This window comes from Eucalyptus grandis, chromosome 3 (assembly GCF_016545825.1).
Source record: "Eucalyptus grandis isolate ANBG69807.140 chromosome 3, ASM1654582v1, whole genome shotgun sequence".
Lineage (NCBI taxonomy): Eukaryota > Viridiplantae > Streptophyta > Magnoliopsida > Myrtales > Myrtaceae > Eucalyptus > Eucalyptus grandis.
Genome location: NC_052614.1, coordinates 68,657,141 through 68,725,606, shown reverse-complemented (window position 1 = coordinate 68,725,606; position 68,466 = coordinate 68,657,141). Strand labels below are relative to the sequence as shown.

Here is a 68,466-nt window from a genome sequence, read left to right as displayed (position 1 = left end):
TTTCGCACGAAACCTGCAAAAAGGAGCGGCAAAAGGGAGGACGAGAGCTCGGCGGAGACCCGACGAGAGAGAGGGAGAGAACACTGGAACAGAAAAAGAGCACAAAGCAAGACAAGGAGGGAGAAAACAGAGAAGGAATGGAGGGGAGGAGGGCGGTCACGGCGCTGCCCATCGCCGTCCAAGCCGCCGCCCTCCTTCCTGCCGCCATCCAAGCCGCCCTCCTCTGAGCCCGAAGCCGTTCGAGCCGCCCCGCACCCGTGACCGCCAAGTGCCGACCCGCTTCTGCTCTGCCTCGCCTTCGACTTGCAGATCCCGCGTTCGTCAAACCCCTCGCCGCGCCGCCAGACTCCTGCAAGCCCGAGGCCCCGCCTCTTGTCGAGACCCCCTGCTGCTGAGTCCTCCTCGGCTCCGACGCCCAGCAGATCCGCTCCGAGCCTCCTCCGAGCGAAGCTACCTTCTGCTCCTTGCCCGCTGCTCCGCCCGTGCCGCTCTGACCAGCAACCCGACGCCACTGCTCAGCCTCGTCATTGCACCCTCTTGCTCGAGCACCAGATCCGCGAGCACCGCGCCACCCACCGCGCGCCTCCGCCGGACACCGCTGCTCCAAGCCCCGCACCGGCCCGTGCCTCCGCGCTGCTGTTCCTGGTTGCGTCTTCACCAGTCACCGCCGTGCCTTGTCTCGTCTACTCACCCATGAACACTGCCCTGCCATCGTCGCCCTGCATGTCGCGGCCAAGCCTGAGCGCCTCCAAGCTTTGAAGCCGCGACGTCCCCTCGCCCTTCGCTCTTGTAGCCCCTGCGACGCCAACCTTACTCGTTCGCTGCTCGCGGCCTCCGAGGCAACGACGAGGTCCCGCTCCGGCGCCCGAGCAAATCTGCTCTAGGCTCCTGCAGCTCGAAGCCCGCGCGCCCCTTCGGTTTCGCCTTCTGCTGCTGCTCGACGCCACGAGCCCGCACCGTCGGTCTGGCCCCGCCGGACGCCGCCGCCAACACCAGCTCCCGACCCTCTTTCGTTGCGCGACTGCTTTGCACTGTGTCGCCGCCCGCCGCTCGCCGCACCACCTCCGTCCAGTGCACGCCACTCCTTCGATCCCGTCGCGACACCAGCACCGCGCCGTTGCTGCCCGTGCCGCCGCCACCCGCTGCGCCGCCGCCGTCGCCGCCATCGCTGCCCGGTGTCAGTGCCGCCAAGAAGCCTTGGTGAAGGAGGCTCAAATCGGGTCAGAACCGGGTCAAACGACCCTCCAAACCGGGTAGGGTTTGGTCTTCGAAGTGGGTCAGGCTTTGGTCTGTCTTCGGGCCGGGCTTTAGATTCAGGTAAATTGGGCTGGCTCTCTCGCGGGCTTAGGAAATAGGTGGGTCTTTTATTTTTCTTTGGGCCTTGACTAAAGTATTTAAAAAAAAAAGAATTTTGGGCCCACTCGGGCCCGTTTGCCGCGACGAGGCCGAAATCGGGTCCGGTCGTGACCGGCACCCGACCCGCATCGAACGGGCTGAACCCGGGTCGGGTCGACCGGACCCGACCCGTCCGGCCCCGAATTTTATTTTTAAGTTTATTTTATTATTTTAAAAGAAATTAAAAATATTAAAAAAATTTCGAAAATCCAAAAAAATTTATTAAATATTGAAAATAGTTTTAATTTATTTTTTTTTTTTTTTAAAAAAATTAATTTTGTTTAAAATTAAAAAAAAATTAAATTAAAAAAATTAAAAAAAAATTATTAAAAAAAAAATCAAAAATAAAAATTTCGAAAATCAAAAAATGATGTGATTTGGTTAGGAATTGCTATATCTTGCTTTCTTAGTGTAATTAGACATCTATTTGCTTGCATATTGATTATGTCGTATGTTTAATTTACATATTTAATTATGTTTGATTGCATATGTTTAATCTTATTGCGATTAGGATCTTGGTAGTTTTGATTATTACTTTAATGATTGCGCGCCTGCATGATCACCTCACATGTTAGTGGATAAATATAAAATCAATCCAAATTGCCTGCCAAAAATTCATTTTGTTAAAATGAACAAGATTAGGTACCGAAAGGGCACTAATTAGTCAATTAGTGTAATCAAGTCCCCGACCCTAGAATCTCTGGTTGCGTAGGAAGTGAGACACGCTCCCATGCCTCACTTGGTTTCTAGCCGACCTCAATAGGCCAGTAGTGACTTCTTTTTGCGAATTTTCTTAAGAATATCTCAATGTCATGCGAGTATGAGCTTGGGAGAGCCCACGCCTAATCATGGGCCTTAGGCCCGTCCTTTAGGCAATACCCTTAAACCTGTTCCCTCCCCCGAGGGTAGGTCGCGACAGCTTGGCGACTCCACTGGGGAATTGGTTTTGAACCTTCGAGGACTTAGGCCAAAATTAATCTCGTTCAAAAAAATATTTTTGTTTGGCAGCAAGGATTCCAGGTATGTCTCTAACATTAAAGGTGTTAAATGTTTTTGTAGAATGGGAGGTATAAGGGGAAGTGTTTGCTCACCTTTGTCTTGTAGGGAGGTGAAGGAATGTATGGTTTATTATTCATGTATGAAGTGTTGATTGCTTATGAATTGTCATGCCTGCATCTCCTACATTGCACTACACTTTAGCACACACAACCTGTCGCCGGACCTGGGCCGCATAGGATTACTTAGGATGGTGTTGAGATGGATACCACTCCGACTACAAGCATGTAGTACGAGTCGCCCATCTCAACCCCGAAATTTCTTTCTTGATGTTAGAGGTCCCCACCCAGTGCGAGCATGCGACACGGGTCGGTCCTTTAACGCAGCCGAGTCATGGGTAACACGACCTAGCCACGAGCATGTTGGTTCAGTCCTGTGATCCTATGGCTCCATTTTAGGCCGTATAGAGTAGAAATCGAATCACATTCCATGTCCATGTCTATGTAATTTTGAAAAAAAAAAGCATGAGACAAAGGTCGGCACCCATTGTAAGTATAATTTCCTTTTATTTGCTCATTTTGTATTGCTTTTCATCTTGAAATTTGCGGAAATCAATCGAATGCCCTCGGTGATGCAAGCTTATGATTGAAAAATTGACAATCACTTTTGACAAGTGAGCATCTGAATACAAGTTCTAAACATTTTGATTTGGCCCGTTGAACACATGGTTTTGTTTAAATTTCTAGTTATGGGCTCAAAATCATTTTGAAAAAAAAAAAAAAAAAAAAAAACTTTCAAGTTGTGATTATATTGGGACACAAAAATTGAAATTGCATTTTTATCAAATTTTTCATTCTCACATTTTGGGACTATAATGCAAATCATTTTGTGTACAAATTCCTCAAAATAGAAATCACTCCATTTTCTATGAGTAAAATCACAAATCAATTTTTCAAAAATCAATAACACTTTTGCATACGAAACTTTTGAAATAAAAGTGGACATTCGATTGATGGCCATGGATTGATAATTTTAATGATGTTTTCTCTTATGATAAAATCTTGGCGAAATACTAAAATCTCGTAATAAGGATTGTGGGGCATGTATCGTCGCCTCGATTTTATTATAAGAAGTGATCTCATTAAAATATCATTTTCTCTTATTCACATATTGACATTGTCATCTTTTTGCAGGTTATGCGATGCTCTTTGACATTCTCATGGTGACCATTCAAGGAAATGAATTCTAGAGCTAGGACAAGAGTTGTTTTTACTTTCATCTATAAAGAGTCTCTTGTATTTTATCAGTCTTTATTCTTGTTAAGAAACATGTTTTCCGTTTTAGGTTTTGATTTGCAAATCCAATTTATGCTCTTGTAAATTGTGCGACTCATTTTTTAATGATGGAATTCGAAAATCATCATTTAAAAAAAAATACAAAAAAAGAGCAAATTTAGAAGTGTTTTAAGTGAACCTATACATTTACCTTCCAAAATGAATCTCAAGAAAAATTTGTTTAATGCCCTCTCTTCATATAGTCATTTTCTTGGGCTCATCGAACTCGAGGAGCAAGCATGCGTCGAGGTTTCGTTGGCGCCAATTTTCCGTAAAAGCGGAACGAAGTCAAATTCCATTCTGAGAAGTTTTGTTATTTGCAAATGCCTTACGTGCCAAAATAACCCGTTGACCTCGTTCACTTTGCATGATGAGACAAATGAAGGGAGTTGCCAAGTATCCAAAAGGGCGAATTCAAAGGAAGAGTAAACTGTATTGATTCTAGTTATTCATTTCTAATACCGTTTCTGACATAATTTTATTTTCATTGTCAATGAGATATCAAGAGTGCCAAGTTTTGTAACGTTCCCAACAAACGCAATGGAGCACTTTTAAGTCTTGTTCATCTTAAACAAAAAAGATTCAAATGAAAGAAAGTGGGCAATATTGTCTATTCCTCCATGAGAGATACATTGGGATGTTGATCGCTTGACTCTGAAAAGGATGTATCTCGTTCCTAAACTTGATTTCTCTTCAGCATAAAAAATGACATGTCCTTTTTCTTTGATACAGGACGGGTTCGAACATAACAAATGATTGTCAAATGAAGAGTGGCAGAGCAACGTCTGATTTTTTAAAAATATCTCTCATCTCCCCACAAACAAAGTGTACTGGAACAACATTGTCAAATCCATCAAGAAGGATGTATCGTTCCTTAGTTGAACCTAGCTAAGAATATAGATAACTCAGTTCATCCCCCTTTCTTACAGGTGATAAAAAAAAAAAAAAAGAAAGGGTTACACTAACCATAGAAGCGGCGCCTTCTACCAAGGAATCAGGAAAACATCAAACACTTAAGGGCAAATGCAAGGAAGGGTATTGTTGAGTTGCCAAATATCCATGAAGGTGAATCCAAGAGATGTTAGCGTCCAAAAGGATGAAAGCGAGTGAAGGGTAATAATGTATCGTTTCCAACATTTCAATCCCTAAGGAGCTTTGCACTACATATTCTTTTACATTCTTTACAGGATTATCGGGTCGCCATCTTTGCGGTAAGTACCCTTCTTCTCGAGTCTTTTTTTTTTAAGTAAAAAAAAAAAAAAAAAAAGAGAATTTCCATTACAAAAGAGAACTTTTGGGCTTTCCTTAGAGACAAAAAATGCATAATAATTGAGAAAAGAAAAAAATTACAAACCTTTTGAGCATCATTTCTATCTCAAAATTGTTTTCTTGTCTTGTGGATTATTCATTTTGAATCAAAATTCCCTATGGAGATTGATATACTCGAATGATCTCGGCAAAGTGAAATGGAAATGTTAACCATGCCAAACAAGAAGTGCTTAGGATGAAGAAAGGCAAGCCATTTCCAAACACATCATTCAAACACTTTTGAGAGCTAAGTGAAAGAGACCTTCTCTTAGGACGAATGATTCATTCGCATTGAGCACGAAGATCGAAATGATAAAGGCGTTTCTTTCATCAATCCCAAGCATTGCACTGATCTCTTGTTACCCCTTTGGGCTGAAAAAAGAAAAAAGAAAAAAAAAATGATCCTTCAAAGTACCCCTATCGAGAACGACCCTACATTGGGGCAACATAGGAGGTTACGGTCGTGTTGTAAAACGAAAGGTTGAGAAAGATTCTATTACTTTCACTTTCATCAATCTTCTTGTGGTAGCTTCAGAGGAATTCTCATTGGAGCTTGACTCATCCCAAGGTGAAGAAGAGCATTTCCTTCTCTATCCAAACACCGATACCCATTGCTATAACCAATTTGGGCCTGATTATTCATTTCGAATCCCGAGCGGTGATCATCTCCCTTCACCGGGGCAAGGCATAAGTATTGACCAAATATAATTGACAATCACGGGAAAATGTGAAAAGCATCTCGAAAGTCATACGCTACCAAAGTTCAAAGAGCAAAAAGCTCGACAAACTAAGGGGCATAAAAAAAGTGTGCCTAGTAAAAGCAAGGCCAATGCCCGTCAAGAAAAAAAGAGCCAAAAGGCCGCATCTTATGTGAAAGAAAAATGATCAAAATCCAAGTGCCTGCGAAAAAAAAAATCATCGCAAAGGACAAAGGAAATTAGAGAAAAGAGCAAAGCTCTCATGCAGAAATGATCAGTGAATGAACTCTCGAGATGTGCTTTGTGTTTCAAGAGCCAAATGATTTCGAAAGGTCAAGTGACCCGGTCACGATGCCATGATGATCACCGACTCTTAAAGACCCTCTTGAAAATTTTAAGCCTTTCAAGCCTTTCCCGAGCCAACATTATAACCCTTTTCCAAAGCCTCTTCGATTGGGATGATTTGAGTGAAAATGAGAATACCACAAAAGCTACTTGCTTGAAGGAGTGGAAATAATTCTATCTTGTCTTATCTTCCAAGTTCTCACTCGTAAACCCAATGAAGATAGCGGCAAATGTTCCTTTATTGGCCTCAAAGCAATCATTCCTTTGTGTAAGCCCTAACCAAGCCTATATTGCGGTCCTTTCAAAAGACCTTTTTATCGATCAGATTGTGCTCATTGCGAATGTCTCTGAAGCCTTTGACATAGGTTATGTGAGATACCCTTAGCAATTAGTTATTTCCCACACAAATAGATGGGATCAAGCAGCCGTTTTATCAAGAGTGTGTGAGAAGCCCTTCGACTAAGAAACTCTAGTTTGGCATGCTTAATGAGCCTTTTTCATGAGTCGTAGTCGTTCTAATAAAAACTTGACTCCTAGAGAATTTGATGATTAATGATATATCCACAAGTAAGATAACAATTTTGTGCCACATGAGGCTAATTGAAATCAAATGTTTTTCCAAAACAGTTGGACTTAGCTTGATTTGCTTGTTCAATTAATGCTACAATACCACCAATACGTCTCTTAATGACGCCTCTAATGACATTCACTCAAGTTGAGTTTGACAGGATTCCTTAGTGAAGCCATGCAGCTTTCAAGGGATTAGCAGGTGCTTCCCTAAAAATCAAAGGTTCATGGTCAACCTTAAACCATGCCATCTCCAAAAGTTCATGGTCAACCTTAAACCATGTCATCTCCAAAGGTTCATGGTTAGCCTTAAACCATGTCATTCACACGGTTCGTGGGTCTATCCTTAAACCACACGGTTCGTGGGTCTATCCTTAAACCACACGGTTGGTGGCTTTCCTAAACCACACGGTTGGTGGGTCTATCCTTAAACCACACGGTTGGTGGGTCTATCCTTAAACCACACGGTTCGTGGGTCTATCCTTAAACCACACGGTTGGTGGCTTTCCTAAACCACACGGTTGGTGGGTCTTCCTTAAACCTTAAATCCTTAAACCACACGGTTGGTGGCTTTCCTAAACCACACGGTTGGTGGGTCTATCCTTAAACCACACGGTTGGTGGGTCTATCCTTAAACCACACGGTTCGTGGTCTATCCTTAAACCACACGGTTGGTGGCTTTCCTAAACCATACGGTTGGTGGGTCTATCCTTAAACCACACGGTTCGTGGGTCTATCCTTAAACCACACGGTTCGTGGGTCTATCCTTAAACCACACGGTTGGTGGGTCTATCCTTAAACCACACGGTTCGTGGGTCTATCCTTAAACCACACGGTTGGTGGCTTTCCTAAACCACACGGTTGGTGGGTCTATCCTTAAACCACACGGTTCGTGGGTCTATCCTTAAACCACATGGTTGGTGGGTTTATCCTTAAACCACGGGGTTGGTGGCTTTCCTAAACCACACGGTTTGTGGGTCTATCCTTAAACCACACGGTTGGTGGGTTTATCCTTAAACCACGAGGTTGGTGGCTTTCCTAAACCACACGGTTCGTGGTCTATCCTTAAACCACGGGATTGGTGGCTTTTTCTAAACCACATGGTCGAAACCCGTTTGTACACGGTGAGACATTCCTTTCAGTCGAAACCCGTTTGTACACGGTGAGACTATCATCCGGTCGAAACCCGTTTTACACGGTGAGACTATCATCCGGTCGAAACCCGTTTGTACACGGTGAGACATTCCTCCAGTTGAAACCCATTTGTACACGATGAGACCTTCCTCTCGGCCGAAACCCGTTTGTACGCGGTGAGATATTCCTTTCGGCCAAAACCCGTTTGTAAACGGTGAGACCTTCATTTCGGTCGAAACTTGTTTGTACATGATAAGACTATTATATCCAGTCAAAAACTATCATATCAAATCAAAACCCGTTTTTATACGGTGAGACCATCACATCAAGTCAAAACCAGTTTTTACACGGCGAGACCATCACATCTAGTCGAAACCCGTTTTTACATTGTGAGACATTTTTTTTACAGTCTAAACCACACGGTTCGTGGGTCTATCCTTAAACCACAAGGTTCATGGGTCATCCTTAAACCACACGGTTCGTGGGTCATCCTTAAACCCCGATTTTAAAATGTTCATGAGTTTATTTCTAAACTGCAATTTTTCAAAAGGTTCATGGTCAACCTTAAACCATATTATCTACAAAGGTTCATTGGTTTTCCTCAAATCATGCGTTTTCAACCCGGTCAAAACCCATTGTTACATGGTGAGACCTCATTCCTCTCCTTCTTCCTATGACACGGTGAGCTTTGTAGCCCGGAGAGCTTTTGTAGCCCGGAGAGCTTTGTAGCCCGGAGTCTTTCTTTCTTATGACACGGTGAGCTTTATAGCCCGGAGAGCTTTTGTAGCCCGGAGAGCTTTGTAGCCCGGAGTCTTTCTTCCTATGACACGGTGAGCTTTGTAGCCCGGAGAGCTTTTGTAGCCCGGAGAGCTTTGTAGCCCGGAGTCTTTCTTCCTATGACACGGTGAGCTTTGTAGCCCGGAGAGCTTTTGTAGCCCGGAGAGCTTTGTAGCCCGGAGTCCTTCTTCCTATGACACGGTGAGCTTTGTAGCCCGGAGTTCTTCTTCCTATGACACGGTGAGCTTTGTAGCCCGGAGAGCTTTTTGTAGCCCGGAGAGCTTTGTAGCCCGGAGATCTTTGTAGCCCGGAGAGCTTTTGTAGCCCGGAGAGCTTTGTAGCCCGAGTCTTTCTTCCTATGACACGGTGAGCTTTGTAGCCCGGAGAGCTTTTGTAGCCCGGAGAGCTTTGTAGCCCGGAGTCTTTCTTCCTATGACACGGTGAGCTTTGTAGCCCGGAGTCTTTCTTCCTATGACACGGTGAGCTTTGTAGCCCGGAGAGCTTTTGTAGCCCGGAGAGCTTTGTAGCCCGGAGTCTTTCTTCCTATGACACGGTGAGCTTTATAGCCCGGAGAGCTTTTGTAGCCCGGAGAGCCTTGTAGCCCGGAGTCTTTCTTCCTATGACACGGTGAGCTTTATAGCCCGGAGAGCTTTTGTAGCCCGGAGAGCCTTGTAGCCCGGAGTCTTTCTTCCTATGACACGGTGAGCTTTGCAGCCCGGAGAGCTTTTGTAGCCCGGAGAGCTTTGTAGCCCGGAGTCCTTCTTCCTATGACACGGTGAGCTTTGTAGCCCGGAGTTCTTCTTCCTATGACACGGTGAGCTTTGTAGCCCGGAGAGCTTTGTAGCCCGGAGAGCTTTGTAGCCCGGAGTCTTTCTTCCTATGACACGGTGAGCTTTATAGCCCGGAGAGCTTTTATAGCCCGGAGAGCCTTGTAGCCCGGAGTCTTTCTTCCTATGACACGGTGAGCTTTGCAGCCCGAGAGCTTTGTAGCCCGGAGAGTTTTGTAGCCCGGAGTCTTTCTTCCTATGACACGGTGAGCTTTGTAGCCCGAGAGCTTTTGTAGCCCGGAGAGCTTTGTAGCCCAGTCCTACTTCCTATGACACGGAGAGTTTTGTAGCCCGGAGTCTTTCTTCCTATGACACGGTGAGCTTTGTAGCCCGGAGAGCTTTATAGCCCGGAGTCCTTTTTCTTACGACACGGTGAGCTTTATAGCCCGGAGAGCTTTGTAGCCCGGAGTCTTTCTTCCTCTTATTGACAAGACACGTTTCCATAGTTATGAGTTCTTTCCATCGATCTAATACGTGCCTATACACTTGGGTTTATCATCAAAATAATTTAGGTGTCTTTTGTCTTTGAAAGGAACCTCTTCGAGCTCCCATTCAAAGAGGGCAGCATTGACACCTAAATTTTCCCATTTTTTGTTTAGTATTTAATTGTCTACAAATTATGAATTAGCCACTAAAAAGAAAAAAAAAAAAAAACAAAAAAAAAGAAAAAAAAAAAACAAAAAAAAAGGCAAAAAACAAAAAAAAAAAAAAAAAAAAAGAAAAAACATGGAAGGGGCCGGGGCCCGTTTTCCTCTTGGCCCGGCCCACGTTCCACCCTCTTCTCCTCCTCCACCTTGTTTCGGATGAAACCCGCAAAAGCAGGCAACGGCAGAAGGAGGAAGAGAGCTCGGGGAGACTTTTTGAGAGAGAGGAGAGAACACGAACAGAAAAAAGGGAGCACAAAGAAGACAAGGAGGAGAAACGAGAAGGAATGGAGAGGGAGGAGGGCGGTCACGGCGCTGCCCATCGCCGTCCAAGCCGCCGCCTCCTCGCCCGCCGCCATCAAGCCGCCCTCCTCCTCGAGCCCGAAGCCGTTCGAGCCGCCCGCACCCGTGACGCCAAGTGCCGACCCGCTCGCTCCCTCGCCTTCGACTTGCAGATCCCGCGTTCGTCAAACCCCCCGCCGCACCGCCAAGACTCCTGCAAGCCCGAGGCCCCGCCTCTTGTCGAGACCCCTCTCCCGAGTCCTCCTCGGCTCCGACGCCCGCCAGATCCGCTCCGAGCCTCCTCCGAGCGAAGCTACCTTCGCTCCTTGCCCGCCACTCCGCCCGTGCCGCTCGACCACAACCCGACGCCACTTTGCTCGGCCTCGTCATTGCACTCTCTTGCTCGAGCACCGAGATCCGCGAGCACCGCGCCACCCACCGCGCGCCTCCGCCGGTCACCGCCGCTCAAGCCCCGCACCGCCCGTGCCTCCGCGCCCGCTGTTCTGGTTGCGTCTTCACGATCCACCGCCGTGCCTTGTCTCGTCTACTCACCCATGAACACCGCCCCTTCGCCATCGTCGCCCCGCATGTCGCGGCCAAGCCCGAGCGCCTCCAAGCTTTGAAGCCGCGACGTCCACGTCTCTTCGCTGCGTGTAGCCCCTGCGACGCCAACCTTACTTGTTCGCTCTCGCGGCCTCCGACAACGCGAGTCCACCTCCGCGCGCCAGCAAATCTGCCTCCGAGGCTCCCGCAGCTCGAAGCCCGCGCGCCCCTTTCGCCGCTGCTCGACGCCACAGCCCGCACCGCCGCCCCTACGACGCCGCCAACACCAGCGCCCGACCCTCTTTCGTTGCGCGACTGCCGCACTGTCGCGGCCGCCCCCGCTCGCCGCACCACCTCCGTCCGGTGCACGCCACTCCTTCCATCCCGTCGCGGCACCAAAGACACGCGCCGTTGCTGCCCGTGCCGCCGCCACCAGCTGCGCCGCCGCCGTCGCCGCCATCGCTGCCCGGTGTCGGTGCCGCCAAGAAGCCTTGGTGAAGGAGGCTCAAATCGGGTCGAACCGGGTCAAACGACCCTCCAAACCGGGTAGGGTTTGGTCTTCGAAGTGGGTCGGGCTTTGGGTCTGTTTCTCCGGGCTTTAGATTCAGGTAAATTGGGTTGGCTCTCGCGGGCTTAGGAAATAGGTGGGTCTTTATTTTTCTTTGGGCCTTGACTAAAGTATTTAAAAAAAAAAAGAATTTTGGGCCCACTCGGGCCCGTTGCCGCCGACGAGGCCGAAATCGGGTCCGGTCGTAGACCGGACCCGACCCGCATCGAACGGGCTGAACCGGGTCGGTCGAGACCGGACCCCCGACCTGTCCGGCCCGAATTTTATTTTTAAGTTTATTTTATTATTTAAAAAGAAATTAAAAATATTAAAAAAAATTTCGAAAATCCAAAAAAATTTATTAAATATTGAAAATAGTTTTAATTTATTATTATTATTTTTTAAAAAATTAATTTTGTTTAAAAATTAAAAAAATTAAATTAAAAAAATTTAAAAAAATTATTAAAAAAAAATCAAAAAATAAAAAATTTCGAAAATCCAAAAAATGATGTGATTTGGTTAGGAATTGCTATATCTTGCTTTCTTAGTGTAATTAGACATCTATTTGCTTGCATATTGATTATGTCGTATGTTTAATTTACATATTTAATTATGTTTGATTGCATATGTTTAATCTTATTGCAATTAGGATCTTGGTAGTTTTGATTATTACTTTAATGATTGCGCGCCTGCATGATCACGTCACATGTTAGTGGATAAATATAAAATCAATCCAAATTGCCTGCCAAAAATTCATTTTGTTAAAATGAACAAGATTAGGTACAAAGGGCACTAATTAGTCAATTAGTGTAATCAAGTCCCCGACCCTAGAATCTCTGCAGGTTGCGTAGGAAGTGAGACACGCTCCCATGTCTCACTTGGTTTCTAGCCGACCCCAATAGGCTAGTGGCGACTCCTTTTATGCAAAATTTCTTAAGAATATCCCAACGTCACGCGGGGTATGGGCTTGGGAGAGCCCACGCCTAATCATGGGCCTTAGGCCCGTCCTTTAGGCAATACCCTTAAACCTGTTCCCTCCCCCGAGGGTAGGTCGCGACAAAAGCCCTATAAAAAACACGGATGACTTCCTTCTTTTTGACGAATTGGGCCATTTTTCAGAATTACATTACCTTCTTTGGCTTCACGAACTTGATTTTCTCACCCTCCCCTGTTCCATTCTTATATTACTCTATTATCTTTCTTGTGTTCATCATTGTGAAAGGGATTTTGGTGTGCCGAATGTTTACGTCGCTTCCCTAGCTCAGCTTTGCACCAGGGATGCTCTCCTCTCCGTTTAGCTCAACTTCTGCATATACAGCTACTTGACAGTCGGTGGCTTCCTAGTTTCACTCAAAAATCAGAATAGATCAGGGTGAGGGATCACGATTGATTTTTCTTCTCGTCTCTTGCGGGCATTTGTTGTGATACTTTCATGTGACAGGGTGCCTATTTATTGTAATAGCACCCTGCTCTAGTTGAACATGTTCTTTTATGTATTTATTTTAATCTTGACGCTCTTTTATTGCAGAGATCGCCTGTCGTGGGCATATTAACAAGGCATGATTTTATATGCCTGAGCACGTGTTGGCATTGCACCCGACCCTCATCAGGAGGAGATGGAAGAGATTGAGACTACAGTTTCCCCGTCTATTAAAACTAAGCATTCAGGAGTTTACCCAGGAAAATTCCTACAGGCCAGGTTTTGGGTGAAGCCACTCACTATAAGGTCAGGCCCTGATCGAACCCTACAGACCCTGGAAAATTAGCCCTTCGGCTTACTAATTGAGCATTGTGGAAAGCGGCAAGTTGTAATTTATTTGCCGTACGAATGTATGGACAAGAAGTTTTGGGTGGCATTATCATTGCGGGACGGGAATACTTCTGCTGTGACTGAGATGCTAAAGATGTGGAGGAGTCTTGACAGTAAGATAAAAAATGTGCAGAAAACTGTAGATAAAACTCTTACTCAGTAATTTATATATACAGGAACACTCCCTCTGTGTACTTTTTTTTTTTTTTTTTCTGATCCTTCGATAAAAAGATTCATTCTCTTCATAAAAAAGAGGAGGTAGAACCAATAAAGATTTCTTTTTCAATTCATCCCTGGAGTTATGCGACACCAAATTGCTTCTAAATGTGGTAAGTTTCGCGTGATGTCATTGAGTCCACGAGAATATGACATTGCACTGTGACATCCATTTAACCAAACATATAAGTTTCGAAACCTGGAACTCTCATATGCAAATTTTTGTAGGGTATCTAGAGGATTATGTACATTCATCATTGCTGTTATCATTCCTCTCTAAGTTCGCACAAGACGGCACAATGACACTGATAGCATTGATCAGGCACATGCTTGATGCGAATTTCTCCGTACATTCGAGCATATTCAATTTCCACGGAGCGACTTGTAGTCGGTTTGAATTCATAGGGATTGAACCAGCACCTTCTACTTCCATCCCTTTCGCCTCATAAAGTCTCCAACTAAACGTGTACGGCGACGTCGTTTGGTCAAAGTCTTCCAAATTTGTGCGTTCCTTGTAAGGTATGTGCAGGGTTCCTCGTTGACCGCGAACGACGGGAACACTTCCTGGCGTTCTTGCTTGGTTAGGCCGCGACTCAATTCATTCTCCTTAGGATTTTGATGATGCTACTGAGAAATAAAAATAATCCTGAGATGGATATTTTTAAATCACTGTGTTAATGATGTGTGATTGGAAATGAAAAAAACGAGGTGAGGAAAAATGATGTCAAAAGCTTCAATGTTCTTCTCAAGTTGATTCTCCCACGATGTAACAAAAAGCACAATCTTTTTTATTGCAATAGATGTAGTGAGAGGCATGACTGTCATTAGATAATGCAAATTCACATATCTTTTGCTAAGGATTAAAAAATCAAATCCCTAATTTTATGAAACGTTATGAAAAATTGACAATGAATCCCCAAACAAAAATCATGTCTATACAGCCCAATTCATGAGTAAACCACGCTCCCTTCAAGTTCATCCATCTCTAATCTTCATCACCTTGCTGTCCTAAAAGGCATTTGGTTGTGGTCCGTTTATCACAAAACGAGCATTGAATCGAAGTTTAAAGTCGAGCGTGCTAGCTTGCCTCGCCCCAATGGGTGTCCATAAGATTTTTTATTAAGTTATTGATTTGATACTTCATTGATCCTCTATAAGCTCTAAATGCTCAATATTTTTTTTTGGAAAAAGTGCATCAAAAGTCCCCAAAAATTATTACAAAAGTGCAATCGAGTTATGAAAATTTCCAAAAAATGTAATCAAGTTTTAAAACTTATCAAATTAGTTCAATCAAGTCTCTCTATTAACTCCTTCCGATTTGGTTAATGAAAAAAAGAAACTGACATGGTTTACTTTTTTTTTTTTTTTCAAAGAAAGAGGTGCTGCTGAGGTTGCTAGGTTAGCCATTTTAGAAAAAAAAAATTAAAAGGAAAGTTGGCTTGAGACATCCGCTGGTGATACCCAAAATCGCTGGCGCAAGCTCTCACTTTCACTTCTTTAATTCTATCAAAAGCTATTCTATTGCTCTTTTCGTCATTTGGCATTGAAATACTTTACTGCCAATCTCAATAGAGTACTACACCATCATTCAATGATACCTCTAGTCCTTTCTTTACTTGAAAAATTGATTTTTTCTGTGGTTGGAGTAGTCGACGATATATTAAAAACAAGGTAAATGATTTGGTGATAGTTTTTAATGTATTGTAAAAATAACAGTTTGTTTTGGACCATAAAAAACCAAATAACAAATAATTATGAATTGTTGTGATGTCAACTTCTTCAAAAATTTATGATTTTATAACAAGTTGTTATTCTCATAATGGCCCAAAGATTATTATACTAACAAAGCCCTATTAAAAACAACGATGACTTCCTTCTTTTTAGAGAATTGGGCCATTTTTAGAATTACATTAACACCATCCTCCTTTGGCCTAACGAGATTGATTTTCTCACCCTCCCCTGTTCCATTCTTATATTACTCGATTATCTTTCATATGTTCAAGTTTAACCCCGTGAAAGGGATTCTGGTGTGCCAAATGTTTATGTAGCTTCACTAGCTCAGCTTTGCACTAGGATGTTCTCTCCGTTTAGCTGAATTTCTGCACATACAGCTACTTGACATTAGCTTCCTAGTTTCAGTAAAAAATCAGAGTAGATCAGGGTGGGGGATCACAATTGATTTTTCTTCTCGTCTCCTGTGTGTGTTTGGTGTGATACTTCTGCGCCACCGGGTGCGAATAGCATTTTGCTCTGGTTCAACATGTTCTTTTATGTATTCATTTTAATCTTGCCTGTGGTGGGCATATTAACAAGACATGATTTTATGCCCGAGCACGTGTTGGCATTGCACCCGACCCTCATTAGGAGCAGATGGAAGAGATTAAGACTACAGTTTCCCCGCCTATTATAACTATTTTAGCATAACCAGTCGAGCATTCAGGAATTTTTCCAGAAAAGTTCCTACTCAATCAGGCCAGATTATGTGGGATTCATGCAGGATGGAGCTTGTTGGAAGCTCCTAATTATAAGGTCAGGCCCTGATCGGACCCTAAAAACCCTGGAAAATTAGCACTTCGCCTTACTAGTCAAGCATTGTGGAAAGCAGCGGGTTGTAATTTATTTGTGGGACGATTGTATGAACAGGAAGTTTTGGCTGGCATTATCACGGTGGCACGGAAATACTTTTTCCATGACTGAGATGCTAAAGATGCAGAGGAGTCTCGACAGTAAGATCAAAGATGTGTATAAAACTGTAGATAGTTAACTCTTATGCGGTAATTTATATACAGGGACACTCCCTCTTTGTGAACTGATCACTTATATTAAATGGAAACCGAATTGCTTTTTAGATGTGGTAAGTATTGTATGATGTCGTAAACTCCACGAGCACGATATCTTTATGTCATCGCGACATCCATTTAACCGAACGAGTCGGTTTTGAAACCCGGAATTCCTGGATGTAAACTTTTGTAGAGTGTCTGCAGAATTATGTTTGTTCATCATTGTAACCATTCCTCTCCAAGTTGCACAAGACCTCACAACGTCGCCATGGAAAGCATCCATCGGTTGCATGCTTTGATGCAAATTTCCAAGTAAGTTCGAGCATGTTCAATTTCCACGGAGCAACTTGTAGTCGGTTTGAATTCATGGGGATTGAATCAACTGCTGTAAATCCTGTCCCTGCCTTCTTTTTCCATCAATTTCATCTTGAAAAGTCTCTAATAAACATATACGACAAAGTTCAATCGAATTTTTCCAAGTGCGTTCTTTGAAAAGTATCAAGGTCCCGCCAAGATTCTGGAGCAGGGTCGCCTTATTCTAAATTTGACAAGTTCTCATTCACCATTGATTTCTATAAGGAAAAAAGGGGAAAAAAATCAAGAAAATGAAGAAAGATAAATTCACGGAGACATTCTTATCAGAAAAATTAATATCGATGATATTATTATAAGATTTTTTTAAAGAAAATTTGATGGATATATCAATAGAACTAATAAGATGCTTCAAGATAAAAGAAACAAAATCAAGTAACTCATTATATACTCTAAAATGGTTTATTAATTGCTGCTAAATAAATGGTTTATTTTTTTATAAAAAAGATTGACTAATAAAATATATGTACAAATATCACCTTCTTTTTAATTAATCATTTCCTTTTACTACAGGTGGAGCTTTTATAAAACTTCAGACCATATGGCAAAATCATTATTCTAGATAGAAATATGTGTGTTTTCTTTTTTTCTTTTTTTTGGGTCAAAGATAGTGAGAGATATATGTGTTGACATGGGCAAAGGCTGTCTACAACTTTGGTTCAAACTCGCTACGGAGAAAAGGAGGAGCAATTGCATCTACGCGCAGGAGGAATGGTCGCCTCTCTCACCTGCCATGAACGACCGGACGTACGCGAGAGACTCTGGTGGCATGGAAAAGTGGAAAAATCTCTATAAGAACGCCGGTTTCATCCTTAAGGCCGAAGTAGCTCAACTCAAGGAGCACGCCTGTTTCATCAAACATGGCTTTAGTTATACTAGGAATCCTTCTCATACTCGTTCCACTTCCCCTTTTCACCGAAGCTCAGTTCAGCGGCAACTTGACCTTGGGCAACTCGTCGACGGCGAACGACCAGAACTCTTCCTGGTCGTCGCCGTCGGGTGAGTTTGCCTTCGGCTTCCGGAGGATCGGAGCAGGAGCTTATTTGTTGGCTATATGGTTCGAGAAGATAGAGGACAAGACCATAGTCTGGTCGGCAAATGGCAATAGTCTAGCACCTGAAGGTTCGAAAGTCCAGTTGACCGCAGACGGTGGGCTGGTTCTTACCGACCCAAGAGGGAGAGAGCTGTGGTCTTCTGGCCTGACCGGCACTGGCTTAGCGTATGCAGCCATGCTCGACATGGGGAACTTCATCCTAGCAAGCGCGAACCACGTCAACTTGTGGGATTCGTTCAGCCAACCAACGGATACAATATTGCCTACGCAGCAGTTAAATCTTGGGGCTAATGTTAAAGCTCGCTATTCCGAAATGAATTACTCCACTGGGAGATTTCTCTTCGCACTGCAAACCGACGGAAATCTCGTGCTCTATGCCACTCCTGCCCCGCTGGTAGTCTCAGATGCATACTGGGCCACCAACACCATCACCGCTGGCCGTATCGGCTTCCGGTTGATATTCAATCAAAGTGGTCAGGTCTACCTCACGGACAGGAATGGAACAATACTCAACACCATCACCGCAGAACCAGTTCCAACCAGCGGTTATTACCAAAGAGCCATCCTTGAATACGACGGGGTATTCAGGCAATATATCCACCCTAAGACGGCAAATTCAAGTTCTGGCTGGCCAATGCGCTGGTCGATGGTCTCTTCCCCGGTCCCTTCAAATATATGCACGAGGATCAATCGAGACGGTACTGGAGCTTGTGGCTTCAACAGCTACTGTACTCTTGCAGACAATCAGAGGCCCCGATGCCAGTGCGCCCCTGGATATATTCTGTTAGATTCGACGAATGAGATGAACGGATGCAGACAGGACTTCATATCACAGAGTTGTGATGGAAGTAGGCCTGAAAAAGACCAGTTTGCTTTGCGTGACATGCTCAATACAGACTGGCCGCAGTCTGACTACGAGGTTAGCGAATCGAAAACCGAGGACTGGTGTCGAGAGGCTTGCTTGGCCGATTGTTTTTGCGTAGTTGCTGTTTTCAAAGATGGAAATTGCAGGAAAAAGAAGATCCCTCTTTTAAATGGTAGGAAGGATTCTAGTGTGGGTGGAAAAGCTCTGATCAAGGTCCGGATAGATGACTCGACTTTGACATCTATAGGAAACGGCCAGAAGAAGAACAAGAACTCAACTCTGGTGATCATTGGATCAGTGCTGTTGAGTAGTTCTGTATTTTTGAACTTGCTTTTACTCATTAGCTACTTAATTTATAAAAGCTTCCGATCTAGGGATTCTAAGTTTTCATGACCAATCCAGATCAACCAAGCCATGTGCATGCGGACTTTCGATTATCAGGAGCTTCAAGAAGCAACAGAGGGATTCAAAGAAGAACTGGGTAGGGGTTCTTTTGGAATAGTGTACAAAGGTGTTCTCGGATCTGAGGATACAAACTTGGTGGCAGTAAAAGTGTTGGCGACAAGGACTGGGGAACGCGAGAAGGAGTTTGAAAGAGAAGTGAGTGCAATTGGCCAAACTAACCACAAGAACTTGGTGCAGTTGCTTGGACTCTGCAATGAAGGTCAACATCGACTACTAGTGTATGAATTCATGAGCAATGGCACTTTGGCAGATTTCCTATTTGGCACTTCAAAGTCTAGCTGGTACAGAAGAATAGAAATTGCCTACGATGTTGCGCGGGGGCTCTCTTACTTGCACGAGGATTGCACTAGGCATATAATCCACTGCGACATCAAGCCGCAAAATATTCTTCTCGATGGCTCTCTCACTGAAAAATCTCAGACTTAGGATTAGCTAAGCTCTTGATGGCAAACCAAACACGAATGACCACTGGAGTCAGAGGAACCAGAGGTTATTTAGCGCTAGAATGGTTCAGGAATATGCCTATTTCTAGCAAGGTAGACGTTTACAGCTTTGGCATTTTGTTGGTAGAGCTCATCTGCTGTAGAAAGAACTATGAGCCAGAAGCGAAAATTGAAGCTCAAATTGTGCTAGTTGACTGGGTGTATGATTGGTACCGCGGCGAGAGCATATTTGAGCTAGTGGAGAGCGACGAGGAGGGATTGAGTGACATAAAGAGGGTGAAAAGATTTGTGATGATAGCATTGTGGTGCATCTAGGAAGACCCGGCTTTGAGGCCAACCATGAAGAAAATTACTCAGATGTTGGAAGGAGCTGTTGAAGTCCCAGTACCTCCAATTGCAAGCTCTTTTATTAGTTCAATATGATTTTGCTTATTTAAGATAACCGTTGTTTGTAATCATGAAAAGCATTCGTATTTGTCTGTAAGTGCTATTACGCATAGCGTCTTCACATGGATCCCGCTTAAATAAGCTATATCATCAGTCAAGTTTGACATTTCCTCGCATGTATCCAAGAGAGAACGGGTTGATGATCGTCGCAAATGGGATTGCATGCGAGGCCGCATGCAACAATTAAAGCATTTTCATCTACATTTTGCTTCATGAAAATTGCATTTGACACGGTGGAAGAGTATTTTAACTTGATCCAAGCAAAACAGACCTTATCTGCTAAATTAGATGATGAGAAGCATATGAAACTTGCCGATCCTCAGGTCGTGGATCGTTGACCTAGAATCCCAATTTCAACAGTTCTGCTACTTTTTTATTCATACAGGAGAGACACTTATCTGGACCAAAGAAATCCAGTCCGCAAATCACGTAGTTGGATGTATAATTTGAGGGCGGCCAGTAAGTACCACCTAGAGGGGGTGAATAGATGATACTACAAAATCTTGACAAATTAAAACGGAATAGAATGAGTCAAGATTAAATTCTGAATAAGATCGGATTTTGGAATGCAGTAGCACAGACTTTGAAGCACCTAGCGAGTGTGCAATAAATAATAGCAAAAAACAATAAGAGTTTAGAGAAAAGAAAGTTGCACATGAAATTTATAGTGGATCTGCACCAGAAGCTTAACAGGTTCGATTTCATGTTTGTCTCAGTTAGCTATGGCGCCTGCTAGCGTGTTCGTCATCTTTTTCATGTCTTATTCTCAATTCGATGGAACAGACCATGTTTTGGTCAAGCGCCTCCGTCTTTCGTTTGTTTCACTGCGGAAAAGTCTGCTTGCGCCAATTTCATAGAAGGAGATGAATTGCCCCATTCATGCAGCTGGCGAAGCAGAAAGTCATTAGACGATCATGAGCTTGTTCCCTTCGCATGAATGCATGAGGCCATTCTATTCAATGCATGTACTTCGTCCTTGTCCAATGCATGCTCAATTTAAGAGCATGTGGCCCAATGTCATCTTCATGTGGCCGGCCCACATTAAGTTATTTGGAGTTAGCGTTTGACCATGCTGCTTTGTTGGGCCACGATTCGGTTCATTCTCCTTCGGATTTTTGATGATGCATATTAGAACTAAAAACAATCTCCAAGGTGAATATTTGTAAACCGCTATGTTAATGATGTATAAGTGGAAATGATATCAAAGGTTTCAATGTTCTTGTCGTGTCGAATCTCCCATGATGTAGCAAAAATAACATTTCCCTTAATTGCGATGAAATGTAGTGTGAAGCTTTTTTTTTTTATTAAGAATCGATAGATTGAATCCCCAATTTCAGACATCAGCGGCGAGTCCCCAAGCAAAAGCCATGTCTAGCTAGTGTGAGTAAACTAAGCTCCGTTCAACTCCATCCATCTCTAATCTCTATCGCCTTGATGTCCTAAATGGTATTCGGTTGTGGTCCGTTTATCACATATAGAGCACTAAATCGAAGTTTAAAGTCGAGTATGTTATCTTTCCGTGCTCCAATGGGCGTCCGTACGATTTTTTTTTCTTTTTAAGTTGATAATTTGATAATTCATTGATCATCCATAAGCTCCAAATGCTCTATATTTTTATAGGATAAAGTATACTAAAAGTCTTAACCTTATTGCAAAAGTGCAGTCAAGTCATAATGTAAATCAAATTGCTTTTAGATGCGGTAAGTTTGCCTGATAATGTTAAGTCCATGAGAATACAATATCATTACATCACTACAACATCCATTTAAACAAACATATAGGAGTTTCAAAACCCGGACCTACTGTATGCAAACTTTAGTAGAATATATACGGAAATTATGTTCATTCATCATTGTTATAACCATTCCTCTCCAAGTTGCACAAAGACCCATCCCATTCTAAGCATCAAATCACCATAATCCCTCAGACCACAGTTCGCGCCCATTGAGCGCATGCCTAATGCAGGACGACAAAGCAAATTTCCTATTATGTCCGAGCATATATACAGTTAGATTGAAACATTCAAAATTTCCACGAAGTGAAAATCCCGGAAGGGAATGAAAAGCTCCTCCTCTCTGCAATGGAGATTTCCCCCTACCGCCTGAGTAGTCCCCCCCTACCTTATGGGTAGGCTTTCCTTGCCCAAAATCATCTTTCCGTTGCCCATCTCCTATGCTTTCCATCTCCGTAATACCCAGTCCCACAGAATCGCGGGTATATGAGGATCGGTAGCGAAACCCTAATGTCTTTTTTCCTTTCGTTTACACCATAAACCCATCTTCATCTCATCCCACTACCCCTCTACGCAGTCCATCTCGTTTCTCTTAGGTTTTCCTCCAGCTGGTGTTGTTTACTAGTTCTTCTTCGCTCGGAAAGAACCAGACCTCCCTTCAATCGCAAAGATTTCATCGCCCAGTCCTTGGTTTTTCACTGCTCCATCAGGTCAGTTCCGCAACCCTAACGAGATCATGTTCCTGTAAATCAGATATGGCCAATCAGTATGATGAAGAAAGGCGAGTGGCTGCCCTTTGTAAGAGTCTGGGCAACTTGTGGTCAGATGAAGATGCAGTAGAAATTATAGGTGATGTTCCTGAGGAAAACTTGCAGACTTGCCGAAAAACTCTGTTTGGCAAGTTTTTCAATAAGACCAACATAAATTTCAATGGTTTTATGGGTGTAATGCAAAAAGCCTGGCGAACTGAAATGTTCACGTGTGCTACTATTGAACCGGGTTATTTCCAATTCTCTTTCCAATCAGAGGATGATAAACAGCGAGTGTATGATTCAGGACCATGGTCGTTTGGGCACAATCTGCTAGTCTTAAAGCAATGTGATCCCGACACCCCTGATGTCTGTTATGACTTTAACAAGTGTGATTTCTGGGTAACATTACTGGGCCTACCCATCGGGCGAGTAACAGAAGCAATTGTCAGAGAAATAGCATCAAAACTTGGCGAAGTAGTAAATGTAAAGTTGGCAGCCAAGGGGAATAGTAACTACAGAGTGGGCAGGGCTAGAGTAAAGTTGAATCTGGAAATTCCTCTGAAAACAGGTGTGTTGGTGAACTTCGATAGCAAAAGACTGTGGGTTGAATTTAAGTATGAAAGACTTCCGAATTACTGCTATTCATGCGGGAAGATCGGCCACTATGCCACCAATTGTCCAGAAATTCCATATGAGGAGACAGGGTTAGCAAGGAACTTACCTGGCAGATTTGGACACTGGCTTCGCGCTGAGGCACGCGAGTTGAGTCCATATGGCAAAATTTTCTATGGTAAGCAAGCAATACTGCCAGAGGAAGAGGAAAGTGTACCGGAGACGCCCATTCAGCCAACCCTTGATCCATAAACACATCAGAACAGTATGCAGCAACCCCAACCTCTTGGCAATCTGGGCAATACTGAAACCATCAACTCACAGGAACACTATCACTCCATCTCTTCACAAGAATTAGTACTCCTCGCAGAGAGGGGCCCCCAGAAGCGAGGTAGCAGCTGTCTCGATGATGAATCTGTTATGGTGATATATCAGGAACAGTTAAAAGTAGCTGAAGTAGACATGGCGGAGCAGAGAGCTGAGGAACAAAACCAAACAAGGGAGAAAGCAAGAAGTACTAAGCATTCCTCTTCAAAAAAAGGAAAAAGATTCTGTCCCTATGGTGCTCAATCTTCGAAATCAGCAATGATAGATAATAACCAGCTGGTTGAAACTCCTATTCGTGTGGCAAAAAAGTCTACTCAGTGGGCTCTGGTGGCTAGCCCTAATAAGCCACCAACTCATCCATGAAGGTTTTGAGCTGGAATTGTCAAGGGCTGGGCACCCCCTTGACAGTTCAAGCGTTAAGGGTCTTAACGACTCAAGAAAGGCCCAATATTATCTTTATAATAGAAACAAAAAATCAGGAGCAGAAAGTGCTAAATTTAAGGCGGAGACTCCGATATCATAATAGTTTCATAGTAAATCCAGAGGGGACAGCAGGGGGCTTAGCACTATTTTGGGATGATGAGGTAATCCTAACCATTGATTCCTTCACAGAACACATTATTTTCACCCAATGTTATCTGCAAACTAGCAACCAGCGTATGCACATTTCTTTTATACATGCACCCAATGATTTTAAGGAGCGAGTATTGTTATGGGAGCATATCAATAGAGAGAGTCATCTTTACCAATTGCCATGGTTGTGTATGGGGGACTACAACGAGATTCTATATCAATGGGAAAAAGTGGGCAAGAAAAGAGTTGAAAATTACCGGATTGCAGCTTTCAGGGACTTCCTCAACCACTGCTCTCTGCTGGATATGGAATGCAAAGGGTGTGCTTACATCTGGACAAATAAGAGACAAGGAGAAAATTTGATTAAGGAACGACTTGACAGAGTGTTATGCAATTCAGATTGGCGAATCAAATATCCCAAAGCAGAATGCATAGCCATACCAGCAATCGGTTCTGATCATACTCCAATTATTCTATCTACTTGTCCGCCAACGCAAAGGAAGAAGAAGACTTTTAAGTATGAAGCCTTTTGGGCAGAGGAGGAGGAATGCAAGAGTCTTGTTAGGAATACTTGGTCTGAACCCGATTCCTTCCAGCTCAATGTGGTTGAAAAACTGCAGAATGTGGCAAATCAGTTAGTAAAATGGAGCAAAGGCAAATTTTCAAATGCAAAGAAGAGGCTAACTTGGCTGAATAGTGAACTACAAAGACAAATGAATGGTAGCGGGCTCCCTCAAGAAAGCAAGGCAATCAAAGTACTCACAAAAGAAATTGAATTGCTGTGGCGACAAGAAGAAATGTACTGGGGAATGCGATCCAGAATTAAGTGGTTAGCTTGGGGAGATAAAAACACCAAATTTTTCCATGCCACAACCATTCAAAGACGAACCAGAAACCAGATTGTGATGCTGAAAAATTCCGAAGATGAATGGGTGCGAGATGAACAGCAACTGAAAGAGTTGGCAAACACATACTTCAAAGGGTTATTTGAATCAGCGGGGCCACGCAACTTTCAGCCCCTTCTACAACAAATACCAACCTCGGTGAATGCGGGAATGAATCAAAGACTAGTAGAACCTGTTTCTATGGAAGAGATTATGCAAGCTATGCAACAATTAGGAGCCCATAAAGCTCTAGGTCCGGATGGTATGCATGGCCTCTTTTTCAAAACTCATTGGCCAGACATTTCTCAAGATATTCACACAGAGATTCAGAACTTTTTTAACACAGGCTATCTCAATCCAGCAATGAACATCACGCTTATCACCCTTATTCCTAAAGTCCCAAACCCAGAAAAGTTGGAACATTTTCGCCCCATTAGCTTGTGTAATTTCGTTTACAAAATCATCTCAAAAGTGTTGACAAATAGATTAAAGCCCTTGCTACCAACTCTAATTGCTGAAGAGCAGAGTGCATTTGTGGAAGGAAGGCTGATACAAGACAACATATTGATGGTACAAGAAGTACTCCACAGATTACGAACCAGGGACAGAAAGAAGAAGTTTCAAGCACTCTTAAAGCTAGATATGCAGAAGGCGTATGACAGGATCGAATGGGATTTTCTTAGTGCATGCCTAACCAAAATGGGTTTCTGCGCTCAGTGGGTACAATGGGTGATGCAATGCGTTTCAACTGTCACTTTCAGTGTGAATTTTAATGGGGAGCATTTACCATCTTTCAAGCCTACACGTGGAATCCGACAAGGTGATCCTCTCTCTCCATATCTATTCATCTTAGTAGCAAATGTTCTATCTAATATGATGGGCAAAGCAGTTGAAGATGGCACTATTAGGGGAATCCGGCTGAACAGTAGATGTCCCACTCTCTCACATTTACTCTTTGCGGATGACTCAATCTTTTTCCTCCATGGATCAATCCTAGAGTGTCAAAATCTGGAAACTATTCTACATGAGTATTGCTATGCCTCAGGCCAGGCCATCAATTTAAACAAATCTAGTATATATTTCAGTAAATGCTGTCCACCAACTTTGAGGCACAATATGGCCAACGAATTGAGAGTCCCAGAAATTGCAAAAACAGGGAAATATCTAGGGCTACCGACGGATTGGGGCTGCTAAAAAAAAGACATGTTTGCGTGGATAATTGCAAGGGTGAACAGAAAACTAGAAAGCTGGAAGGAGCATTTGTTATCAAAAGCAGGGAAGGAGATCTTGATAAAATCAGTTGTACAGGCCATTCCTCAATACGCCATGGCCATCTTCAAGATTCCTATTTCCATATGCAAAGCTATCGAGAGGAGGATTGCAAGTTTTTGGTGGAAAACAAATAGTAAAAAGGCTGGAATTCATTGGAAGAGTTGGGAAGCTTTGAAAATCAGAAAGACTGAGGGAGGCTTAGGTTTTAAAGACTTAATCGATCTCAATACAGCTATGTTGGGCAAACAAGCGTGGCGCATTTCACAAAACCCCCACTCTTTATTGAGTAGAGTGATTAAAGGCCTCTACTTCCCTCATGGAGATTTCTGGAAAGCTGGACATGGATCCCGACCTTCATGGGGATGGCAAAGTATAACTCGGGGTAGGGATTCTATCAGGCCACACATTATGTATTCAGTTGGGAATGGTAAAACTCTATCAATCCGAGAAGACAAATGGATAACATGTGGTCCAATTGGAGGTCCGGCAACAGAAAATGAACCAGAATATGTTGAGGCTCTAATTGAACCTAGCAACAGCAAATGGAAAACCCAGCTGGTGGAATCGATGTTTGAAAACAGAGTCGCTAGGGAAATACTTGCTACACCTATTGGAGGGCCAAATTTGACAGATAAACTTGTCTGGATGCACAGCAATTCTGGTCTTTACTCAGTGAAAAGTGGCTACCACACAGTAAGAAAACATACAGCAAGCATAGGCCATGCAGCAACCTCATCGCATCACACCAATCCAGATCTATGGAAACAAATATGGCAAGTAAAAACTATCCCAAAAATTAGATTTTTTCTCTGGCAAGCTTCCCAGAATGCTCTTCCTACACGGGAAAACTTATATAGAAGAAAGATCGTACCGGATCCCATATGCCCCATCTGCAACAAAGAGACTGAAACCGAAGAACATCTTCTGCTTCTCTGTCCATGGACAACTCAGATCTGGAATTCCGAATTTCTGCAGATCAAGATATTAAGATATGGGTTAACCCATTTTGAAGAATGGCTCGCCAAACTTAAAGCCAACTCTAACCATGCGAAGAAGTTCGAACAAGTTGTGGCTGTTCTATGGTGCATCTAGAAGGGGCGCAACTTGTTCCTATTCGAGCGGCGTCCCCTGCACCCGCAGCAGATCATTTTTCAAGCGCAAGTCATCCATGATTCTGTGGTATCCGAGACCCAACCTCAACAAAAAGAAAGGACGCTTACCGATCGATGGCTACCACCGCCTCCTCTAAAGCTGAAGGTAAATATAGACGCCTCTTTCGCTGAGCAAACTGCCGTGGAAACAGAGACCAGCGGAAATCAACAAAATAGAGCAGCAGTGGCGTGCATATGCAGGGATCACCGAGGTTGTATGGTGGATGGACTTGCGAAAGTAGTGGAGGCGTCTTCAGCGGAACAGGCGGAAGCTCTAGCTCTGTTGGAAACCCTAGATCTACTTGCAACTCGTGCGGAACTCCCTCTGGAAGTACATACCGACTGTTCTGCACTCGTGCAAGGGATCTCCTCTGCGACTGAAGTGAACTGGCGCACTCAAGTTCTTCTGGACCGGGCCCGTGAAAAAATGAAGACATTCCGGGACATCTCTCTGGCCCACTATGGTCGAACTTCAAACCGGCCCGCTGATTGGCTTGCAAAGGCCTGCCGGTGCAATTTTCTTCCCTCCAATTGGCTGTTCCAACCCCCGCCTGCTTTACTTGATTTATTATGCTTTGATGCTCCTGATGTAATCGCCTTAAACAATGGCTAAGTAATTTATAGCATATCGTATTTTCTCGATAAAAAAAAAAAAAAATTAGTAATCGGCTTGAATTTAGGGATTGAATCAAATACGGGCCCTGCCTTCTTCTCCATAACTCATAAAGTCTCCAACTTAACATTTATGACGTTTGGTCAAAGTCTTCCAAATTCATGCTATTCCTTAGAAAATATCAGGGTCCCGGTAAGCTCATGGTGCTGACTCGCTATATTCTAAATTCGAAAATTTTCTTTCACCATTGATTTCTATAAAAAAAAAAAAAAAATTAAATTTATAAAGATATATCTTTCAGAAATATTTAATATCAATGATAATCGTGGGAGAGACTCCGAGGGCATACAAAGTGGAAAATCTGTGAAGAATGCTAGTTTCATTCATAAGGCGAAGTAGCTCAACTCAGAGAGCACGCAACTTTCATCAAACATGACTTCAACGATATTAGGAATCCTTTTAGTGCTCATTCCACCTCCGCTCTGAAGCTCAGACCAGCGGCAACTTAACCTTGGACTCCTCCTTAACAGCGGATGACAGGAACTCTTCCTGGCTATATGGTTCGACAAAATAGAGGACAAAACCATAGTATGGTCGGCAAATGGCGATGATCTAGCATCCGGAGGTTAGAAAATCCAGGTGACCACCGACGGTGGACTACTGCTTGCCGACCCAAAAGGAAGAGAGCTGTGGTCTTCTAGCCTGACTGGCAATGGCGTAGTGTATGCAGCCATGCACTACAAGGGGAACTTCATCCTAGCGAGCAGGAACCACGTCAAATTGTGGGATACATTCAGCCAACCGACTAATACGATACTGCCGACACAATGGTCAGATCAAGAGAATAAACTTAACGCTCACTAATCCGAAATGAATTACTATGCTGGGAGATTCCTTTTCATACTGCAAATCGACGGAAATCTCGTGCTATATGCCACTCCTAACCCGCTAGTTGTCTCAGATGCATATTGGGCTACCATCATCGTAGGTATTGGCTTGTGGTTGATATATAATCAAAGTGGTCAGGTCTACCTCATGTCTAGGAATGGAACTGTACTCAATATCCTCACCTCAGACACAATTTGAACCAGTGGATTTTACCAAAGAGCAATCCTTGAATACGGTGGGGTCTTCAGGCAATATGTCCATCCTAAGATGGCAAATTTGAGTTACGGCTTGGCAATGGGCTGGTCGATGGTCTCTTTTGTTAGGAAAATCACTTGTGTTGTTTTGAAGATGACAAAACATATCAAAGGTTACTAATGTATTTAATGATTGAGTAACAAATTATTATCAAAGATTAGACTTGGAAGAACCAAAAGATAGATTTTATGCTGAAGTTGAACTTATTCATTTGTGTCTAGACTTTAAGGCTAAATATGTTCAAAAACAGACTCTAAGGATGAATATGTTCAGACTTATGTCCTCATGATACCATTATGAAAGTAGTAATTTACCGACGTAAGCTTGCTTTTAGCTTAATAAGAATATAAATTTTTTTGTAGTTACCAAATGTGTTGTTTTCTCAAAAATTGTTCCAGAGAATAGAAATAAAAAAAGACTATTTCTAAAAGAAATTGTTCTCCGTAATAGAAGCATTACTAAGCATATCCTAAATGGATTTGACATTAGCGTGTCCTTAAGAACCAACACTGGCCATGGCGGCAGAACGAAGTGGTCAAATGCAAAAATTGATGGAGACGATTCTCGAGAATGATTTCTCTTCAATTTTTCTTTTTGTCCTATTTTTATTTCTCTAAATTTTCAAAAAACAATTGATTATATTTTAATTGCAACATACAACATATAGCTTTAAATATCTTCTAATATATATATATATATATATATATATATATATATATATATATATATATATTTATAATTGGTTGACGTGACATTCACATCAACGCCTCTTCTCTTGAACAACAATGAAAAACCTACGTCAATTTTTTTTCGATAGTTAAATTTAATAGAGTTAACAGAGCGATTTGTGCAGAATATATGCACAATTATGTTCATCCATCATTGATGTAGCCATTCCTCTCCAAGCTTGCACAAGACTCGATTGCAGTCTAAGCAGCAAGCATTAGATCACCCCAACGCCACGGTTCCCAGTCACATCCATTGACTGCATGCATTCTTGATGCGAGACACCACCGCAAATTTCCACGTACAACGCGCATTGAAACGTTCAACTTCCACGAAGTGACCTGTAATCGCTTTGATTTCCGCAGGAATCAAATCCTTGTGTTTTTGTCAATAAAATATTTTTGACTCAAAAAATCTTCCCCGCTAAACCTAAAAGATGTTTCGGTAGAAGTCTTCTAAATTTGTCTGTTTCTCCTTGGGAAATTTCTGGGTCACGGCCAAAGCTTGATGGCCCTGCCCAGGCAGACTTGCCTTTTTCTAAAGAAAAATAATTGTGTGACTATTTTTAATATATTATAAGAATAATAATCTATTCCGAATCATAAAAAATCAAATAACAATTAATTATAAATTATTGTGGGGCATATCTCTTCAAAAGTTTGTGACTTACAACAAGCTATTATTCTCACAAAAGCCTAAAAAATGTTATGCTAGCAAAATCCTTATCTAGATTTCTATGTACGGAAAAATTAAGAAACACGCCTACTTCCATGAACGGCACTTTTCTAATATGACTAAAATTTATAAATCTTGTTGGTAATATCATATAACTTGTCGATCCAGGTTCCAACCAACTAGTGGTAATTTACAGACAATGTTAGCAATTTGCCAACATTAAGTGCAAGATCAAATTATTACCTTTCTTAAGAAATTATCGTTCAATATAAAAACTTGGTAGTGAAATTAGTAACTTAAGAGTGAATTTGCTAAATTACCAACATAGGTCTCGCTACAAGTTGGTAAGTTACTAACAAAGCATGGAATTTGCCATTGGAAATATGACCTTGGTTATTAACTTACTATGGAAATATTAACTAAACGGTTGTCCATAAGATTATATCAAGTTCTTGACTTGATACTTCATTGATCTTGTATGATCTCTAAAGGCTCTATATTTTTATGGAATAAGTGAGCAAAAAGTCTTAAAAGTTATTGGAAAGGTAGTTGAGTTTAAAACTTTCAAAAAATTAAATCAAGTCTTAATACTTATCAAACTATTTCAATTAAATTGCTCTATCAGCTCCGTTTAATTTAGCTAATAAAAAAAGCTACGTGATTTTTTTTATTATTATCAATTTTCGAAGAAAGAGTTGCTAATGAGGTTGCCACGTTAACCATCTCACTAGTTACGGTTGTGAAGCGAAGTAGCCAAACGCAAAAATGATGGAGGCAAATGCCCTTCTCGAAAAATTAAAAAACAAAATCGGTTCTTCCTTCTTCCTTTTTCAGATTTTTATTTCTCTAAAATTTCGAAAATAATTATTTACTTATTAATTTTAACATAGAAAATTTGGTTTTTAATATATTTTAATATAGTTTTTACTAAAATGGATGATGTGGCAACTACATCAACGCCTCTCTTTTGAACAACAATGAAAAATCATTTTAGTGTTTTCTGCCAGCCATATTGGAAAAGACTTGATTGCACAATTTTGACAAATTTTAGGACTTAATTGCACTCTTATGAAAGTTTTAATACTCGATTACATTTTTGTTGATTTTTTATGCACTTATCTTTATTTTTATTAGCTCCTGTATGCAATTTTGGTAGAGCATCTGCGGAGTCATGTAGATTCGCTGTTAATGTAACCATTCCTCTCCGAGCTGCACATGACTCATTGCAGTCTAAGCATTCGATCATCACAACACCTCATATCACATCCAATGAGCACATGTTTGATGGGGGACACCACTGCAAATTTTCCGCCTACATTCGAGCATCTGTGATTATGATCGAAACATTCAATTTCCATGAAGTGACTTGAATCAACTGCGGTCTCTGCCTTCTTTTCTATCATTTTCATCTCATAAAATCTCCACCAAACATAAAAAGATGCTTTGGTCAAAGTCTTCAAATGTGTCTGTTTCTCCTTGGAAAATTTCTGGGTCATGGCAAGCTTAAGGGCCACGCCCAAGCAGACTTGTCTTGTTCTAAGTTTGCTAAGTTTGCGCTGCTGGCCATTGAAATTCCGACATAAGCTTGCTCCAATCACCTATAATTATAATATTCCGCTTGTCAATAAATCTCCGCGCACGGTACTTGTCTAATATGAATAATAAATTATAAGTTTCCTTGGCAATATCATATGATGGTGGTACAAGCAACGGATGGCAATTTACAGACAATATTAGCAGTTTTTCTTAGGAATTTATCACTCAAAATAATAACTCAGCAATAAATTTAATAGCTGACCGGTGAAATTAATAACATATCGACATAGATCTGCTTATAAGATAATAAGTTACCAGCGGAGTAAGGAACTTCCCAGCCAACTTCAAGTAAAATATAATTTACCACTCAAAATGAAAAACTTAGTAGTGAAATTAGTAACTCTAAGATCATGGACTATTCTTGCCATTTAACCTAAATTGAAAAATGCTTCTACCGGTGGATATTAGATTTGAGAGCAGCATCGTTCTCTCATTGGTAAATTATAAACAGTTCAACTGGATTAAAAAATTGCCTCTCAACTTTTACAGGAAACTTATAACGGTGAACAAGTAAGGCGACTTTTATCATGGTAAAAACAGCTATCTACAAGATCGTTTTATATACATGTTTCCACTTGCAAAATGGCATAGTTCAAAGATTTGCATCAACAGCAGCATGAAAATCCACAAGAGGAAATGCCATTTCCGGTGAAAGTAAGCAACAATTTTACAGATCATGTAGATACAATTGCCAAGCAATTTCCAAATTGCATTAGTTTTAGATATTGCTAGGGACACGCAAATAGAAGTATGTAACCTTCACCTAAAGAGATAACTAAAGGGGAAGCCCAAATACGAGCCCGTTAACATATTCAATTGTATCTACCTTCATTAAAAATGTTAAGTCAATTAAACGATAAGGTAACTAGAATTTATTAACTGCTCCGTAATATACCACATCCATGACGTGATACTTCTTTCATCTAAGTTCTAACACCCTCACACGTGCACCTCAACATGTATAATAGATAGCTGAATTATATTGAAATGTCTGCCGAAAAACCAACAAATTTCTGTGATTATACTTTTTCTTTATATGATCAGTGATTCCAAATTTTATTGATAAAATCACGTAACTGGGGACTTCTTAGTCAACTGATGTGGTAATGCACTAACAATGGTAGCAATTTACCAGCAATAAATGCAATGATAAATCATTAACTCTTTTTTAGAAATTTATTACTCAAAACAAAAATTTAGTGGTGAAATTTATAATTTTCATATAAATTAATAACTTACCATATAGGTCCGCTTATAAGGTAGTAATACCAATTTCAAGTGGAACGCAAGTTGTCCAATTATTTATAAATTGACCATTTAAAACTAAATTGTAGCAATGAAATTAGTAAGTTACCACGTAAGTCCTTACAAGTTACAAGTTAGTAAATTTCTAATAAAGTGGCAAATTTTCTGTTGAAAAGAAAATCATGAAGAAATTACTCAAATCTCTCTCGAACTTTGCAATAGTATATATTTGCCCTTGAACTTTAAAATTGTTACTCCATTCTGTTAGCGCGCGCAAGGTACATGCCGTTTAAGGGGTAAAAGTTTTTTGTCATCTTGTTTATGGCAATAGCTTTTTCACCATTGTTTTATGTGGAAATATAAAGAAAATGGAGAAAAATATATCTACAAAATAAAATGATAGATGAATCGATTATATATATATTTTTTTAAATGACTACAGATTCGATACATCATTTTCTTTTATGAGTCGAGGGCATCATTTCCCTTTTAAATTTTATAAGTATTTTTATTAATTAATCAATATTTAGAAAAAGCTCCACCATTGAAATCGGTAACTTAATAATGTATTGATGAAACAAAATTTTACCGTTGAAATTAACAAATTACTTGCAAAATTAGTGGCCTGCTTTTAGCTTAATGGAGTTTACCAACGTGATATAAGGGCCATCCTCTTGCATCCCTTTCATCCCATAAAGTCTCCTGTACGACGACGTTCGGTCAAAGTCTTCCAAATTTGTGCCTTCCTCGAAATGTCCGGGTCCCTGGCAAGCTTATGGAGCAGAGTCGCCTTATTCTAAATTTGACAAGTTCTTTCGGTATTAATTTCTATAAAAAAAAAAAAAAAAAAAAACAAAGAAGTGAAAAACAAAGAAAATAGAGAAAATATAAATTTGGCTAAAAATTATAATCCGAAAAAAATCAATATCAATGATACTATCATAAATTAGTTTTATTTAAATGTTGATGAAAATAGTAATGGAACTAATAAGATACTTTAAGAAAAAAGAAACAAGATAATGTAAAAAGGAAAAAAAAAAAAAAGGCCTCAATAACGAAAAACAAAAGAAAGATCAAATTGCGAAAATTGGATGCTCATCATACACTTCTAAATGGTCTATTACTACAAAAAAGAAAAGGTTGATTAATAAAATATATTTACGAATATCACCTTATATTTTGATCAATCATTTCCTTTTATTACAGATGGAGCTTTTATAAAACTTCAGACCATATGGTAAAATCATTATTCTAGATAGATATATGTGTTTTGTTTTGGTCAAAGATAGTGATAGATATATGTGTTGACATGGGCAAAGGCTGTCCACAACTTTGGTTCAAACTTGCTATGGAGAAAAGGAGGAGCAATCGCATCAAAGCGGAGGAGGAATGGTCGCCTCTCTCACCCGCCGTGAACGACGGGACGTACGGGAGAGACTCCGGTAGCTTGGAAAATAGGGAATCTCAATAAGAACGCTGGTTTCATCCTTAAGGCCGAAGTAGCTCAACTCAAGGAGCACGCCTATTTCATCAAACATGGCTTCAGTTATACTAGGAATCCTTCTTGTACTCGCTCCACTTCCCCTTTCCACCGAAGCTCAGACCCACGGCAACTTGACCTTGGGCTCCTCGTTGACAGCGAACGACCGTAACTCTTCCTTGCTGTCGCCGTTGGGCGAGTTCGCCTTCGGGTTCCGGAGAATGGGAAGAGGAGCTCATTTGTTGGCTATATGGTTCGAGAAGATAGAGGACAAGACCATAGTCTGGTCGGCAAATGGCGGTGATCTAGCGCCTGAAGGTTCGAAAGTCCAGTTGACCACCGATGGGCTAGTGCTTACTGACCCAAGAGGGAGAGAGCTGTGGTCTTCTAGCCTGAACGGCACTGGCTTAGCGTATGCGGCCATGCTCGACACGGGGAACTTCATCCTAGCGAGTGCAAGCCACGTCAACTTGTGGGATTCATTCAGCCATCCGACAGATACGATACTGCCAACACAACAGTTGGATCAAGGGACTAAAGTCAACGCTCGCTACTCAGAAATGAATTATTCCGCTGGGAGATTCCTCTTCATACTGCAAAATGACGGAAATCTTGTACTCTATGCCACTCCCACCCCGCTGGTCGTCTCAGATGCATACTGGGCTACCAACACCGTAGGTATCGGCTTCCAGTTGATATTCAATCAAAGTGGTCGGGTGTACCTCACGGCTAGGAATGGAACAGTACTCCATAGCGTCACCTCAGACGAAGTTCCAACCGGCGGATTTTACCAAAGAGCGATCCTCGAGTATGACGGGGTCTTCAGGCAATATGTCCACCCTAAGACAGCAAATTCGAGTTCTGGCTGGGCAATGGGCTGGTCAATGGTCTCTTACCCGGTCCCTCCAAATATATGCACGAGCATGAATCGAGATACCGGTACTGGAGCTTGTGGCTTCAACAGCTACTGTACTCTTGGAGACGATAAGATTCAGAGGCCCCTATGCCACTGCCCACCTGGATATACTTTGTTAGATTCGACGAATGAGATGAACGGATGCAGAGAGGACTTCGTATCACAGAGTTGTGATGGAAGTAGGCCTGAAAAAGACCAGTTTGCTTTGCATGACATGCTCAATGCAGACTGGCCGTACTCTGATTACGAGGTTGTCACATCAAAAACCGAGGACCAGTGCCGAGAGGCTTGCTTGGTTGATTGTTTTTGCGCAGTTGCTATTTTCGCAAACGAACAATGCTGGAAAAAGAAGAACCCTCTTATAAATGGTAGGATGGATCCTAGTGTGGATAGAAAAGCTCTGATCAAGGTCCGGATAGAAAACTCGACTTTGACATCTACAGGAAACGGCCAAAAGAAGAACAAGAACTCAACTCTGGTGATCATCGGATCAGTGTTGTTGAGTAGTTCTGTGTTTTTTAACTTGCTTCTACTCCTCATTAGCTATTTAATTTATAAAAGCTTCCGATCTAGGGATTCTAAGTTTTCACGACCAGTCCAGATCAACCAAACTGCGCCCATGCGGACTTTCAATTATCAAGAGCTTCAAGAAGCAACAGATGGATTCAAAGAAGAACTAGGTAGAGGTTCCTTTGGAACAGTGTACAAAGGTGTTCTCGGATCCGAGGATACAAACTTTGTGGCAGTAAAAATGTTGGCAACAAGGACCGGAGAAAGCGAAAAGGAGTTTGAAAGAGAAGTGAGTGCAATTGGCCAAACTAACCACAAGAACTTAGTGCAGTTGCTTGGATTCTGCAATGAGGGTCAACACCGATTACTGGTGTATGAATTCATGAGCAACGGTAGTTTGGCAGATTTTCTTTTTGGCTCTTCAAGGCCCAGCTGGTACAAAAGAATAGAAATTGCCTGTGGTGTTGCGCGGGGCCTTGCTTACTTGCATGACGATTGCACTAGGCATATAATCCACTGCGACATCAAGCCGCAAAATATTCTTCTTGATGGCTATCTCGCTGCAAAAATATCAGACTTTGGATTAGCTAAGCTCTTGATGGCAAACCAAACACGAACCACCACAGGGATCAAAGGAACTAGAGGTTATTTAGCGCCTGAATGGTTTAGGAATATGCCTATTTCTGGCAAAGTAGATGTTTACAGCTTCGGCATTTTGTTGGTCGAGCTCATCTGCTGCAGAAAGAACTTTGAGCCAGAAGGGGAAACGGAAGCTCAAATTGTGTTGGTCGACTGGGTTTATGACTGCTACCGTGATGGGAGTGTGCTTGTACTGGTGGAGGGCGACGAAGAGGCATCAGGTGACATGAGAAGGGTGAGAAGATTTGTGATGACAGCATTGTGGTGCATCCAGGAAGACCCGGCTTTGAGGCCAAACATGAAGAAAATCACTCAGATGTTGGAAGGAGCTGTTGAAGTCTCAGTCCCCCCGGATCCAAGCTCTTTTATCAGTTCAATATGATTTTGCTTATTAAGACAACTAATGTATGTAATCATGGAAATTATCCGTATTGTCTGTAATTGCTATTACGCCAGATTAAACTTTTTCATGATGTCCTCACATGGATCCCACTTAAAATGGCTAGATCTTACTCAAGCCTAACATTCCCTCTCAAGTATCCAAGAGAGAACATGTTGAATGATCAAGTAACTATATGAAATGATGCAGAAACAGTCACTGGTAAATTTAAAGTCACGGGCATTCTTGTGTTGGATCTCTTCGGAATTCTATGCGGATCATATCCCTGTATGTCACGGGAAAAACTAATGTGGCTCCATCAAAGCATTTTTCAATCGACGATTTTGCTTCATTAAAATTGCATTCGACGCAGTAGAACAGTGTTTCAACCTGACCCAAGCAAAATAGATCTTCTCTGCTAAATTAGATGATGAGAGCCGTATGAAAGTTGCCGATCCTCAAGGCGTGCAGCGGGTGTCCGGAAATCCCAATCTCAATAGCTCTGCTGCTTTTTTTTATTCATACAGAAGGGGACACTCACTTCGCCATCTCCTGCATTTCTATATTTCCCTGCGGAAGACGACAATGGAGGGAGAGTACCGGACAGTGTGGCGAGCGTGTGCTGACGTGTCAGTTGTCAGGGTAGTGTTAGGTGTGCTGTATACGTTTTGCGGGTCGCGGGGGGGGATTGATTAGGAGTGTTGTTTTTTCTTGTGAAGTCCATTAGCGATCTGATTAAAGTCAAAATTAGACGGTTCACAATCACATCCACTGACTGCATGCACGCTTGATGGGGGACACCACAGCAAAATTTCCACGTACGTACGCGCATTGAAACGTTCAATTTCCACGAAGTGATCAGTGATCGCTTTGATTTCCACAGGAATCGAATCCTTTGTATTTTGGTCAAAGAAAAACATTTTCCACTCCCAAAATCTCCTCCTCTAAACCTAAAAGATGTTTCGGTCAAAGTCTTCTAAATTTGTCTGTTTCCCCTTGGGAAATTTCTGGGTCACGACCGAAGATTAATGGATCCGCCCAAGCAGACCTGCCTTTTTCTAAATTTCCACGTACGGAGAAATAAAGAAACACGCTAACTCCAATCATGTTTCCGCGCACGGCACTTTTCTAATATGATTAAAATTTATAAGTCTTGTTGGTAATATCATGTAGCTTGTCGGTCCAAGTTTACAAAGTTAGCAATTCACCAACATTAAATGCAAGAGTAAATTACCACATTTCTTAGGAAATTATCGCTCAAAGTTAAAAACTTAGCAGTAAAATTAGTAACTTAAGAGTGAATCTGATAAATTACCAACATGAGTCTCGCTATAAGTTGGTAAGTTACTAAGAAAGTAAGGAATTTGCCATTGGAAATATAACCTTGGTTATTAACTTACTATGGGAATATGTAACTCACCAATGTAGGCCCGCTTTTAGCATAATAAGTTGCCAACAATTTGAGAGATTTACTAACACCAAATTCAATCTTAAATTGTAAACCTTCCCCATTAAAGTTAGTAAGTACCAGTAAATTTAGCAACGTGTCTGCTCTCTCAAGTTAGTAAGTCTCACAAGAAGTATGAAATTTGCCGAAGGTCTTACTTAACTTATTTAGGAGGTTGTCTTTGGAGATCACCCGTACAATTACGGACCATGAAAGTAGTAATTTACCAACGTAAGCTTGCTTTTAGCTTAATAAGTTACAACTGGTGAAATAATAAATTATCAACTTCTTTAGAAATTCACCACGTATTTGACGAACCCACTTGAAAAATTTTAAAGCACTTAGGAGTTCACTGCTTGACGTAGGGGTGATAACATCATGATTTCACTAGAAAGTTACTAATTGCTTGACAGGCTCACTTGTAAAACAGTTGCTCATCTACTGCTAGATGTCGAGGTGGTGGATTTATAATCTTGTTGACGGGCGATAAGAGACACACTCGAATTCTATAAAGAGCGCTGGTATTCATCCTTGAGGCTGCAGTAGCTCGACGCAAGGAGCACCTTAAGTTTCCATCTCATATGGCTTCAGTGATGCTCCGTATCCTTCTGCTGCTTGTTACCCTTCCACTTTCCACCAAAGCTCAGACCAACGGCAACCTCACCTTGGGCTCCTTGTTAACAGCGGATGACCGGAACTCTTCCTGGCTGTCGCCGTCAGGCGAGTTTGCCATTGGGTTCCGGAAAATGGGACAAGGGGCTCATTTGCTGGCGATATGGTTTGAGAAGGTAGAGGACAAGACCATCGTCTGGTCGGCGAATGGCGATAATTTAGCACCAGAAGGTTCGAAGATCCAGTTGACTGCCAACGGCCGATTGGTGCTCGCTGACCCGAATGGAGGAGAGTTGTGGTCTCCTAGCCCGACTGTCGCTGGCGTAGCTTATGCAAGCATGCTCGACATGGGGAACTTTGTCCTAGTCGGCCAGAACTATGTCAACTTGTGGGAGACGTTCAGCCAACCGACCGACACAATGCTGCCTACGCAACAGTTAGATCAAGGGACTAAAGTTAACGCTCGCTACTCCGAAATGAATTACTCCACCGGGAGATTCCACTTCAAGCTAGGAGATGATGGAAATCTCGCATTCTATGCCACTCGTGACCCGTGGGTTGCCTCAGATACTTACTGGGTCAGCAACACCAAAGATAGCGGCTTCCGATTGATATTCAATCAAAGTGGTCAGGTCTACCTCACGGCTAGGAATGGAACATTGCTCAAACTCATCACCTCAGACACCGTCCCGACCAGTGAGTTTTACCAAAGAGCAATCCTTGAATACGACGGGGTCTTCAGGCAATATGTCTACCCCAAGCTGGCAAATTCGAGTTCTGGCCGAGCAATGGTCTGGTCGATGGTCTCTTCCCCGGTCCCTCCAAATATATGCAAAAGCATCAGTCAAACTATGGGTTCTGGAGCTTGTGGGTTCAACAACTACTGTGTTCTTGGAGACGATCAGAGGCCCCGATGCCTCTGCCCACCCGGATATACTCTGTTAGATTCAACAAATGAGATGAGCGGATGCAGACAGGACTTCGTACCGCAGAGTTGTGATGGAAGTAGGCCTGAAACAGACCAGTTCGCTTTACATGAAATGTTCCATACAAACTGGCCAATGTATGACTACGAGCGTACTGCGGCACAAACCGAGGACAGGTGCAGAGAGGTTTGCTTGGCTGATTGTTTTTGCGCAGTTGCTATTTTCAGCGGCAAAACTTGCTGGAAAAAGAAGCTCCCTCTTTCCAATGGAAGGATGGATCCTAGTGAGATTGGAAAAGCTCTGATAAAGGTCAGGATAAATAACTCGACTTCAAAATCTACGGGAAATGGAAACAAGAATTCCACTCTGATTATCATCGGATCGGTGCTGTTGAGTAGCTCTGTATTTGTGAACTTGCTTCTACTCCTCATTACCTATTTAATTTATAGAAGCTTCCGATCTAGGGATTCTAAGTTATCACGACCAGTCCAGATCAACCAAGCCACAGGTATGCAGACTTTCACTTATCAAGAGCTTCAAGAAGCAACAAATCAATTCAAAGAAGAACTAGGTAAGGGTGCTTTTGGAACGGTGTACAAAGGTGTTCTCAGATCCGAGTATACAAACTTTGTGGCAGTAAAATTGCTGGCAACAAGGACTGGAGAAAGCGAAAAGGAGTTTGAAAGAGAAGTGATTGCAATTGGCCAAACTAACCACAAGAACTTAGTTCAGTTGCTTGGATACTGCAATGAAGGTCAACACCGACTTCTGGTGTATGAGCTCATGAGCAAAGGCACTTTGGCAGATTTCCTATTTGGTGCTTCAAGGCCCAGCTGGTACAGAAGAATAGAAATTGCCTGCGATGTTGCACGGGGCCTCTCTTACTTGCACGATGATTGCACCAGGCATATAATCCATTGTGACATCAAGCCGCAAAATATTCTTCTTGATGGCTCTCTTACAGCAAAAATATCAGACTTTGGGTTAGCTAAGCTCTTGATGGCGAACCAAACACGAACCACCACTGGAGTCAAAGGAACCAGAGGTTATTTAGCGCCAGAATGGTTCAGGAATATGCCTATTTCAACCAAGGTAGACGTTTACAGCTTCGGCATTTTGTTGGTAGAGCTCATCTGTTGTAGAAAGAACTACAAGCCAGAATCAGAAATTGAAGCTCAAATTGTGCTGGTTGACTGGGCATATGACTGCTACCACGACGGGAGCATACTTAAGCTAGTGGAAAGCGATGATGAGGCATCGAGTGACATAAAGAGGGTGGGAAGATTTGTGATGACAGCATTGTGGTGCATCCAGGAAGACCCGTCTTTGAGGCCAACCATGAAGAAAATCACTCAGATGTTGGAAGGAGCTGTTGAAGTCCCAATACCTCCAGTTTCAAGCTCTTTTATCAGTTCAGTATGATTTTGCTTATTAAGAAAATTGTTGTCGCTGTAATCATGAAAAGTACTTGTATTGTCTGTTAGTGCTATTACGCCGAATAAAAAAATTTCATAATTTGCATGGATCCCACTTAAATAAGCTAAATCATCAGTCAAGCTTAACATTCCCTCGCATGTATCCAAGAGAAAACGGGTTGACAATTGTCGCAAAAGGAATTGCATGCGAGGCCGCATGCATTAATTGAGAGACTTCGATGTTTGAGTGACCAAGTAACTATATATCAAATAATGCAGAATCAGTCGCCGAAAAATTTAAAGTCACAGGCATTATTCTGTTGAATCACCTAGGAATTCTATGTGGATCATATCCCTGCATGTCATGGTAAAAACTAATGTGGCTCCATCTAAGCATTTTCATCGACGATTTTGCTTCACTAAAATTGCATTTGACACAGTGAAAGAGAATTTAAATTGATCTAAGCAAAACGGACCTTATCTACTAAATTAGATGATGAGAAGCATATGAAACTTGCCGATCTTCAGGTCGTGGATCGGTGATCTGGAATCCCAATTTCAATAGTTCTGCTGCTTTTTTATTTATACGAAGGACACTCACTTCCTCTTGGAAACCAACTTCTTATAGACCAAGGAAATCCCAGTCCGCAAATCACGTAGTTGGAAGCATAATCAAACGATCTTTCTTCTCGATGCATCTATTGAGAATTAGCGAGAAGCAACACAATGTAGACAATTTTTCTAAGCAATACGTATTCCTTTCCATATGATCATTGGAGATCTTGTATAAACAAAGCAGCAAGCTATAGTCAAAGCCATTCCATAACGGGTCCAAACAGGACGGAACTGGAAAATACACTGAGACAAGACAATGAAAAGACCTCGGAGATCCAAATCTAACGATCGATCTGCACCAGCAGCTTAATGGGTTCAATTACATGTTTGTCTTTGTCAGCTATGGCATCTGCTGACGCTTTCGCTATCTTTTCCATGCCATATTCTCAATTCGATGGAACGGAGGATGTTTTGGTCAAGGGTCTTCTGTCTTTCGGTTGTTTCGCTTTGGAAAAGTCTGCTTGCGACAATTTCATAGAAGTAGATGACTGCTCCTATTCATGCACTTGGCGAAGCAGAAATTTGCTAGACAATTATGAGCTTGTTCCCTTTGCATGCATGCATGAGGCCATTCCATTCAATGCATATACTTTCCTCCTTGTCCAATGAATGCTTAATTTAAGAGCATGTGGCCCAATGTCATCTTCATCTGGTTAGGCCACGACTTGGTTCACTCTCCCTGGGATTTTTTATGATGCTACTTAGAAATAAAAATACTCCCCGAGGTGAATATTTGCTAATCACCGTCTTAATGATGTACGAGTTCAAATGATATCTGATACGGTTGCAAGATGGGTGAGAGAGTTGTTACACGACTTCAGGATTGAAAAAGCTCATCACCAAGGCCTACATGAAAACCATCAACCAAGGATATAGTGCTTCTTTGGCTCACCTTGAGGAAGAATCCACCTTTGAAGGATACAAAGACGGGGGTAATCCACTCTCCAAAGATATTTGCTCATAAAGAGGAAAATCTCAAAAATTCGTACACTCAAAATTCAATGTTTTACATATGAGAATTCGCCTTATTATATAGAGAGATAATTACATAGGAAATAGACTAAACATTAAACACGAGAAACTATCTAATCAATTAAAGACATAGGAATTAGAAAAGCACAATAATGACCTAGGATCTAGACAATGCATTAAAACATCTACAAACTTGAACTTTGGCTCTTTGAAAACTACAACACCCTTAAGACTAGAAACTTGAACTTTGGCTCCTTGAAAACTACAACACACTTAAGACTTCCTAATGACACTTGACTAGATGCAAAGTAATTAAAATAGACTATAAATTCGTTCGTCTCCTTGGGCAGTCTAATGGACATCTTTGAAGATCACCAAACAACAAAAGAAATTGTCCAGAATAGCCTTCGATTGTTAGATAGTCTATTAGTAGTCTTGGATCAACAATAAACATGTGTGTTGATGTCTCAATAGCCGATCGACAACTTTTCCACATAATTGACATCTTCCACTTGAATCAATTGATGAAGCCTAATGCTCACACCTCAATCTCCCCAGGTTATTGAAGATTTGTCCTCAATTTTGTCATTGCTTCATGTCCTCAATGACTCCGCTAGGAGATTCCACTTCATACCCCAACTGAGCCGCTCATCTCAAATGCTTACTAGATTAGCAACGCCCTGGGTACTGACTACCACTTATATTCAATCAAAGTGGTCAGGTCTACGTCCTCACGCTAGGAATGAACGGTACTCAATATCGTCGCCTCAGACACCATCCCCGCCTCCGGATTTTACAAAAGAGCGATCTTGAATATGGCGGGGTCTTCTGGCAGTATGTCCACCCTAAGACGGCATATTCGAGTTCCAGCTGGGCGATGGGCTAGCCGACGGTCTCTTCCTCGGTCCCTTCAAATATATGCATGAGGATCACACGAGATACCGGTCCCGGAGTTTGTGGCTTCAACAGCTACTGTACTTATGGAGACGATCGGATTCAAAGGCCCTGATGCCAATGTGCACCTGGATATACTATGTTAGATTCGATGAACGAGATTAACGGATGCAGACAAGACTTCGTATCCTAGAGTTGTGATGGAAGTAGGCCTAAAAAGGACCAGTTTGCTTTGCGTGACATGCTCAATACACACTGGCCACGATATGATTACGAGCTTAGTGCGTCACAAACCGAGGACTGGTGCTGAGAGGCTTGCTTGGCTGATTGTTTTTGTGCAGTCACTGTTTTTCAAGATGGAAATTGCTGGAAAAAGAAGAAACCTTTTTTCAATGGTAGGATGGATCCAAGTGTGGGTGGAAAAGCTCTGATCAAGGTCAGGATAGATAACTCAACTTTGACATCTCCAGGAAACGGCCAGAAGAAGAACAAGAACTCAACTCTGGTAATCATCGAATCAGTGTTGTTGAGTAGTTCTATGTTTTTGAACTTGCTTTTACTCCTCTTTAGCTATTTAATTTATAAAAGCTTCCGATCTAGAGGTTCTAAATTTTCACGACCAGTCCAGATCAACCAAGCCACAGGCATGCCAACTTTCACCTATCAGGTGCTTCAAGAAGCAACAGATAAATTCAAAGAAGAACTGGGCAGGGGTACTTTTGGAACAGTGTACGAAAGTGTTCAAGGCCTAGCTGGTGCAAAAGAATAGAAATTGCCTGTGGTGTTGCAAGGGGCCTCTCTTACTTGCATGAGGATTGCACCAGGCATATAATCCACTGCAACATCAAGCCACAAAATATTCTTCTTGATGGCTCTCTTGCTGCAAAAATATCAGACTTCAGATTAGCTAAGCTCTTGATGGCAAACCAAACATGAATCACCACTGGCGTCAGATGAACCAAAGGTTATTTAGTGCCTAAATGGTTTGGGAATATGACTATTTCTGCCAAAGTAGATGTTTACAGCTTCGGCATTTTTTGCTTGAGCTCATCTGCTGCAGAAAGAACTATAAGCCGAAAGCCAAAAGTGAAGCTCAAAGTGTATTGATCGACTAGGTGTATGACTGCTACCATAACAGGAATCTACATGTGCTAGCGGAAAGTGACGAGGAGGCGTCAAGCGACATAAAGATGGTGAGAAGATTTGTGATGACGGCACTGTGGTGCATCAGGAAGACCCGGCTTTGAGGCCAACCATGAAGAAAATCACTCAGATGCTGGAAGGAGCTGTTGAAGTCTCAGTCCCTCCAAATCCAAGCTCTTTTATTAGTTCCACGTGATTTTGATTATTTAGACAACTGGTGTCTGTGATAATGAAAAGTATCTGTATAGTCTGTTAATGCTCCTACGCCAGAATAGACATTGTCATTATATGTTCACATAAATCCAGCTTAAATAAGCTAAATCTTCCCAAAGTTTGAAATTCATTCGCATGTTGGCAATTGTTGGCAAAATTGTTTTAAATCTCTTAGGAATTCTTCGTGAATCATATTCCATTATGTCGCAGGTAAAACTAATGTGACCCCATCAATGCATTTCCATCAACCGTTTTGCTTCATCAAAATTGCATTGGATGCAGTAAAAGAGTATCTTAACCTCATCGAAGCAAAACAGATCTTATCTGCTCAATTTGAATGGTGAGAAACCATATGAAACTTGCTGATCCTCAAGTCGAGGATCAGTACCCTGAACTCCTAATTTCAAAAGGTTTGCTGCTTTTCTATTCACTCAGATGGGACTTTCACTTCCTTTTGGCAACCAACTTCATATAGACCAAAGAAATCAGAGTCCGCAAATCACGTGGTTGGAAGCATAATCAAACGAACTTTCTTCTCGATTGATCTGTTGAGAAATTGCGCGAAGTGACAATAGAAAGACAATACTCTAGGCATACATATACCTTTCTAAATGACCATTGGAGATCTTGTATAAGCCACTCAGCAAGCTACTGTTAATGCCATTGGACAATGGGTCCAAACTGGAGGAAACCGAAAAATATACCAAGACAATGGAAAGACCCAGAAGATCCAAATCCAGCATCGATTTGCATCAGAAAATTGAAAGGTTCGATTTCACAGTTGTTTTTGTCAGCCATGGGGTCTGCCGGCTCGTTTGCTATCGTTCTAATGTCGTTTTTCTTCAACAAAACGTACGATATTTGGGTCAAGGTCTTCGTCTTTTGTTTGTTTCACTTTGGAATGGTCTGCTTGCGCCAATTTTATAGAAGTAGATGAATGCCCTTAACGCACCAGGTGAAGCAAAATTATTTTTATTCGGATATGATAAAAATTTTAAGAGGAAGGGAGATTACTCCATGTCAAAGCTAGGGCATAACACGGGTTTAGAAAGTTTTATCATGGATTTACAGATCGCCTAGCAAAGGGGACTGTCGGTAGCGGGATTTCAACCCCAGCATGCTGCGCAAAGGGTTCAAATCTTACTAGTGGCGAAGTAGAAATTTATTGCACATAAACACCTTAAAAAAACGAGGCGTCTATTGTTACTTAAAAAAAAATCCCCAAGGTGGAAAAACGAGGGGAGGAAAATGATGTTGAAGGCTTCAATTTTCTCGCCAGTCTGAACTCCCATGATGTAGCAAATACCACAATCCCCTTAATTGCGATGAAATGTCGGGAGAAGCATGACGGTTAGTTGCTAAGGGTTAACAAATTAAATCCCTAATTTTATGAAAATGTTTCAAAAATTATAATAGGGAAAAATTTTAGTGTCAACGGTGAGGGCCCAAGCAAGAGTCATGTCTATCCACCTAATTCATGCGTAAATCAAGCTCCATTCAAGTTCATCCATCTCTAACCTACATCACCTTGACGGCCTAAGCCGTATACAGTCCGTTTACCGAGCATATTGAAATTTAAAGTTGAGTATATTAGCTTTCCTCACTCCAACAGGTGTCCATAAGACTTTTATTAAGTTATTGACTTGATACCTCATTGATCCTCGATAAGCTCTAAATGCTCTATATTTTTTATGGTATTAGTGTACTACATGTCCTAAAACCTATTATACAAGTCCAATCGAATTCTTAAACTTTCAAAAAGTGAAATCTTGCTTAAAATTTTTCAAATTGGTTTATTCAAGTTTCTCTATTTAACTTCATTCCATTTAGCTATCAGGAAAAGTTTATATGACTTTTTTTACCATTTTTTTAAGAAAGAAGTGTCGATGAAGTTGCTACATTGACATTAAAAAAAAAAAAAAAAAATCGAAAAAAAGAAGAAGAAAGAAATTGATTTCAAGATTTTATAAAAAAATAAAAAGTTGAAATAAAAAATTGGAAAAAAAGGAGGAGAAGGAGGAGAAGTTCAAAGAATCAAACATAAGACAAGCTCAGAAGGATAGCGGTAGTTCCAGTAAAGGTGGTGGCGGCTTGGTGGCCACCCATGCATTGGCGAGGGGCCGACATCCCTCGCCGGGCTTAGGTAAGCTAGTGTGACCCTTGCTACCACCTTCACATACTTTCAAAAAAAAATGAAAAGACAAAAATAAAGTAAGCGTGTGTGAGACAAGGCAGCCGGGCAAGGTGGCATCCCTTGTCACTTGCCTACACAAGGACCTTGCCATTGGCTACTCTCGCTCCTCCAACAATTACGGCCGCGACCCTTGGTTAGATCTACGACAAGAGGATGACCCTTGCACAGATTTGAGACGATGATCATAGCCCACATTGTCAAAGAAGATTGAAGAAGGAAGCAGTGTTCGGCCGCGAGGTGGTGGATCTCTCGTGAATAGCGGATTTGAGTGAGGATAGAGATCTCGTTGACATGGGAACTTGGGAACCAGCACCAGCTACGGCTATAAAAAGTAGACAAATGCAAAAATCGATGGAGACAATTCTCGAGAATGATTTTCTCTTTAATTTTTCTTTTTTTTTATTTCATTAAAGTTTTGAAAAGAATTGATTATATTTTAATTGCAACATACAGCATTTAGCTTTCAATATCTTTTAATAGTTTTAGGGAAAATTCCAAAGAAATGTTTGAAATACTCTTATTTTTTCAAATAGAGGCATAAAATGGATCTTGTTTTAAATATGGGTATTAAGTGTCATTACTTTTTCAAATAAGAATCCGAAGTGGTTATAACTGTTTAAAATAAGGGCATAACCCCGTCGGCTCATTGGCAAAATAATCCGGTCGATCATGGGCTAAATTTTAGTTAAATCAGATTTTAGAAAAAAAAAAAAACAAAGAACAAAAATGCCCCCCCCATTTCTGATGGGGTGGCAGCAATGGCCAACGACCATAAACCAGATCTACATAAGGGTCACTGGCCCTTGCACAAGTTTGGCAGCCCTCGTGCAAGTCAGGTTGGCGAGGGTCACTAGCCCTTGCCAAGTCGCTAGCTACCCTATTGGCCATTGTGGCTGCCCCATCAATGATGAGGCAATGGCCATAGGCGAAGGGCCTATGTGTTCCTTTTTCTTTGTTCTTTTTTCAAGTTTTAGTTTTTTTTAAGGAAAGAAAAAAGGAAAAAAAAATTAAAATATGAAAATGCCCTTGAGTAGTCAATGAGGTCAAATCATTTTTTAAGATTGATATGACCACTTCAGATTTTTATTTGAAACAATATTCACTTTGAACTCTTATTTAAAAAAGTAATAATACTTTGAACCCTAATTTAAAACAAAGTCCACTCCAAGCTTTTATTTACCTAACATGACATCCACATCATCGCCTCGCTCTTTGAACAACAATGAAAAACACATGCAACTTTTTCTTAACCAAATTGAACAGAATAAACAGAGCCATTTGATATATGCAGAATTATGTTTATCCATAGTTGATGTAGCCATTCTTCTCCAAGCTTCACGAGGCTCGTTGCAGTCCGAAGCATCAGATCACCACACCGCCATGGGTCACATCCGCTGAGCGCATCCTCGGTGCGGGACAGCACAACAATTCTGCACCTACATTGAACAAGAAAAATATTAAAAAAAGAAAAAATCTCCACCTAACATACGCCCATTGAAACATTCAATTTCCTCATCGTGATAACCTGTAATCGCGTTGATTCTTGTGTTTTGGTCAAAATAACATTCCACTCCCAAAATCTCCTCCTCTAAACCTAAAAGATGTCTCTGTCAAAGTCTTCCAAAATCGTCTGTTTTTCCTTGGGAAAGACTTGTCTCACCCTAAATTTGATAAGTTTTGCGCTGCCGGCCCAGGGGAATATCACAAGGCACACCTACTCCAATCGTGTTTCTGTGCACGGCACTTTTCGGCAATATTATATAACTTGTTGGTCCAAGTTCCAACTGACCGACGGCAATTTTCAGATAATGGGCCCGTTTGGTTCGGCTTTTGGGGAATGCATTTGCCAAAATGCAAATACCTTTGGGTGAAGGAGGTTTTCCGAAATGCAAATATCATTTGGTAAAATTTGCTTTGAAATGCAACTTTGGCCAAAATACCGTTTGGTAAAATTTGCATTTGCAAATGACTTTTATTAAATTAAAAAAACAAAAAAAAATTCTATTTTTCTTTTTTGAAGTCCGGCCACCGGACCGCCGGATCCGGCGGCCGGACCGTCGGATCCGGCGACCGGACCGTCAGATGCGGCGGCCGGATGGCCGGATCTGGCCGCCTGGGTCGCGCGACCCCAGGTGACGGTCGCCGGGGTCGCGGCGGCGGCGGATGGCCAGATCTGGCCGCCCGAGGTCGCGCGACCCCGGGCGACGGCCGCGCGTGACCCGGGCGACCGTTGCACGGGTCGCGCGACCTTAGGCGGCCGTCGCCCGGGGTCGCGCGACCCGGGCGGCCGGCCGCGCGACCCGGCGACCGTGACCTCGGGCGGCCGTCGCCAGGGTCGCCCGACCCCGGCGACCGTCGCACAGGGTCGCCCGACCTCGGCGGCCGCCGCGCGATCCAGGCGGCCGACGCCTGGGTCGCGAGATCCGGGCGTCGCCTGAGGTCCGGCGACGGTCGCCGGGGTCGGGCGACGGTCGCCGGGGTCGGGCGACCCTCAGGCGACGGTCGCCGGCGCGCGCCATCCCTTCGCCGGTGGTCGTCGGCCTCCGATCAGCAGCTTGGAGAGGTTGGAGAAGATGAACAGTAACCGCATTCCCAAGATGCAACTTGCCAATGCACCTCAAGAGCTCCATTGGGCTAAGGGCCTTTAGACTCCTTTGGAGATGCAAGTGCATCTTGGCAAAGTCGCGCAAAAGCACGAACCAAACGCATTTGCATTTGGCCAAGGGACTTTAGAGTCCCAAAGCCCATTCCCAAAGCTGAACCAAACGGGGCCAATGTTGGCAACTTTGCCAATGTTAACTGCAAAGAGTACATTATCACCTTTCTTACGAATTTATCGCACAGAATAAAAGCTTAGCGGTGAAATTAATGACTTGTCGAGATCAATTTATAAGATAATAAGTTACCGGCGAAGTAAGGAACTTACCAACATTAAGCAGAATATATTTTACCACTCAAAATAAAAACTTAGCAGTGAAATTGGTAATTTAAGAAATTTAACTAATAAATTACCAACTTGGGTCTCGCTACGAGTTGGTAAGTTGATTACAAAGTGAGGAATTTACCATTGGAAATATAAAACCTTGGTTATTAACTTGCTATGGAAATGAGTAACTCACAAGCGTAGGCCCGCTTTTAGCATAGCAAGTTGCTAAAAATTTGAGAGATCTGCTAACAACAAATTCAATCTTAAATTGTAAACCTCCACCATAAAAGTTAGTAAGTACAAGTGAAATTAGCAACATGTCTGCGCTCTCTTAGGGTAGTAAGTATCCCTTGAAGTATGAAGTTTATGAAGTTTATCAAAGGTCCTACTCAATGAAAAGTTTATTAACTTATTTAGGAGGTTGTCGTTGTCTTTGGAGATTACCAGCACAGTTAAGGACTGTGAAAATAGTAATTTACGAACTTAAGCTTGATTTCATCTAGATGGTAAGATCATTATTTCGTTGGTTAGTTACTAATTAATTGCAGGGGCCCAATTGGAAAGCTCTAAAAATCTATATTGTATTTTGTTGATAATTTACCGGTCAATAAAGGTTCACTTAAACATCCACCGGTGGGTATTATAATTGAGAAAGGTACGTTTTTTGTTCGTAAACTATAAATTATTTCGACTAGAGAAAGAACGCTACCAATCAACTTTTACATATGGAGAAAAATAATTTAGTTAAACAATAAATACCAGAAAAAATAAATATCGATGATGATACGAAAAAGTAACTTCTTCTTTTTTTAATTTGATGAATGTATAATAAAACTAATAAGGCATATTAAGAGAAAAAAAAACACACAATTAAGTAAAAAGGAAAATGCCTCAATTACAATAAAGTTGACCAAGCTCCTAATAAGATAAAACTTTAGGTGCTTCATACTGATTCACGCATGATTCCAAATCATTATTTACGAGAGAGAGAGAGAGAGAGAGAGAGGGACTCGAATTCTATAAGCAGCGCTGGTCTTCATCCTTGAGGCTGCAGTAGCTCAAGTTTCCGTCTCATATGGCTTCAGTGATGCACGGAATCCTTCTGCTGCTTGTTACGCTTCCACTTTCTGCCAAGGCTCAGGCCAACGGCAACCTCACCTTGGGCTCCTCGCTAACAGCGGATGACCGCAACTCTTCCTGGCTGTCGCCGTCGGGCGAGTTCGCTTTCGGGTTCCTGCAAATGGGACAAGGAGTTCATTTGCTGGCGATATGGTTCGAGAAGATAGAGGAGAAGACCATCGTCTGGTCAGCGAATGGTGATAATCTAGCGCCAGAAGGTTCGAAGATCCAGTTGACCGCCGATGGCCAACTGATGCTCACCGGCCCAAATGGAACAGAATTGTGGTCTCCTAGCCCGACCGTCGCTGGTGTAGCGTATGCGGCCATGCTCGACACGGGGAACTTTGTCCTAGTTAGCCAGAACTATGTGAACTTGTGGGAGACATTCAGCCAACCGACCGACACGATGCTGCCTACGCAACAGTTAGTTCAAGGGACTAAAGTTAACGCTCGCTACTCCGAAATGAATTACTCCACCGGGAGATTCCACTTCATGCTGAGAGACGATGGAAATCTCGCATTCTATGCCACTCCTAACCCATGGGATGCCTCGGATACTTACTGGGTTAGCAACACCGTAGGCAGCGGCTTCGGATTGATATTCAATCAAAGTGGTCAGGTCTACCTCACGGCTAGGAATGGAACAGCTCTCAAACTCATCACCACAGGCACAATCCCGACCAGCGGATATTACCAAAGAGCGATCCTTGAATATGACGGGGTCTTCAGGCAATATGTATACCCTAAGACGGCAAGTTCAAGTTCTGGCCAGGCAATAGGCTGGTCAGTGGTCTCTTCCCCGGTCCCTTCAAATATATGCACGAGCATCGCGCAAAATATCGGTTCTGGAGCTTGTGGCTTCAACAGCTACTGTTCTCTTGGAGACGATCAGAAGCCCCGATGCCTCTGTCCGCCTGGATATACTCAGTTAGATTCAACAAACGAGATGAGTGGATGCAAACAGGACTTCGTACCCCAAAGTTGTGATGAAAGTAGGCCGGAAACAGACCAGTTCACTTTCCAGGACATGCTCAATACAAACTGGCCACTAGCTGATTACAATCGTAGCACGGGACAAACTGAGGACAGTTGTAGAGAGGCTTGCTTGGCTGATTGTTTTTGCGCAGTTGCTATTTTCGGCGGCGGAACTTGCTGGAAAAAGAAGATCCCTCTTTCCAATGGAAGGATGGATCCTAGTGAGGTTGGAAAAGCTCTGATCAAGGTCAGGATAAATAACTCAACTTCAATAAATACAGGTAACGGAAATAAGAATTCAACTCTGATTATCATCGGATCGGTGCTGTTGAGTAGCTCCGTGTTTGTGAACTTAGTTCTACTCCTTGTTACCTATTTAATTTATAGAAGCTCCCGATCTAGGGATTATAAGTTGTCACGACCAGTCCAAATCAACCAGGTTCCAGGCATGCGCACTTTCACTCTTCAGGAACTTCAAGAAGCAACAGATGGATTCAAAGAAGAACTGGGTAGGGGTGCTTTTGGAGTAGTGTACAAAGGTGTTCTTGGATCCAAGGATACAAACTTTATGGCAGTAAAAGTGTTGGTGACATGGACCGGAGAAAGTGAAAAGGAGTTCGAAAGAGAAGTTAGTGCAATTAGCCAAACTAACCACAAGAACTTAGTGCAGTTGCTTGGATTCTGCAATGAAGGTCAACACCGGCTACTGGTGTATGAATTCATGAGCAACGGCACTTTGGCGGATTTTCTATTTGGCACTTCAAGGCCCAGTTGGTTCAAAAGAATAGAAATTGCCTGTGGTGTTGCGCAGGGCCTCTCTTACTTGCATGATGATTGCACAAGGCATATAATCCACTGCGACATCAAGCCACAAAATATTCTTCTTGATGGTTCTCTTGCTGCAAAAATATCAGACTTCGGATTAGCTAAGCTCTTGATGGCGAACCAAACACGAACCACCACTGGAGTCAGAGGAACCAGAGGTTATTTAGCGCCAGAATGGTTCAGGAATATGCCTATTTCTAGCAAGGTAGACGTTTACAGCTTTGGCATTTTGTTGGTAGAGCTCATCTGCTGTAGAAAGAACTTTGAGCCGGAAGCAGAAATTGAAGCTCAAATTGTGCTAGTCGACTGGGCGTATGACTGCTACCACGACGGGAGCATACTTAAGCTAGTGGAGAGCGACGAGGAGGCATCGAGTGACATAAAGAGGGTGAAAAGATTTGTGATGATAGCATTGTGGTGCATCCAAGAAGATCCTGCTTTGAGGCCAACCATGAAAAAAATCACTCAAATGTTGGAGGGAGCTGTTGAAGTCCCAGTACCTCCAGTTCCAAGCTCTTTTATCAATTCAATGTGATTTTGCTTATTCAAACAACTGCTGTCTGTAATCTTGAATTGTATTCTCCTTAGGATTTTTTATTATGCAAATTAGAAACAAAAATAATACCCAAGGTCAAAAAACGAGGTGAGGAAAATGATATCGAAGGCTTCAATGTTCTCACCAATTTGAACATGTAGCAAAAATCGCAGTCCCCTTAATTATGATGATATGCAGTGAGTAGCATAACTGTTACTTGCTAAGGATTAGCAAATTAAATCCCTAATTTTATTAAATGTTTTGAAAATTCTAATAAGTGAAAATTTAAGTGTTAACAATGAGTTCCCAAGCGGAAGCTGTGTCTATCTAGCCCAACCGGTGAGTAAAGTAAGCTCCATTCAAGTTCATCCATCTCTTACCTTCATCATCTTGATGTCCTAAAAAGAATCCGGTTTTGTTCCATTTTATGTACCGAGCATCAAATTGAGGTTTAAAGTCGAGTATGTTAGCTTTCCACACCCCGATAGACATCCATAAGATTTTGATTAAGTTATTGATTTGACACTTCATTAGTCCTTTATTAGCTCTAAATGCTCTATATTTTAATGGAATAAGTGTGCTAAAAGTCCTAAAACTTATTAAGAAAGAGTAATCGAGTAATAAAACTTTCGAAAAAAATCAAATCTTAATATTTGTTAAATTGTCTTAATGAAACCCCTCTGTTAACTTTATTCAATTTGGCTAATGGAAAAAAGCTAACATGGCTTTATTTTTTAATCATTTTGTGAAGAAAGGGTGTTGATAAGGTTGTTGCATCAGCCATTTTGGAAAAATAAAAATAAATTAAAGGGAAAATTGATTTTAAGATGTTTAGAAAAATAAAAATCTGAAAAAAATGGGGAAAAAAAGAAGAGAGGAAGATCAAACATAGGAGAAGCTGAGAAGGGCGGTGATTGTTCTAGTGAATATGATGGCGGCTTGGCAGCCATTGACACACTGGCATGGGGCAAGCATTGCTCGTCGTACTTGTTGATGAGGATTGTTGGAATATAATACATGGAAACGATAAGATCTTATAATTTATGTCAACACACAAACTCAAAAGAGATAAACGAAAAATAATAAAAACATAAAAAATTTACGTGATTCGATTCAAGAATTGGTACCTACGTAAGAACTTCAACGTTCATCTTTGGTCCATGTACGTAAATCATCTTTGGTCCATGTACATAAGTCTTCACGTTCCTTTTCAAGGCTTTGCGTGGCTTGAAAAGCTTATGGCTCCTCTCACCACCGGCGTAGACGTACAGGTTTCACGTTCCTTTTAGCTTTCATATTATGTGCCCAAAGTCAAGATTTTGACTTTGGCCCCATGTCTCTTTCCTTGTTTAAAAGAGGATTTGTACACTGCAGGGGAAGAAAACCTTCCTTTTTCTTCCTTTTTTATTTTATTTTTCTCTTAAAGATAATTAGATAAGATAAAATACTGTGCCCTTTTTTTGTCTTGTAGCTACACATTATATCTTCCTTGCACGTCCCAAAGAATAAGTCCCAAGAAGGAAATTGTTTCTTCTTTCTTCATTCAATTTCTAATCTTCGGAAGAAAATATTTATCAACAAATTCAAATTCGAATTTGAGACATTAATTTAATAAAGACCTTACCACCAACTACCCTTACTCCTCTAGCAATGAGGGCTGCAACACTTACTTAGATCTACAGCCAAAGGACAGCCCCCACCCAAATTTGAGGCGATGGTCACGTCCCAAGACGTGAGGTAGTGGACCTCTGGTGACTAGTGGGTACCGGCGAGAATGGAGATCTCGTTGCCATGGAAGCTTAAGAACCAGCGCTAGTATGGTCGTGAAACGGAGTAGCCAGATGCAAAAATTGTTGGGAGATGAATGTGCTTCTCAATAATGATTATCTATACATTAATTGCAACATAGAATATTTGGCTTTTAATATCTTTTAATATTTTTTTATTTCCTTAAAATAGATGATGTGGTAACCACGTCAACGCCTCTGTTTTTTAACAATGAAAAACCATATTAGTTTTTTTCTACTAGCCATATTGGACAGAGAAAGACTTGATTGCATCTTTTGGACAAGTTTAGGACTTGATTGTATTCTTTTAAAATTTGAGTACTCAATTGCTCTTTTATCATAAAATTTAGAACTTCTAGTGCATTTATCTTTATTCTTATTAACTCATGTAAGCAAATTTTCAGAGAGTATGTGCAGAAGAATGTTTATTCATCATCAATGAATGTAACCATTCGTCTCCGTGCTGCACAAGATTCATTGCAGTCTAAACATTAGACCATTGCAACACCTCGGATCACATCCATTGAGCTCATGCTTGACCCGGGACTCCACAGCAAATTTCCACGTAAGTTCGAGCATCTGCGGTCATGACGGAAACATTCAATTTCCAGGAAGTGGCTGGGGGTCTGCATTCTTCTCCATCATTTTCAACTCATAAAGTCTCCTCTAAACCTAAAAGATGTTTTGGTCAAAGTCTACTAACTCTTGTCTGTTTCTCCTTGGGAAATTTCTGGGTCCCCAAGCCGACTTGCCTTGTCTAAATTTAATAAGTTTTGCGCTGCCGGCCAACGGGTAAATTACGAAAAACGCCTCCTTCAGTCATGTTTCCGTGCACGGCACTTTTCTAATATGATTAAAAATTATAAATCTTGTCAATATTATCATGTAATTTGTTGCTCCAAGTTCTAATCAATAGGAAATTATCCAAAAAATCCTAAGCCTATTATATTTTTATCAATTTAGTCATAAACTTTTCAATTTTACTAATTGAGTCATAAATCTTTTCACTTTTTGCCAATTGAGTTCATCCGACCAATTTTGGCCGAAATGACATGGATAAAATCTATTAATTTTTAAATATTTTTTCGAAATTTAAATTTTTAAATGTTCTCTTCTTTTCTTTTCTTTTCTTTTCTTTTCTCTCTCTTTCTCTCTCTCTTGTCTTCCTCTCTATCAGTCACCCAGCCTTTGGCAACTGGCCAAAGGTTGCAACCAATGAGGGTTAGCCTCGCTGGCCTCAAGCAAGGTCGACCTCACCTAGAATTGGTGAGAGGTGACCTCACTGGCCTCATGTGAGGTCGCCCTCGCCAATTCCTAGTGACGATTACCTAGCGAGCCTTGAGTGAGGCTCGCCCTCGCCGAATCTGGCAAGGTGAGCCTTGTTCATAGCTAGTGAGGCCAACCCTTGTGTGCTTCGAGTGGGGGCGAGGGTCGCCTCTGCCAAATCCCGAGGGATGACCTCGCAGTCCTTGGGCAAGGCTCGCCCTCATCGGATCTGGCAAGGGCAAGCCTCGCTTGCAGCTAGCAAGGCCGACCCTCACGTGCTTCGAGTGAAAGCAAGGGTCACCCTTGCCAGACCCCAATGAGGGGGACCTCGTGTAAGGCCAGGGAGGCTGCTTGTTGCTAGTTCCCAGCAAGGGTGACCATGCCTAAGGTCAGTAAGGTCGACCCTTGCAAATCACAACCTCTGGCTAGTCGTTGGAGGCTAGGCGTCTAATGGAGAGGAAGGAGAGAGGGAGAGGGGAAAAAAAAGAGACAAGAAATTTTTTTAAAAATTTAGAAAATATATATAAGAATAATTAATTTTGTTCACGTTCGCATCGGTCATGTCATGTAAGACAGCCAGTATCTATGTTAGCAAATTCCAACCAAAATTGGCCAAATGAACTCAATTGGCAAAAAGTGAAAATTTTTATGACTTTATTGACAAAATTGAAAGGTTTAGGATTAAATTAGCAAAAGTGTAATAAATTTAGAACTTTTTGGACAATTTGCCCTCCAACCAATTGATGGTAATTTATAGACAATGTTAGCAATTTACCAACATTAAATGCATGAATAAATTATCAATTTTCTTAGGAATTTATCACCAAAAAAAAAAAATGAACTTAATAACTTCACCGAAATCAATAATAACTTCACCTGTGAAATCAATAGCTTACCAACATAGATCAACTAATAAGATGATAAGTTACCAATGGAGTAAGGTACTTACCAACTTCAAGTAGAAAGTAATTTATCACTCAAGATAAAAAAAACTTAGCAGTGAAAATCGTAATTTATGAGTGAAATTGACAAATTACTAACGTGGGTCTCTCTACATATTAGTAAGTTACTAACAAAGTAAGGAGTTTGCTATTGGAAATAAAACCTCCGTTAGTAACTTACTATGGAAATAACTTACCAATGTAGACCCGCTTTTAGTAAGCTCTTGATGATGAATCAAACACGAACCACCACTGGAGACAGAGGAACCAGAGGTTATTTAGCGCCAGAATGGTTCGGGAATATGCCTATTTCTAGCAAAGTAGATGTTTACAGCTTTGGCATTTTGTTGGTAGAGCTCATCTGCTGCAGAAAGAACTACAAGCCGGAAGCATAAATTGAAGCTCAAATTGTGCTAGTTGACCGAGCATATGATTGCTACCACAACGGGAGCGCACTTAAGCTAGTAGAGAGAGATGAGGAGGCATTGAGTGACATGAAGAGAGTGAGAAGATTTGTGATGACAGCATTGTAATGCATCCAGGAAGACCTGGCTTTGAGGCCAAACACGAAGAAAAATCACTCAGATGTTGGAAGGAGCTGTTGAAGTCCCAGTCCCTCCAGATCCAAGCTCTTTTATCAGTTCAATATGATTTTGTTTATTCAGACAACTGGTATCTGTAATAGCAATTGCATGTGTTTGGGCTGTAAGTGCTACTAGGCCAGAATAAACTTTTCCATAATATTTTCAAATGGATCCAGCTTAAATAAGCTAAATCATCCTGAAGTATAACACTACCTCGCACGTACCCAAGAAAGGGTTGACGATTGTTGGCGAAAGGGATTGCAGGCAAGCCAGTATGCAATCATGAAAAAGAGACTTAAATTGTTGAGTGATCAAGTAACTACACCGACTGCTGCAGTGTTGGTCACTGAAAAATGTTAAGTCGTAGGCATTATTTTTTGTGAATCTCTTAGGAATTCTTCGTGGATCATATCCTGAATGTCACAGGAAAACTAATGTGGCTCCATAGCATTTTCATCGACAAGTTTCCTTCGTCAAAATTGCACTCCACGCAATAGAAGAGTAGCTTGACCTGATCTAAGCAAAATAGAACCTTATCTGCTAAATTAGACTGACGAGAACCATACAAAACTTGAAATCCTCAAGCCGTGGATCGGTTCCCTGAAATCCCAATTTCAACAGTTCTGCTGCTTTTCTATTCATACAGAAAGGACTCTCACTTCCTCCAGCTAACTAACTTCTTGTAGACCAAAGAAATAGCAGTCTGCAACTCATGCAGTTTGAAGCACAATCAAACGAACTTTTCTTCTTGATTAATCCATTGAAAAATTGCGGTAAGTGACACGAGGCAGGCAATATTCTGAGCATATGTATGACTTTGCAAATGATCTTTGGAGATCTCGTATAAACCACTGAGTGAACCACAGTCAATGCCATTTGATAACGGGTCCGAACAGGAAAAACCTGGAAAATATACCGAGGCAAGACATCGGAAAGATCCCCAAGAGCAAAATCCAAAATTCAATTTGCACGAGCAGCTTAATAAATAGAAGAGATACGTTTCGGTTAAGGTCTTCGGACTTCTGTTTATTTCCCTTCGGAAAAGTCTGCTCGCGTCAATTCTATTATCTCTCCAGACTTCTGTTTATATCCCTTCGGAAAAGTCTGCTCGCGTCAATTCTATATAAGTAGACGAATGCCCATCAATGCACCTGGCGAATTAGAGATTTTCTAGGCATAAACACCATAATAAACATGAGACGTCTCTTGTTACTAGGAATGTGCATGCGGAATTGGGTTTGGTGTTTGTTGATATAGGATAGGTATGGAAGCACGGGATGCTTGAACGGCGAGAGCAATGGTGTCTTCTCAAGCTATAATCCGCCTTCAACTGCCGGAGTGGGCCTTCTCTACCCTGTTTTCCTTCGACACTGGCCTGAGGTTGTACAGCACTGCAACGATGATCAATGTAATGCATGTTTTCCTTCGTTTCTTGTTCATAATCATGCACGTGGGCATGATTACCGCATCCACCTTTGTGTTCAATGTAACACCGTGATAATATTAAGTCCCTGTATAGCATAGCATGATTTCTCTACTTTTGTGTGGATATAAGGACGGATAAAACGTGCCCACGACACACATAAGTACGTTGATGCACATTTATATTGGCTTGTTTTCTTAAAACCATCATTCAGGTTCTTAAAATGGAGAGAAAAACGGGAAACTCCAGGTAGCATTTATCTCGCGCGTGAACATAATTTTCTCCCCCAATCAATTAGCATACTAGTGACTAAAGCTGGCACGTGACAACTAGACAAAAGACGAATGAATGAACAATCGATAGGAAGGATAACAAATGGGGCAAAGAAGGTAAAACGGAACAATGACCATGTGCTGCAAGCTACTAACTTTTCCTCGTAGTTATCTCAGTACTTAATGCAGCAAAGTTCTGTCATTGAACAGCGAATTTTCACAAAAGCAGGTGAACTATTTCTTCCCTTAAAATGACCATACACAATGCAATGGAATACATCTATACACATAGCAAATTAAACTACTAATGCTGTCCTTAAGGGGAGAAAAGGTGCGTGCAATACTTTAGAAGGGTAAATAAATAAACTGTGCACCAACAGCTTCGTACCAGGCCTACTTGACCAGATTTCGATCAGTTCCCCCTCCTTCCAGTCTTAACATAGTCTGCCCTGATTGCCCACAACTGCTCGCCAACTGCTTCCATATCAGGCCGATCAGCCCGGATGGGTGCTGCACACTGAATGGCCAACCCAAAGATCCTTACAATTATCCCTGCATCAACTACTTCTTCCAATCTTGGATCCACAAGGTCAACAACCTCTCCCTTATCAAACTTCTTGAAGGCCTGCACAGATATGTGTCTGTTGAATCTCCTAACTAAACTATTAATTCATGCAAATGAAGGTAACTGACAAACTACTCAAACATGCATCAAGCAAGCATGATCATTTTTCTAGTGTAAACCTGAATAAAATGACACAATGATCGAGTCTAGTGAATGGTGGATTTGAGCGAGAATAGAGATCTCGTCGCCATGGAAGCTTAAGAATCAGCACCAGCTATGGCTGTGAAACGAAGTAGGTAAATGCAAAAATTGATGGAGCCGATTCTCGAGAATGATTTTCTCTTTAAGTTTTCTTCTTTTTCCCTAATTTTATTTTTCTAAAGTTTCAAAAATAACTGATTATAGTTTAATTGCAACATCCAACATTTAGCTTTAAATATCTTTTAATACTTTTCTTCTATATCGGTTGACATGACATCCATATTAATGCATTTTCTTTTGAACAATAATGATGAAAAATTATGTCAATCTTTTTCCATAGCCAAATTTAACAGAGTTAACAGAGCGATTTAATGTATGCAAATTTGATGTATGCAAATTTCTGCAGAATATATGCAGAATTATGTCCATCAATCGCTAATGTAGTCATTCCTCTCCAAGCTGCACAAGACTCAATTGCAGCCTAAGCAGCAAGCATTAGATCACCCCGATGACATGGTTCACAATCGCGAGGAGTACTCCGCTCACGTCAAGATCATTCCTCGCCTCGCTTACCTCCTCCGGCAAAGCACAATCCAGCGGCGTGCTTCAGAGCACGAGGAAGAAGAAGGAGAAGGAGGAGGTAATTGTTTGGCCGGGCAGAACCTCCATCTCACGAAACAAAGCAGCAGATTTCTCGTGGATAGACGTAGCCATCTCCTGCATTTCAATATTTCCCAGCGGAAGACAACAATGGAGGGAGAGCACCGGACAGTGTGGCGTGCGTGTGCTGACGTGTCAGTTGTCGGGGTCGTGTTAGGTGTGCTGTGTACGTTTCGCGGGTCGCGGGGGGGAATGATTAGGAGTGTTGTTTTTTTCTTATGAAGTCCATTAGCGATTTGATTAAAGTCAAAATTAGACGGTTCACAATCACATCCACTGACTGCATGCATGCTTGATGCGGGACACCACAGCAATATGATACTGTGAAGGAGTGGAAGAAGGGATCAAACATCGAAAGAAAAACAAAATATAAACTAAAATTTTATTTATAAAAGAAAATCGAAAAGTAATATACATGGAAGGGGGGGAGAGAGAGAGAGAGAGAGATAGATAGATAGATAAATAAGTTATTTGTACCACAAAAGAGCAATGAAAATAGGAAGTAAGACATGAATTATAAAAGTTGAATCCCTTGGCTTCTGCGCATGTCCTGCCATATACTCACCCTTCTTTCTATGCTTTGCACATGGGGCTTGCATCTGGGAATGGGAAGAGGGTAGGGAGAGAATAGCGTTTAATAAATAAATTATTTGCTCAAAAAGAGCAATGAAAATAGAAAAGTAATACATGAACTATCAAAGTTTGATTCCTTGGCTTTCGCGCACATGTCCTGCCATAATCACCTCCCCTTCTTTCGATGCTTAGCACATGAGGCCTGCCACCGCACATGGTGAAGAGGGTAGATAGAGAATAACTTCTGCAACTCCACATAAGGTCCGCTACCATTTCTTAACCCCCCCTTAAACAGCGTCCTCACGCTAACCCACTTCTTGAACCCCCGGTTAAACCTTGTCATTAATTAAACGTATCAATTTTTCCATTTTTGGATAAAATATTTACCTCGTGGACGAGTTACAGTTAGGTTGGCAAAACAGTAAGCACATTTTAATATGACCCGCGCATTGAAACGTTCAATTTCCACGAAGTGATACTGTGATCGCTTTGATTTCCACAGGAATCGAATCCTTTGTATTTTGATAAAGAAAAAGAAAACATTTTCCACTCCCAAAATCTCCTCCACTAAACCTAAAAGATGTTTCGGTCAAAGTCTTCTAAATTTGTCTGTTTCTCCTTGGGAAATTTCAGGGTCACGACCGAAGATTAATGGATCCGTCCAAGCAGACCTGCCTTTTTCTACGGAGAAACCAAGAAACACACCTACTCCAGTCATGTTTCGTGCACGGCACTTTTCCAATATGATTAAAATTTATAAATCTTGTTGGTTATATCATGTAACTTGTTGGTCCAAGCTTCAACCTAAATTTTCACGTAACTGGGGACTTCTTAGTCAACTGATGTGGTAATTTTGGTAAAAAAAAAAAAAACTAACAATGGTAGTAATTTACCATCAATAAATGCAATGATTTTCAAACTGTCATTAACTTTTTTCAATAAATGAAATTTATTATTACTCAAACAAAAATTTAGTGGTGAAATTTATAACTTTCATATAAACTAATAACTTACCATATAGGTCCGCTTATAAGGTAGTCATACCAATTTCAAGTGGAATGCAAGTTGTCCAATTATTTAAAAATTGACCATTTAAAACTAAATTGTAGCAATGAAATTAGTAAGTTACCACATAAGTCCTTACAAGTTACAAGTTAGTAAATTTCTAATAAAGTGGCAAATTTTCAGTTGGAAAGAAAATCATGAAGAAATTACTCAAATCTCTCTCGAACTTTGCAATAGTATATATTTGCCCCTAAACTTTAAAATTGTTACTCCATTCTATTAGCGCTTGCAAGGCACATGCCTTTTAAGGGGTAAAAGTTTATTGTCATCTTGTTTATGGCAATAGCTTTTTCACCATTCTTTTATGTGGAAATATAAAGAAAATGGAGAAAAATATATCTACAAAAAAAAAAAAATCAATTATATATGATAGATGAATCAATTATATATATATATATATATATTTTAAAATGACTACAGATCCGATATATCATTTTCTTTTATGAGTCGAGGGCATCATTTCCTTTTTAATTTTTATAAGTATTTTTATTAATTAATCAATATTTAGAAAAAGCTCCACAATTGAAATTGGTAACTTAATAATGTATTGATGAAACAAAATTTTACTGTTGAAACAAAAATTACTTGCGAAATTAGTGGCCTGCTTTTAGCTTAGTGGAGTTTACCAACGTGATATAAAGGCCATCTTCTTCCATCCCTTTCATCTCATAAAGTCTCCTGTACAACGACGTTTGGTCAAAGTCTTCCAAATTTGTGCCTTCCTCGAAAAGTGTCCGGGTCCCTGGCAAGCTTATGGAGCAGAGTCGCCTTATTCTAAATTTGACAAGTTCTTTCACTATTAATTTCTATAAAAAAAAAAAAAAGAAGTGAAAAACAAAGAAAATAGAGAAAATATAAATTTGCTAAAACATTATAATCCGAAAAAAATCATTATCAATGATACTATCATAAATTAGTTTTATTTGAATGTTGATGAAAATATTAATGGAACTAATAAGATACTTTAAGAAAAAGAAACAAGATAAAGTAAAAAGGAAAAAAAAAAAAAAAAAAAAAAGCCTCTCTCACCCGCCGTGAACGACGGGACGTACGGGAGAGACTCCGGTAGCTTGGAAAGTAGGGAATCTCTATAAGAACGCTGGTTTCATCCTTAAGGCCAAAGTAGCTCAACTCAAGGAGCACGCCTGTTTCATCAAATATGGCTTCAGTTATACTAGGAATCCTTCTAATACTCGTTCCACTTCCCCTTTCCGCCAAAGCTCAGACCCACGGCAACTTGACCCTGGGCTCCTCGTTGACGGCGAACGACCAGAACTCTTCCTGGCTCTCGCCGTCGGGTGAGTTCGCCTTCGGGTTCCGGAGAATGGGAAGAGGAGCTCATTTGTTGGCTATATGGTTCGAGAAGATAGAGGACAAGACCATTGTCTGGTCGAAGAAGGCGATAATTTAGCGCCAGAAGGCTCGAAGATCCAGTTGACCACCGGCAGCCGACTGGTGCTAGCCGACCCAAATGGAGGAGAGTTGTGGTCTCCTAGCCTGACTGTCGCTGGTATAGCGTATGCGGCCATGCTCGACACGGGGAACTTTGTCCTAGTTGGCCAGAACGACGTCAACTTGTGGGAGACGTTCAGCCAACCAACCGACACGATACTGCCTACGCAACGGTTAGTTAATGGGACTAAAGTCAACGCTCGCTCCTCCAAAATGAATTACTCTGCCGGGAGATTCAACTTTAAGCTAGGAGAGGACGGAAATCTCGCATTCAATGCCACTCCTGACCCGTTGAATGACGGGTCAGATATCTACTGGCGCAGCAACACCACAGGTAGCGGCTTCCAGTTGATATTCCATCAAAGTGGTCAGGTGTACCTCGCGGCTAAGAATGGAACACTGCTCAAAGTCATCACCTCAGACACAGGCCCAACCAGTGAGTTTTACCAAAGAGCGATCCTTGAATACGACGGGGTATTCAGGCAATATATCCACCCTAAGACGGCAAATTCAAGTTCTGGCTGGCCAATGCGCTGGTCGATGGTCTCTTCCCCGGTCCCTTCAAATATATGCAAGATCGTCCAAAATATTGGCAGTGGAGCTTGTGGCCTCAACAGCTATTGTACTCTTGAAGGAGATGATAAGAGGCCTCGATGCCTCTGCCCACCTGGATATACTCTTTTAGATTCAACGAACGAGATGAACGGATGCATACAGGAATTCGCACCACAGAATTGTAATGGAAGTAGGCGTGAAACAGACCAGTTCGATTTCCATGAAATGTCCACTATAGACTGGCCACAGTCTGATTATGAGCATAGCGCGGCACTAACCGAGGACCAGTGCAGAGAGGCTTGCTTGGCTGATTGTTTTTGCGCAGTTGCTATTTTCAATCGCGAAACTTGCTGGAAAAAGAAGCTCCCTCTTTCCAATGGAAGGATGGATCCTAGTGAGCCTGGAACAGCTCTGATTAAGTTCAGGATAAATAACTCGACTTCAAAATTTACGGGAAATGGAAACAAGAATTCGACTTTGATTATCATCGGATCGGTGCTGTTGAGTGGCTCTGTATTTGTGAACTTGCTTCTACTCCTCATTACCTATTTAATTTATAGAAGCTTCCGATCAAGGGATTCTAAGTTGTCACGACCAATCCAGATCAACCAAGCCACAGGTATGCAGACTTTCACTTATCAGGAGCTTCAAGAAGCAACAGATGAATTCAAAGAAGAACTAGGTAGGGGTGCTTTTGGAGTAGTGTACAAGGGTGTTCTCAGATCCGAGGATACAAACTTCGTGGCAATAAAAGCGTTGGCGACAAGGATTGGAGAAAGCGAAAAGGAGTTCGAAAGAGAAGTAAGTGCAATTAGCCAAACTAACCACAAGAACTTAGTGCAGTTGCTTGGATTCTGCAATGAAGGTCAACACCGGCTACTGGTGTATGAATTCATGAGCAACGGCACTTTGGCGGATTTCCTATTTGGCACTTCAAGGCCCAGTTGGTACAAAAGAATAGAAATTGCCTGTGGTGTTGCGCAAGGGCTCTCTTACTTGCATGATGATTGCACGAGGCATATAATCCACTGCGACATCAAGCCACAAAATATTCTTCTTGATGGTTCTCTTGCTGCAAAAATATCAGACTTCGGATTAGCTAAACTCTTGATGGCGAACCAAACACGAACCACCACTGGAGTCGAGGAACCAGAGGTTATTTAGCGCCAAATGGTTCAGGAATATGCCTATTTCTAGCAAGGTAGACGTTTACAGCTTTGGCATCTTGTTGGTCGAGCTCATCTGCTGTAGAAAGAACTATGAGCCGGAAGCGGAAATTGAAGCTCAAATTGTGCTAGTCGACTGGGCGTATGACTGCTACCACGAGGGGAGCATACTTAAGCTAGTGGAGAGCGACGAGGAGGCATCGAGTGACATAAAGAGGGTGAAAAGATTTGTGATGACAGCATTGTGGTGCATCCAAGAAGACCCTGCTTTGAGGCCAACCATGAAGAAAATCACTCAAATGTTGGAAGGAGCTGTTGAAGTCCCAGTACCTCCAGTTCCAAGCTCTTTTATCAATTCAATATGATTTTTCTTTTTCAAACAACTGCTGTCTGTAATCTTGAATTGTATTCTCCTTAGGATTTTCGATTATGCAAATTAGAAATAAAAATAATCCCCAAGGTCAAAAAATAAGGTGAGGAAAATGATATGGAAGGCTTCAATGTTCTCGCCAATTTGAACATGTAGCAAAAATCGCAGTCCCCTTAATTATGATGATATGTAGTGAGTAGCATAACTATTACTTGCTAAGGATTAGCAAATTAAATCCCTAATTTTATTAAATGTTTCGAAAAGTTTAATAAGTGAAAATTTAAGTGTCAACGATGAGTTCCCAAGCGGAAGTTGTGTCTATCTAGCCCAACCGGTGAGTTAAGCAAGCTCCATTCAAGTTCATCCATCTCTGACCTTCATCATCTTGATGTCCTAAAAACAATCCTGTTTTGTTCCGTTTATCATGTACCGAGCATTGAATTGAGGTTTAAAGTCAAGTATGTTAGCTTTCTACACCCCAACAGACGTCCACAAGATTTTGATTAAGTTATTGATTTGACACTTCATTAGTCCTTTATTAGCTCTAAATGCTCTATATTTTAATGGAATAAGTACGCCAAAAGTCCTAAAACTTATTAAGAAAGAGCAATCAAGTAATAAAACTTTTGAAAAAAAATGAAATCTAAATATATGTTAAATTGTCTTAATGAAATTCCTCTGTTAACTCTATTCAATTTGGCTAATGGAAAAAAGCTAACATGGCTTTATTTTTTAATCATTTTGTGAAGAAAAGGGTGTTGATAAGGTTGTTGCATCGGCCATTTTAGGAAAAATAAAAAGAAATTAAAGGGAAAATTGATTTAAAGATGTTTAGAAAAATAAAAATCTGAAAAAGGGGGAAAAAAGAGGAGAGGAAGATCAAACATAGGAGAAGCTAAGAAGGGCAGTGATTGTTCCAGTAAAGGTGATGGCGGCTTGGCGGCCACCACCAACACACTGGCATGGGGCAAGCATTGCTCATCGGACTTGTTGATGAGGATTGTTGGAATATAATATATGGAAACAATAAGATATTGTAATTTATGTCAACGCACAAACTCCAAAGAAATAAACGAAAAATAATAAAAACACCAAAAATTTACGTAGTTCAATTCGAGAATCGGTACCTACATAAGAACTCCAACATTCATCTTTGGTCCACGTACATAAATCATCTTTGGTCCACATACATAAGTCTTCACGTTCCTTTTCAAGGCTTTGCGTGGCTTGAAAAGCTTATGGCTCCTCTCACCACCGGCGTAGACGTACAGGTTTCACGTTCCTTTTAGCTTTCATATTATGTGCCCAAAGTCAAGATTTTGACTTTGGCCCCACGTCTCTTTCCTTGTTTAAAAGAGGATTTGTACACTGCAGAGGAAGAAGACCTTCCTTTTTCTTCCTTTTTTTTATATTCCTCTTAAAGATAATTAGATAAAAAAAATACTGTGCCCATTTTTTGTCTTGTAGCTACACATTATATCTTCCTTACTTATTTGCACGTCCGAAAGAATTAGTCCAAGAAGGAAATTGTTTCTTCTTTCTTCATCCAAATTCTAATCCTCGGAAGAAAATATTTATCAACAAATTCGAATCCAAATTCAAATTCGATATATTAATTTAATAAGGATCTTACCACCAGCTACCCTTGCTCCTCTAGCAACGAGGGCCGCAACACTTACTTAGATCTACAGCCGAAGGACG

General features: G+C 41.5%; 6 protein-coding genes and 1 pseudogene across 7 annotated transcripts; 6 read left to right on the top strand and 1 right to left on the bottom strand.

Annotated features, from left to right (window-relative positions):
- Nucleotides 1-10,312: 10,312 nt before the first annotated feature.
- Nucleotides 10,313-11,348, top strand: LOC120292084 (vegetative cell wall protein gp1-like). The gene is made up of 2 exons (XM_039309963.1): nt 10,313-10,813; nt 10,965-11,348. The coding sequence occupies exons 1-2, from the start codon at nt 10,313-10,315 to the stop codon at nt 11,346-11,348; spliced, it is 885 nt and encodes a 294-aa protein (XP_039165897.1).
- A 6,087-nt stretch (nt 11,349-17,435) lies between these two features.
- Nucleotides 17,436-19,825, top strand: LOC104440537 (annotated as a pseudogene).
- Nucleotides 19,826-26,630: 6,805 nt separating this feature from the next.
- Nucleotides 26,631-27,651, bottom strand: LOC120291093. 2 transcript variants are annotated; one of them, XR_005548934.1, is made up of 3 exons: nt 27,222-27,649; nt 27,046-27,129; nt 26,631-26,970 (listed from the first exon to the last, which is right to left on the bottom strand). XR_005548934.1 is itself a non-coding variant. In XM_039308024.1 (2 exons), the coding sequence occupies exons 1-2, from the start codon at nt 27,587-27,589 to the stop codon at nt 27,090-27,092; spliced, it is 408 nt and encodes a 135-aa protein (XP_039163958.1). In that variant the 5' UTR covers nt 27,590-27,651; the 3' UTR covers nt 27,012-27,089. The 2 variants fall into 2 exon arrangements, 1 of the variants encoding a protein (XP_039163958.1); XM_039308024.1 differs by lacking the exon at nt 26,631-26,970 and having other exon boundaries at nt 27,012-27,129; nt 27,222-27,651.
- A 6,813-nt stretch (nt 27,652-34,464) lies between these two features.
- On the top strand, nt 34,465-37,145 carry LOC120291478 (G-type lectin S-receptor-like serine/threonine-protein kinase LECRK3). Its single transcript, XM_039308883.1, has one exon. It carries the CDS (start codon nt 34,687-34,689, stop codon nt 37,075-37,077), a length of 2,391 nt encoding a protein of 796 aa, XP_039164817.1. The 5' UTR covers nt 34,465-34,686; the 3' UTR covers nt 37,078-37,145.
- Nucleotides 37,146-39,114: 1,969 nt separating this feature from the next.
- Nucleotides 39,115-41,548, top strand: LOC104440532 (G-type lectin S-receptor-like serine/threonine-protein kinase LECRK3). Its single transcript, XM_010053442.3, has one exon. The coding sequence runs from the start codon at nt 39,115-39,117 to the stop codon at nt 41,479-41,481; it is 2,367 nt and encodes a 788-aa protein (XP_010051744.2). The 3' UTR covers nt 41,482-41,548.
- Nucleotides 41,549-51,441: 9,893 nt separating this feature from the next.
- On the top strand, nt 51,442-53,987 carry LOC104438600 (G-type lectin S-receptor-like serine/threonine-protein kinase LECRK2). Its single transcript, XM_010051789.3, has one exon. The coding sequence runs from the start codon at nt 51,507-51,509 to the stop codon at nt 53,883-53,885; it is 2,379 nt and encodes a 792-aa protein (XP_010050091.2). The 5' UTR covers nt 51,442-51,506; the 3' UTR covers nt 53,886-53,987.
- Nucleotides 53,988-64,246: 10,259 nt separating this feature from the next.
- Nucleotides 64,247-66,794, top strand: LOC104438604 (G-type lectin S-receptor-like serine/threonine-protein kinase LECRK3). Its single transcript, XM_010051790.3, is given in 4 exon segments — nt 64,247-64,619; nt 64,622-66,367; nt 66,370-66,396; nt 66,399-66,794. Coding segments are annotated over 4 exon segments (2,373 nt in total). The 5' UTR covers nt 64,247-64,381; the 3' UTR covers nt 66,761-66,794.
- The last annotated feature ends 1,672 nt before the right edge of the window (nt 66,795-68,466 follow it).

Bases quoted from the DNA above. Each gene is read 5' to 3' on its own strand.
- LOC120292084 (XM_039309963.1), top strand. From the start codon at position 10,313: ATGGAGAGGGAGGAGGGCGGTCACGGCGCTGCCCATCGCCGTCCAAGC. The intron at 10,814-10,964 runs GTTGCGTCTTCA...CGCTGCGTGTAG, and splicing joins CCTCCGCGCCCGCTGTTCTG to CCCCTGCGACGCCAACCTTA.
- LOC120291093 (XM_039308024.1), bottom strand. From the start codon at position 27,589: ATGTCTTCATTTTTTCACGGGCCCGGTCCAGAAGAACTTGAGTGCGCC. The intron at 27,130-27,221 runs GTAAGCGTCCTT...CTGCGGGTGCAG, and splicing joins GCGGTGGTAGCCATCGATCG to GGGACGCCGCTCGAATAGGA.
- LOC120291478 (XM_039308883.1), top strand. From the start codon at position 34,687: ATGGCTTCAGTTATACTAGGAATCCTTCTTGTACTCGCTCCACTTCCC.
- LOC104440532 (XM_010053442.3), top strand. From the start codon at position 39,115: ATGCTCCGTATCCTTCTGCTGCTTGTTACCCTTCCACTTTCCACCAAA.
- LOC104438600 (XM_010051789.3), top strand. From the start codon at position 51,507: ATGGCTTCAGTGATGCACGGAATCCTTCTGCTGCTTGTTACGCTTCCA.